Source organism: Ricinus communis, chromosome 4, assembly GCF_019578655.1.
Source record: "Ricinus communis isolate WT05 ecotype wild-type chromosome 4, ASM1957865v1, whole genome shotgun sequence".
Classification (NCBI taxonomy): Eukaryota; Viridiplantae; Streptophyta; class Magnoliopsida; order Malpighiales; family Euphorbiaceae; genus Ricinus; species Ricinus communis.
Genome location: NC_063259.1, coordinates 21,377,277 through 21,442,140, shown reverse-complemented (window position 1 = coordinate 21,442,140; position 64,864 = coordinate 21,377,277). Strand labels below are relative to the sequence as shown.

The following is a 64,864-nucleotide window of genomic DNA, read 5'->3' as shown; positions in this document are numbered from 1 at the left end:
ACTCATTTCAATAACTAACTCAATAATAATTTTAAATTATAAAATATATGTAATAATTATAAAATAATAAATATATATGACATATTATACCACACTTTTTTATATAAAAACTGAAAGTCTTTTAGTCCTATAAGGAGTATGATTTTATAAATGTAAAGTCTTCTAATCCAATTAGGATTAATCGTCAAGGTCATATAATGAAATCCTAAATCGGATCAAATTTCTCAATTAGAACTCGATATGAATTGGTTTTTAAAACATTTTGTTATACTTGGATTTAGATTTAGTCAATCTTGTATTTCTTGGCTATAACAACTTGGCATACAATGCAGAGTTATTATTAGATGTTTGGTCTACTATTATATATTTGACTTACTCTTATATGCTCGGTCTATTTTTTTATTATTGGATTACGCTTATATATTTAGCTTATTCTTGTATGCTCGGTCTATTTTTTCATGATCAGCCTACTGTTTTATTCTTATATTCTATTTTAGTTAGTTAACACACATATTTAATTCTAATAAAACATTTAATTTGGTTCATCGATCATGGGTAAATAAATAGGTTATGGATTTAGATTATCTCGATTTGGGTTAAACAAAAAACTAAATTTTAGGTGTAAATAGATACTTTAGAGGAAATGTGAAAATTTAATATGTATTTAAGGACTTTTTTAGTTAAAAGAATCTCATAGTCTTAGAATTTTGTTTGAAATCTTATTAAATCTGAAAGAATTTAATCAATATTATGAATCTAATAAAATAAAATTTTAGATAAATTCTTATTTATACCAACAATACGATGCATGACAAAAAGTTGAGCAAAACCTAATCAATCGGAAAACCAACAAAAATCTAACTGAAAATTTATTTAACGGAAATAGGTTCAATTATGATTTTTACTTCCAAAAATATTTGGTTAATAATTAATAATTAATCAAATTGATGAATTATATCTTTACTATTAATTTATTATATATATATGTATGTATGTATTACATGAATATCGTTCTTTCATGCTTTTTAAATATCTACATTATATATTTTTTTAAGAAAAATTATTTTTGTAAATAATTTTAAAGATCTTCATCAACTAAATAAAAGCTAAAAGATCAAACTCATATTTTTCTTTTTATTTATATTTCTTATTGTTTTGATTAACTGGAAAGCTATGGTTGAATGATTAATTTTTTGATTAATCAAACTAATATTTAAATAAATATTTGGTTTAATTTTCAGTTTAGGAAAACAAAATTAAACATTTTTAATTTTTTTAATTTTGTGAACACAGTTAATTGAACTGTAGTCGCTACTATTAAAATTTGAAATCAAAAATAAATTTCACAAAAAATGACAACAGTCATCTAAATCAACCACAATATAAGAGTTTAAATCTTATTTATTATAATTATTTACACATTAATTGATACTTCATATAAATTTTTCTTTCTCAATCTTACAATATTTGTTATTTTTTCTTGTGAGGGTGTCAAACTTACAATATTTAATTATAGCAGAAATGAGATTACTATTTTCAATTTTGTCAATGATTTTGTGGAGTACAATTTATTTCATAATATTGTTTTATCCAACTTATTAACAAGATGGGCTTGAATGCATACTTGAAGCCTAATCCTACTGGGCCAAACTTACTTCCGAAAGAGACCGTTCATCCTCTGGGTCTTGTATGGGCTAAATAAACCTATTAAATAGATGAGCTTGAATGCAGACCTCAAGCCTAATACTATTGGGCCAAACTTACTTCCACAAAAGGATCTTTATGGGCTGAAGACATAATGAAACAATAATGCATTTGGTCCATCTTGCCCAAGTCAAAATAGCAAGACTGCCACGTCTACTCCAAATACATGCTTTTTTGTCCCTTTTTTTTCTCTTTCTTTTCAACTAGATGCCAAGGCTAGCTATACGACAAACGGTACTTAGATTTTTAACATTACTTGAGATAAATGGATAAGAAAGCAAAAAAGAAAAACACCATGTAGTTTTATCTTTTAATAATTTCTTTAAATCTCTGTTCTTTTAAGATTAAAAAAAGTCGTTATCGTAATTTTTGATAGAAATAAATATTTTACCGTTAAAAGTAAATTATTATTGATAATTAATAATAAATGATATCGATTTCATTTATATATTTTGGGATTCTTTTGGCCACTTGTCGCTACCTCCGTTGTCCACGTGCTCTATCAAAATTGAAGTCGATAGTTGTTCATTCTAATGATTCTCATACTGTAAACTCAAGGCAAGATAAATCCTCAAGCTAAGACCGTATAGAGGCACCTTTGCCATGAGAGGTCTTTGTGCTCTTTTGGATTCTTATAGCCAAGTTAGTCCTTTTGAATCATAGAAGAACAGATCGTGTAAACTAATAGCTCATAGCCAATGGATCGAGAAGAGATGAAGAGTTTAGAAAGTCATAAAGAGAATTTTATTTCTTGATAGATGAAAGGAAACTTGCTTGCTTACATTACTTCCCTTTCTTTCGGCAGATGTAGCATCTGTCTGATTTGCTGCCTTGATTCCTCTTTTTCCGGAAGTACTTGAATTTCTTTGTATGTGGCCTTTTTCCTCTGAATTCTTTGCTTCTGTTACGAGGGTATTTTTGGAAATGGTGTTTGATTTTCTTCTTGTGATTGGAGCAGGCACAATTGAAGGACTTGCATTTAATCTTGAGGTGGCTTTTGTTACAGGTCTTTTGAACAATCAAATCTCGTTGAGACAGTCTCCTGAATAATTCTTGCTGGTCACATAATCTCTTGATAGAGGAGAGAGTAAACTGCCATATTTCTCAAAGAGTAATGGAGGTAACTGGCTTCTTTGTTGCGGCGATAATGTTGTTGACTTCTGGTTGTATCTCATCTGGTAATGAGGTGATGAAAGTATATTTCAACGTATCATCGCCGTCGTGCCCTCCAATGACATAATATAATTTGGATATTGCATAATAATGTCTTTCCAAATTTTTAATCTTCAATGAACAATATTTTCGATCAAAGTATTCCTGTTTTTGTTGTCGTATAACGAGATCATAACTTTCAAGGAACTGATTATGGAGGACTGTGACCGCAGCTGATAGAGTTGGCAAAGTCACAAATTTGAGTCTGGTATATTCAGGCTGTGACTGGAACCAATCCCTTAAACTGCCTATGAATCTCGTTACAAATTCAGCAAGAACCTTTTTTAGTGTGGCACCATCAAAAGTCATTTGAAGATTAATCCATGCCAAAAATTCAGAAAGTTTATCTCTCCATTTTGATGGAGGTAAATCATCAAAGGTGAACCAAGGTCCCATTCCAGTTGTAGGTTTTGACCTTGGGTGTGAAACTCCAGTAGGAACAAAATATGACTGTGCATCCTATGTGCCATCTTCAGGCTCTACTACTTCTGGGTTGGGTTCAGTAGTGGAGGTGTTCATGAGAATTTCTGTTATATCAGCCATCTCAGAGGTATTTGAAGAAGAATCAGAATCATAAGGGTTGATTAGTGATTGGTCTGACAATTTATTTTCTTTAGAGATTGGAGGATGTGATATTTTCTTTTGTTGGGTTGTGGAGCCTTTTGGGTAGAGGTGTGAGAAAGTACCAAAGGGTTGGTAAAGAGTTCTTTCTTGTTCTGGCTGTGGGAGGAAAGGAAATACAGAATAGTATCAGGGAGCAATTGCAGAAGATGCAGAGGCTGCTGATGTAAAGGAAGGGATTGTAGAAGACTGATCTTTTCTGAGGTCATGTTCAATTTAATCAATCTGTCTTTTGAGCCTTGTAATTTCTTTTTCCTTCTAGATGAAAGCTGGTGTAATTGGTTGGGGAACTCGAAGCTCTCTATCGAAGGCTTGATATTTGGCGGTTAGAGAGGAATATAGTTGGAGTACTTCTTGAGAGAAGGTATCCAACTTCTGGTCCAACTTGATTGCCAAATGGAGAGCCTGATCTAATTTTCCATCAATCTTCTTTAAATAAGAATTCTGAATTATGGAATTAAAAGTCTGCCAATTTAGTACTTCTTCTGGTGGAGTGAGAGGCTCTATAGATCCTGATGGAGTAACCCTTGAGGGGAGGATCTCTGATATTTTATTTTATGACTTCCCTAGGGGAGGAAAATCTTCAGGCTGGAACATGAAACAACTTTGGATTGTCTGGGGTGGTTGGGCTGCTGCAAATCAGAGTAGATCTTCTGTCTGCAAGTAGTAGAAGGCTTTTGCCCAAAAACAATTCCTTTTTGAGCTAAAAGTACCTTCATCCCATCAAAGGTAATGTCAAGGATAGTCTTTCCTTCTTTTGCAAGAAGTTCCAAGGCTTCCTTATATATAGGAAGAGGAGATTTATCCTGCTTTTCTTTCTGTTTTTTGTGGATGCCGATCCAAGGACCGTCTGGATCTCGGTCATCTTGCCTTGGTTCCGTGACTGAACACGGAGTTTCTGGAGACATGATTTTTGGAGTCTTTTTAGAGTGTTGAAAATATGGTTCAGCAAAATCAAGATCATCTCTACAAGTGCATCCTGATTTACACATTTCTGGGTCAATATCCCAGATGAAGTGTCCCTTAATCCTGGCAGTGTAGATATGATGTCTAGAAGATTGAAAAGAATGAATATGGATCTTTTCTCTAGGTCCTGACACAGGTTGAATTATTGAAGCCTGGAAAATAGAGGGAGCAGAAGAAGATTCTTCTGTTTTTGTGAAAATTATTTTCACAGTACCATCCTTTTGTGTGACAAAAAGAGGATCAGTAACTTGAACAGGCTTGGCTTGGGATGCATGGAGTTTCTCATAATTTATCACCCATTCAGTTGGAATTAACTTCTGCAGATCTTCTCTTTCCAGCTGCCTTGGGGCTTGGACTATTGTAGGGACTTGGCCAGAGTCTGCCATGATAAACAAAGCATCAGAGGTGGCTTGGAAGCCTGAGATTTGTAGATTAAAGACATGGTCCTGAAGTCTGTAGACAATCTGGTGGTGCAGGGTCGCAGAAAGAGCATTAGTCACTTGGTTTGCTCCAGTAATCTGGACTTGGACTTTGAGTGCAGTTGACAAATAAGGATCATTAAGAGATAAATTAAAATTTAGGAAGAGAGTGAGAACAACACTTCCAGTGTTAAGTGTCGTGACAATAGTCCCAATTACTGCATGCTCGTATATGAGATACCTGGTGTCCAAAAGTGACATACGTGTCGTAACTGGTAAACCCATCCTGCCATGAGAAGAGAGGACGAGCCTGACAGCTCCAAGATGGAGATGTGTGTATCCATGTTTCTTCCATTCTTCTATAAAGGAAGTGAGAATCTCCAGAGTAACATACTGCTCTTGAGTGGTAGAAGTAAGGGAACATTGTGAAAGAGAGGAAGATTGAACATACTCTTTAAGGATAAGGGTTGTTTATGGATGATTTGGTTGAAGATTTTTCGGACAAAGTTTTGTTTCTTGAAAATGTTATATGGATTGATAATGAGTACAAGAGTATTTTCTATTTGGATATTTTCAGGAATATGAGAAATTTCCACAAGTTGGTCTATCTTATTGGATATAGTTTTTCTGCAAGAAGGAGAGAGTTAGATACATTGGTACTTCCTAAATCATTTTTCAATTGTAGAGTGAGTTTCAATTCCCTTGTTATTGGCGGAGGAGCAAGATGCAAGGATCTTATATGAAAAATTTATCAATAGCATAATAAATTATTTTTTAATAATTACATACTATATAAATATAAAATTTGATAATATTTTATTTTATTTTATCGATTAAATATATATATATATATATATATATATATATTTTAAAAATTAATATTTAATTTTCATTAAAATAAAATAAAAATTTATAATAATAGATAGCTCTACCTGGCGTGGCGCCTTGCATGCAAGCGAAGCGTGCTATTGACAGCAATAAAATAAAAAAATATATTATGTGATATCAAATAATATTTAATAGTAAAAATTTATTATATATAAAAATTATATTTAATACATTTTAAATTACTGTAAATTATTGAATAAAAAAACACCAATTAATACTCTTTTGAATTTGCTGTAACAATTTCTTTACTACTAAATAACCTCCTAGTTTCAAGAAAAGAAATACATTTTCTCCTCACTCCAAGCCAATACTAATGTTAAGGTAAGTCTGACTCTAGTTTCGAAGTGTCCGAAAAAATGATTAAAAAATATCGAATAGAATTGTTCGACTACTCATTTCAATAACTAACTCAATAATAGTTTTAAATTATAAAAATTGTAAAATAATAAATATTCATGACATATTATGTCACATTTTTTTATATATAACCTGAAAGTCTTTTAATCCTATAAGGAGTAAGACTTTATAAATGTAAAGTTTTCCGATCCAATTAGAATTAGTCGTCTTGGTCATATAATGAAATCCTAGGTCGAGTCAAATTTTTCAATTAGAGTTCGATATGAATTGGTCTTTAAGACATCTTATTGTACTTGAGTTTAGACTTAGTCAATCTTGTATTTCTTGGCTATAACAACACGGCGTATACAATGCTCAATTATTATTAGATGTTTTACTCTTGTATATTTGACCTACTCTTGTATGCTCGGCCTATTTTTTTTATGGTCGGTGACCTACTCTTGTATGCTCGGCCTATTTTTTTTATGGTCGGTCTACTCTTCTTCCTCAATCTATTTTTTTTTGTTGGTCTACTCTTATATATTTGGCTTACTCTTGTATGCTTGGTCTATTTTTTCACGGTCAGCCTACTCTTTTATGTTTATATTATATTTTAGTCAGTTATCACACATATTTAATTTTAATAAAACACTTAATTTTGTTTATTGATCATGGGTAAATAAATAGGTTATGGATTTGAGTTATCTCGATTTGGATTGCAATTTATTTGGGTAAACCAAAAAGTAAATTTTAGGTGTAAATAGATACTTTAGACGAGATGTGAAAATTTAAATATTTTGTTTAAGGCCTTTTTTAGTTAAAAGAATCTCATAGTTTTACAATTTTATTTGAATCTTATTAAAATTGAAAGAATTTAATCAATATTATGAATCTAATAAATAGAATTTTAGATAGATTCTTATTTATACCAACAATAGGATGCATGACAAAAAGCTGGGCAAACCCAATCAATCGGAAAACCAACAAAAATCTAACTGAAAAATTATTTAACGGAAATAGGTTTGATTCTAATTTTTACTTCCAAAAATATTTGCTTAATAATTAATAATTAATCAAATTGATGAATTATATCTTTACTATTAATTTATTATATATATATATATATAGTTCTTTCATACTTTTTAAATATTTACATTTTATATATTTTTTAAGAAAAATATTTTTTGTAAATAATTTTAAAGATCTTCATCGACTAAATAAAAGCTAAAAGACCAAACTCATTTTTTTTTTGTATTTCTTATTATTAGTTGAATGATTGATTTTTTTATTAACCAAGTTAATATTTAAATGAATATTTGGTTTAATTTTCAGTTTAGAAAAATAAAATTTTTAATTTTTAATTTTTTTATGAGCTTTATTTTATTTTTTGTAAACATGGTTAATTGAACCGTACTGGCTACTATTAAATAAATAAAATTTGAAGTCAAAAATAAATTTTACAAAAAATGACAGCAGTCATCTAAATTAATCACAATATAAGAGTTCGAGCCTTATTTATTATGATTATTTACACATTAATTGCAAAGAAAATATATATTTTTTATTTCTCAATCTTACAATATTTGTTCTTTTTTCTTGTGAGGGTGTCAAACTTACAATATAGAATTTTGTCAATGATTTTGTGGAGTGACAATTTATTCCATAACATTGTTTTATCCAACCTAGACCTGTTCATGGGCCGGGCCTGGGCGGGCTCGGGCTGGGCCTGATTTTATTTTGAACAAGCCCGAGAATTTTTTTAATATCTCTCAGTCCAAGCCCGAGCCTGAAATTTTTTAAAAAGTCCGGCCCGGCCCGACCAATTGGTAAAGTTGTAAATACGGATCGGGTCTGGGCAGGTTCGGGTCGGGTTTGGGCTGGTTCGGGTCAGGCTTGAGTTTAGTTTTATTTAAATATATTATTAATAACAATAAAATTATAAACGGAAATAATAGGTAGCTAAGTGGTATATAACACTTAATTATAAGTTGAAGGTCACAGGTTTGAATACAAGATATGATATTTTTTTTTTCTAACTAAACTAGACATCGGGCCGGACTTGGGTTTTTATGGAAATCCTAAGCCCTACCGAAAAGTCTGGGATTTTTATGAGTTCGGGTCGGGCCGGGCTTGTACACAAAAATTGTTGTCCAAGCCCGGCCCGAAGAGTGCGGGCCGGGCGGGTATCCAGGCCCATGAACAGGTCTAATCCAACCTAATAACAAGATGGGCTTGAATGCGGACTTCAAGCCCAATCCTACTGGGCCAAACTTACTTCCAAAAGAGACTGTTCATCCTCTGGGTTTTGTATCGGCTAAATAAACCTATTAAATAGATGAGCTTGAACGCATACCTCAAGCCTAATCCTATTGGGCCAAACTTACTTCCACAAAAGGGTATTTATGGGCTAAATACATAAACAATAATGCATTTGGCCCGTCTTGTAACCCAAATTGTTTTTTTATCCTTTTTTTTCTTTCTTTTCAACTAGATGCCAAGGCTAGCTATACAACAAACGGTACTTATATTTTTAATATTACTTGAGACAAATGGATAAGTAAGAAAAAAAGAAAAACACCATAGTTTTGCCTCCAAAAATAACTTCTCCAGTAGGCGAACACATTAAATATTTATCTAACCCGGTAAATCCTTGAGCAGATCCCACGTTAGCCCCAAAACGTTGATCTCGAACTAGAAAAGTAAAAGCTTGAGCTTGAGAAGCTTCTAGTCTAGTAGGCCCGTAAAACTCACTAGGGTAAGCGGTATTATTGAACTAGACAAAGCAACAAGCAATGAAACCAAAAACGGGTAAAGCACCTAAACTATAAGACAAGTAAGCCTCTTCAGACCATACAAGTGCACGACGAGCCCATGCAAAGGGTTTGGTTAAGATATGCCATATTCCACCTAGTATACAAATGGAACCTCGATGCGAATTTGACACAATATAATAAATTCCTTTTCTATTTCTATTTAGACAGACTTATTCTAATTGAAAAATAAACAACCCCTTTGCGGGCTCCATAGCAAGAAATGATATATTCTATTAAAAATACTCCTTCGCGTAAATTGCTTTGAATAGGTAAATCGATAATTTGTTCTTGTGGATCCGACATTAATCCTCTCATACCTACTAATTGGTGTACTTGAGATATATGTAGTTTTATTTTTTAATAATTTCTTTAAATATGTGTTCTTTTAAGATTAAAAAAAATCGTCATTGTAATTTTTGATAAAAATAAATATTTTACTATTAAAAAGTTCTATTCGCAAAGATTTAACCATATTTATTTCAACCAGTTATCATTATCATATTTTTCGTATTTGATAATGTAAATCTAGAGTCTAACAACTCCTAACATCGTTGTTTAATTATTAAATTGATTTTATGTATTAGTAATTTTTTTATTACAATTTGACTGCCAAATAACAAAATTACAAAGCGTTATGCTCTAAATTTATACTATCATGCAGGGATATCATGATAATAATAGTTGATAATAGTGAAAATGATTGAATCTTTACAAACTGAAATTTTCTAATAGTGAGACGATTATTTTTAAAGAAAAGTTGCATAATCCATTTTATATTATTTCATCTTTTACCTATTTGATGTGCCATATAATACTTTTACTGTTTTACATATATTTTTCCTATTATTTTAAAAATTAAAAGTTAGTTTTATAAAAATACTAAATGTCATATTAGGTGGGCAAAAAATAAAATAAAAAAATGAGACATTTAACATTTTCTTATTTTCATCACGATCCATAATCAAATAGTTTTGTTTATATAAAAGAATATATTTATAGTAAAAAAAAAAAAAAACTATAAATTGGTCTTTTGTACATTTTCTTGTTATAAAAGCGATAGATACTTTCAAAAATTAATAAATGTGGTTGAGGAAACTCAAAATTAAAGTATCTTAATTTAAAAAAAATAAAATATAAAAGAAAAAGCTTTCAATGGTGGATAAGATGTTAAAGTATTAAACCGGTTGAGGTTCGAAGAGAGTAACTTCTAAAGAAACTTCCACTTTGAAGGCAAGCTAAGTCCAAGAATAAACCCTGTGCCTAACCAAATCATTTTACAACTGAATCCCCAAAGTCTATTATTATTGTATCATGTCTAAATTATTATTATTATATAATATATATTTATATATATATATATTATATAATGTTATCAACAAATAACCTTACATTAATTTTTTCCAATAAAAAGCATAGGTTATTGAGTTTTCATGAATTGATCAGGTGAGTTGATTCAGTTTAAAACAGATATAAACATTTAGGTTGTACATTTTTGTTTCCTTTAATGATCTGCTGGTGCTGTGCTAATTTTTATTGTATCTTAATTATTTAGAGGGTGTAAATAACATAATAAGGTTAATAAAGCTTCACTTGGTTCAAAATTTTAGAAATTTAAATTCAGCCTAAACTTTGTCGGATTTTAGTCTTTTTTAATTCGAATTTGATATTTTTCTAAATTTTTAAATAATTTTATAAAAATATTATGTACCACGTGAAATGAGTAAAAATTGAGATAAAAAAAGATGAGATGTTTATTATTTTTTGTTATAATATATAAATTATATAATGAGAGTTACTCTCTCTTATAACTTATTCATCGTAGAACTAATAATGTTATTAAGAGATAATATAGAAAACTATTTTATAGTTATATTATTTGATAAGTTAGACTTTATGGTTTTCTTTTAAACAAAGAGAGATAAAAGTATTTTATTATTAAAAAATCTCGATTTATAAGGATTTAATTATTTTCGCTCTAATCAGTGGTCATTATTATATTTAAGAATATAAATTTAAAGTTTAATAACTCAAAAGTCATTATTTGACCGTCAAATTAATTTCATCGAATTAATGATTTCTCAAATTATAATTCAAATAATGAAATTATAAGTTGTTAAGTTTCATATTAATGTTATAAAACATGAGCAACTTAATAGTGATAGCTGATCGGAATGAATATAGTTGAATATTTACAAATCGAGATTTTTTAACAATAAAATATCTTTTTTTATTGCGATCTGTAACCATATATCTGTATTTGTTTGAAAAATAATATATTTTAAATTGTCGAATGATAATTCGAAAGAATTATGAAATGATATAAAATAGGAGGGAACCCATGAACTTTGCAACAATTTGTAAAAGCAAGAAGAATTGTGGATGAAACAATCCTACACAGCTATTTTTGTCTTTGTGCTCTTTAGTGAGTAGGATTCCAGAAAGGATTTCTGATTCTCCAAACCTTTGTTTCAAAATTGTATCCACCAAAAGACAAAGGTTTAGCAAAAAGTAAAAGGCAACAAATAAAAAAGAAGGAAGGAAACAGCACCATGATGATGATATGAATGATTATTAAATTAAAAGCAAAAGCAATTAATTTTATGATTAGTTAGATTTGGCAATCTCTATTAAAATATTATTTAATTATTTTCACTCTAAGTTAATCATATAGTAATTTGATTCCCTTTGACAGAAAATGATAGTGGGTTTTCCTTTGCTTGCCCCACTTCCTCTATACCTTACATTCTCATTGCTTTATTTCCTTTTCATGGCCTGGAAAATCACAGGAATTTTCTTTTTTTAATTACTTGTTTAAAAAGAATAGAGAAAAAAAAAAGAAGCAATTCCCATCTCTAAGGAAAAGGAAAAAATATTTAGAAATTATTTATTAAAATTGCATTGGATTCTTAACTAATATTATGGGTAAAATTTATAGTGTAAATGAAAATTAATTTTTATATTAATAAATAGAATAATTCCAGATTCGAGATTTGTTAAAGTAAAAAAGAAACGAATATTTTTAAAGCAAAATCTAAAGTTAAATTATTTTGGTAGTATGGATTGAAAGTGTCTCATAAAATATTGCTAAATGAATCTAAAGTTCTATAGTACAATTTTTCTTGTAAATATGATTTTATAGTGTAAAAATCATCATTAAATAAGAAGTTTCATAGAAGGAATATATATTAATGTACATACATAATTAAAATCACTTTTTTATGATTAGTTGGAATTGGCTATTGGTCAAATGTTATGAGACATATTACAATCGCTTTTTACATATATAATAGTAAGTAAATTTCTTTATAATATTTAAAAACTTGTCTTTTTATAATATTATACTTTTATGACTTAAAACTGAAATTGATATAATATAAGTTCTATTTTAATTTATTTAAAATTGAATTTTTTAATGATTTAAAATTAATTTTTTTTTCTTAAATTATAAAGATGCATTAAAATTTGTAATTTTATTCAAATTTAGATATATGTATTTATTTTTAGGCTAAGTTTCTAGATACACCTAAAAGAAGACATTAATTCAAGAAAAATAATACCCCTACCAACTTGGCATTTTTGGCATTATAGAAAATAAATAAAACTAGGGTGATAATTTTTTTGTTTTAATAGAATTTTATTTCCATAAAGAGAAGAAAATCTGATATTCAACCGAAAGTCAAGATGGCAAACAACGTAAATAAAACGTTTCTTAAGGGTCAACGCACTTTCCTGTTTCAATCCCGCTCACCAAAATCCGCCATTTTTGCCCGAATTTTCTGTGTCATAAAACACAACGGAAAAACAAAAACCCTAAAAACCCAAAAAAATTAAAATTAAAAATTAAAAATTAAAAACCGCACACAGTACAAAGGCACAATCTTTTTTCCTTTGAAGCGGCTTTTGGGACCTAAATTCAACATTCTCCTACTGCTTTATTTCTAATCAATTCCTTCTTCTTTCAAACATGTAAGTTTTCCTTTTTTTTTTTTTTTTTTGTGTGGGTGGTGGTACTGATTTAGTTTCGTTCCTTTCTGTTTACTTGCTCATTTGAAGTGTTAATTAAGCTTAAAGCTTAAGCAAGTTTACTTATGAGCTTACTCATGTATTTATTTATTTTTATTTTATTTCAGTTAGAGTTTAGGCTTTATGTTTTTGAGCTGATAAAATGAAGTAAAAAGGAAAGAAATTAAATACTTGACAATTTTGATCTTTGTTTTGGTTTCTTTTCAGTGAAATTTGGTGCTTTGAAGTGTTAATTTGTGTCTGAGCAAATAAGTTCGTAGCTTAGAATTTAATGCACTTTATTTTTGGCTTAGTTGTTAATTCACTTAGGATTAAGGCTTTTTCCTTTGTTGCTACGAACGCTTGAAAGGTTTGACCTCTTTGGTATTTTTGTTTTAGTTTCTCTAGAGTTATAAAAACTCAACGCCAATATTAGCTAATTGTTGTATTAAACTCAGTTTAGCCTTATGAAATGTTCAACACTCCAAGTTTCTATCTTTTCCTTTTCCTCATGTATTTCTTCTGCTACAAGTTGAGCAAATAATTTATTAGCATGCTTGTCCTGTGATTATTGATTTTCTGGGTCAGCCATTACAACTTTCTTTTATCATACTTTGATGTTTGGCAGATTCTCCTGTATTCGGCGAATGATGTTATATGAGGGGAAGCTGTTTAATTAAGTGCATGGGTAATATATTTTGTTATTTTGCATTGCCACTTTGAGTTTTGATGGTGGTATTTTGCTGCAAGTAAATGGAGAGTCAAGAGATTTTGGAGAGTTCAACCAGTATGGATGCTAGTGTCAGTTCATGCAATGGCGGTATGCAGCAGTATGGTGACTATGTTGAGGAGAGCGGGAATCTAGATGTGGACTTCCTTAATGATTTGGATTCTTACTGGGAAGATATTAGGGATCGGCTGACTGTATCAAGAATGGTTAGTGACTCAGTCATCAAGGGTATAGTATGTGCCGTTGAACAAGAGGCAGCGGAAAAGATTGCTCAAAAGGAATTAGAGATAGCTAGGTTAAAAGAGACATTACATCTTTACCATGTGGGTATAGATTGTAATGAACCCATGGGGCATTTAAATATGTTCAATGAACTAAAAATCATGAAAAATGTGCTTCATTACACCGATTCAGATTACTTTTTAGAGCATGAAAGATTACAAGATTCTTTACATGACCTCATATTTGCTGCTAAAGAGCAGTTTAAAAAGCTGAAGAAAGAAATTGAAAAGCACAAATGGTCTGAAATTGACAAGATGAAAGGGTCTGAAATTAATAAGTTCAAAGGTTCTGGTTCTATTAGGAGGAATGGTTCTGGTTCTCAGTTGTGGGGATTGAGTGGTATTCTAGAGGAAGACATGCCTGACAAATGGATTGATGTTGATAGGACACTTGATGGTCTTAGAACTTCTCTTGAATCTATTTATGCCCAAACAGAGAAGGGGGTTTGCTTGTCTAAGTCATTGCTCTCTGACTGGCAGAAGGACAGGGAATTTCAAGCAGAAATTGAAGGATCAGTGATGACGAATTGTATTCGGAGTCTACAAGAACAGTTTGAACAGAGACTCTGGGATCAAAATTCTCAATCTTGTGGTAATGAAAGTGCACAATGTCTTGAAAAGATAAAAGAGCTCTCTAGTTTATGTCAGGAATTAGATGCCATCTCTAAATCATTATCTGTTCCTGAAAATGGACAGTTGATTTCACATGGGTCCTTGGAGCACCGGAAGGCTTCAAGTAACCATGTTTCCTCAGCTTCACACTGGGAGGGAAATGGCAAACATGACGAATCAATAATTGTTGTTCCAGAAAATTTGGATCATTCACAACTAAAGCACTTCACAAAAGATGAATTATTTAATTATTTTAAAGCTGAGATGACTAAAATGAAGAGACAATATGAATTAAAGGAGCACGAAATGACAGAAGAGTATTTCACCCTCAAGAGGGAGTACTTGAGGGAAAGGGGGTCTTCTTTGCCAGTGAGGAAGGATAAGGAGCTTGATACACTGAAGAAAAAGATCCCAGAGGTCATTCTGAAGTTGGATGGTATTCTTGCAGAAAATGAGAAACTGCCATCCTTCAGTAACAATGGAGATTGCCTTGATAATTTGAAGGATAGGCTGGAATCTCTTCGTTTGGAAAATCACCAACTAAGAGATTCTCTCGCGGATAAGAAAAAAGAAATTAAATGCCTTTCCTCGCAAGTTTCTAATGCTTCAGATAAAATATTAGAACGCTCTTTGGCTGAGGAAAACTTGTCCAAAATGCTTGAAAATCTTAAAAGCGCTCTGGAAGTTTCAAGGATTCAAACTGCAATCAGTGATGATCTGTTTAAATTCCTTCTCAAGGAGGTCGTTGGACAGATGAAAGGCTTCAGTGAAGAGTTAGAAATGGAGATGGATATCATGCAGGGAATATATAAAAATATATTAAAAGAAGCCGCTGAAAATGCTGAGCCTACTAGCACGCTAAAGTTTGATGATTCAGTAATAGAATCTATAATCATGCCAGGGTTATGTGAAATTGTTCTTAGAGAATCTTTCAAGGAAGCTGAAGAGAAAGCTGTTACCTGGAACCTGAGATATATCAATGAAAATGAAGCTCGGGTGTCCTTTGAGATGGCGGCACTGGAAAAAGAACAAGCACTGAGATTGAATATTGCAGAGAAAGACAAATTGGAGCAAGAAATGCTTTTACTAAGGGCAGTTATTGATGACAAGACCAATTTGGTGCTGGAAGTAACAGGAGCATTGGCACAAGAGAAGGAGAAATATGAGTTGGCTTCTCAAAAGCTTGACAATTTAAGGGTTCAGACAATGCATCAAAAAGAATTAGTTTCAAAGTATGATGGTGAATTACAGATTGTCAAAGATGATTTGGATAAGGCATTAGAGAAAATTAAAATGGATAAAGGGGAGATTTCCAAGTTGAGAGAGCAGCTGAAGATAGTAACACAAAAATTAAGAGAAGCTATTGAGGAGAAAAATGTGCTTCTTTCTGTATCTCAAGAGCATCAGAATACTTTAGTTTTGGTTGAAGCAAGAGAAATAGAATATAGGAAGCAAATTAATTCAACTATTATTCTTGTCCAAGAATTGTCAAAAGCTGTTACAGATTTTGAATGCAGAACAACCGAAGATCTTAGAGTGAATAGTTTGAGGTACTAATTTTTTTCTTTGCCAATATAAACTTATAAGGTTTTTCTTTGTTGTTTTGTTTGGAGATATAGCTGCCTGTTGGTCCAACAAAGACTATACCTGCTTAATTAAGTCTTATAAAATGTCACTGGTTTCTGATATGCTAATTTCTTATGTGTATAACTGTGCAAAGTACAACATGACTAACTGAGGTCTTTTTCTTAGGGAAGGTGGAAATATTAGATGTAAATCAATCTGTATTACCTGATAAGGCTGATATCCTTCATAAAGTTTTATTAAGATGAAGAGTGTGGTCTATCCAAGTGTCTCCTGCATTTAAATCTTGATTTGTGTTCTCAGTGATCTCTTTCTAAATAAGTTTTATGAGAAACAACATTCTGTTGATGTTTGCTCTATTAGCTTTGTTATTCTTGGAGTTCTGTATATACTCTCGAGTTGTTGCTTGAATAGCGAAGTATAAACATGCTGCCTTGAATTGTTGGTTGGCCGTGGCATAGGTAGAATGAAGCTGGATCTTGATTCAAAGCATATCTATATCGAAGTTGGTATTCTGGTGCATTTATTATCATAAATGTTACTACGGCTTTCCCTAAAAAGATCAATTTTTTCTAAAAGCTAGCTTTCCAGTAAAATGCTTAATGTTTATATGAACAGTTCAACTGTTCTCAACATTTTCATAATGTAAATAACACCGATTTTTCCTAGAGTGTTACTGATTAAGACAGCTCTCAATTGATGAACATCCTCTTTAGCAACTCAAGTAGTTTGTTGCTCTTGGCTTCCATTTATGTGCCTTCCACTTTGTGCTTATAATGCCTAAGTTTTCTTTTGGGTGATTTGTGTCTACTTTTGGCTTCTGATGTATTATTATTTATCCATGTTAGGCGATTAATGGTTTATGCCAAACCATGGAAGTTAGTTTTCCTATTTTATTTTCATCGGACCTCCATGCTATTCGTTGCCTTCTGCTCTTTTACGTGTCTCAGAGTAGTTGCCTGAACGGATTTTAGTGTTGCAATTTTGAAATTCATCTTTATTTAATTATTCAGCTTTAACTAGAAATCAGTTAAAAGTTTCTGCATTGGAAATTGGGCTAAGAGTTTATTGATAGAAAAAATAATCACATTTCCATGGCTTCTTTTCCAGGTTGGAACATTTGAGTTCTCAATTGAGTTCTCTTGTTCAGGATGCTAATAAACTTAGAAGAACAGGGTTGATGTACAAGCAGAAGCTTGAAGTTAGGTGTTCTGATCTTCGAAAGGCTGAAGCTGAGGTATGACAGATGGCACATATTAATGTTTTAACAGAATGATGGGTTTCAGTTTGATAATTTTAAATTTTAGCCAAAGTTGCAGACCATGTCTAGAAATGTGGTTGCTAGTTTGTCTGATGTAATTGCAAACTTGTTATGTGACTTTTCTAGTGTGTCTAATGAGCTATCCAATACATACGTAGTGTGATTTTCTTTTATGTATCTTTTTGGTAAGTTTTTTTTTCTTGGTTGGTTGTTCTGTTGCATGACTTGTTAGATTATTTTGGTGAAAGTGGCACAAAAATTATAGTTGAGAGGACCGGAGCTTTTATGTAGTTCACAACATTTTGGACTGCATATGTTGGGGATGAATCCTAGAATTAGCTTTTAGTAAGAGAAAGCAATCCTAGAAATACAAATAAATTTCTGCTAAAATCTGGTGCTAAATCTGATCTAGTAAGAAAAGGTGAATAGACGGATATATGACCAAGGACAATCATCTGTTGTATATTGTTTTTACTGTTTTTGAATGTTCTTGTCACTGTTACATCTCTCAATTTGTTTAACAACTTTCCTTGAATCTTAGGTTGATCTTTTGGGTGACGAGGTGGATACTCTTCTTAGCCTTCTTGAAAAGATATACATAGCGTTAGATCATTACTCTCCGATATTGCAACACTATCCTGGAGTAAGAAGCTTCTCTTTGTTTGTTTCACTACTAATATATGTTGAATTATTTGATGTGCATGCCTTGAATATATGCGCGATTGAATTATGTTATTTCTTGGAGATGTTAATTATAGATAGGAAGAGAATCCTTTTTGCAGTTCCCTATTTTTATGCCAAACCAGGTCAAGGATATAAATTATGTTTATTTTGGCAGGTCCTGCATGGTTAATAATGCAATAGTGCTCTATATTTCCCTTCAGCATGTATATATTAAAATCTTTTTTATAGAAAATAAATTTAAATCCATCTAAGCATCTTAACTTTCATTTTTTGTTGTTACAGATTATGGAAGTTCTGAAGTTGGTCAGGAGAGAATTGAGTGGAGAATCTGTAAAACCAGTTTGATCTGCTTTTTGGTAAGATAGTATTTCCAAATTACTGATTGCATTGTCTAATGTTTAATCATTGGCAGAATAAGGAAAATGGTGCCTTGCTTTATATCCTGAGTTGCTATTGTAACTTGGTATTCCATAGATTTGCTTCAACTAATAATTATTCATGCATATTACTGGAAATTCTCCTAACTATTCCACAGACCCTTTTTGTTGAACAGATTAGAGCTGCAGAGATGCTTTTGGTATTTCTGCAGAATCTCTATTAGTGGAGGGGTTCTCCCAAACAACTTGATGCCCCTGTGAACAGACTTCTCGCAAAGTTTGGCTAGAGAACATATTATTGTGTGTTGGCCCTTTTTGTCCTATTGCAATGAAAACTTTAAAGATAAAGCGGGAGAAAGTACAGGCACAGCAAGTTGGAGAAACTTTTTGTTTTTGTTCATTTTTGTATAGGACAGTCCTGCTTTTCTAGTTTTTAAAGTTTATAGGGTCTCCATGAATCACAAGTTTGTCTTTTTGTTCTTCTTTCACAAAGTTGCTTATTAGGTTAATAGAAGCAAAGGGATGTGGATATCCAGGAAACTACATATTGGCAAAGATTTATTTATTTACTTTTCCCTGTATCAAGCTTTCTCCTATTCTATCCATAGGTTTAGCTTGGAATGTATAGTTACTTTGACTGTCAATGAAAGAATAGTACTCTTACTTAGCATTGGTAGCAGGAAGGGGTTCAATTAGTATTTCCTGTTTGCTGTTTTAATATATTTTTTGAATTGAGGAATGATTATAACAAGTAAAAAGAAACGACTTGGAAGAAATGCTGTAATTTTAACATTTCAGAGGTAAGACAGAAAGAGAGAAGCCTCCTGATGGATTCTGTGAGAGCTTTAAGCCATTAGAATGTTGGCATGAGTAGCATGGATCAGGAGTGTCACTTTAAAAGTACGTTTTCTGTTAAAGTTTCATGACAATGGGGTTGTCTTCTGCAATTATCCAAAAGCTCCAAAGGTGGAAGAAAGAACAAAAAATATATATAGAGCTCGTGCCCATCTGTGAAGAGGTTGCAGCAAAAGTAAACAAAAAAAGGGGTAGGAAATGACAGAGGTGGGTCACATGACACTTGTCAGGAGCGTTTACTTTACTTTAAAAATTCAAGGTCTCAACTTCAAGTATGTATTAAATAATATTTTACTTTTATAACGAGTATAAAGAGATAACTATTTTATTACGTAGTTTACTGGTTCATTGATTCTGGCATGAATAAAATTAAAAACTGATTTAAAATTGTTAAAAGTGATAAAATTTAGAAATTTTGGATAATTAGACTTCTTTTTCTACTATTAAATGGACCTAAGGTCTAACCACTGACCGATTTTGATAGAAGAACATTTCACAATATAACAAACAACATTGCTATCACATTAATAAGGATTCTATGTATTATGTGAAATATAAATCTCTTGATGATATTGATATATAGTGATAAAATAGATCTCCAAATCTTTTAAGACATGGCATGTGACTATGGTAGGGACAATGTTCATGTTAGGTTCAATTTTGATAAGTTTGATAGAATTATTTGAACTAATATTTCAATATATTTTACCTTCTAAATTATAAGGGTGTAAATTAGTCAAATTTTATATATGTTTTATTGTTCTGGTTATAAAATTTTAATTTATTCATTTTTATTTTTATTACAGTTATAATTTTTTCATGGCTCGTAGTTTTTGGAAAAGAATATAAATATTTAAAATGTAGAGACTCTATTTGAATTTTTATTTAATATTATAAGCTATGATATTATATTATTTGAAGAAATTATGCATAAAAATGGATGTTATTTATTAAATCATTCTGAATAACAATAATATCAGAATATGTAAAATTGAACATTTTATGTCCAAGTAAAAATTTAAAATTTTATTTTTTAAGCATATGATTTTTAATTTCAAAGCAGCATATCAATTACATGCCTATTATTTAAGTAGAAAGGACTTTAGATTTATTTAACTTAATAAAAACCAAAAGCAAATTAAGAGCCAAATTAGATTCTCATAGATTTTTGAGGGAGCAATTTGATGACAACAAAATCAAAGTTCAATAACTTTATTTTACAATGAATTATAAGATTATATAATCATATTATTAAATTTAGTATTAAGATCTTATGATTGTGAAATGGTTCAATAATTTTATATTTTTATACATATTTTTAAGTATTTTTATCATAGAAATAATTAGATCTTCAAAATCTGCTGTATGGTGATATTCCCTACAACTTATATCAACTTACTATGCGTATTAATATGGCAATATAACATTAGAATAAGTACCCAAAAAAAAAAAAGAACTATGGTATTGTTTTATTTTGTGACGAACTATAAATATGTGTTTTTCTTAAATAAAATAATAGATATGTGATTACAGATTATCACAAAAATAAGTATTTTACTGTCAAAAAATTTTGATTTCTAAGAATCCAACCATCGTTTGCTTTGATTAGCCATCAATATCATATTCTTCTTATCTAATAGCATAGATTTAGAATCTAACAACTTATAATATTTTTGTTTGATTATTAAATCGATTTTATAGGATTCGTGACTTCTTTCACCAGATCTGACAGTCAAACAATAAAGTTAGAAGTTATTGAGATTTACTATATTATCATATACGAATACGAATAATATGATTATAATTGCTCATCAAAATTACTCAAATTGAATTCTTATGAATCGGAAAATTTTAAAATTAGATATTTTATTATGATTTCTAATCAAATACTATTTACCTTTTCATTTTTCTCCTCCTATATTTATAGTCGTTTTTCTATAATTAAATATTATACTTTTATAAAGTCTACTGTTACATTTAATTACAGTATTGGAAATATAAAATTTTATAAATATCATTTCACCAATAAAATTAAATATCAAATAAAAATATAAAATTCAGTATTTAAATTTCTACTAAATTATAACCTTCTCATAGTTATAAATTTTACTTAATCTTAAATAAATGACTATATATATATAGAAAGAGAACACTTCTTGGCTCAGATTGTTTTTTAGTATATATATGTTCAGAGTTAATCTAAAACGTATCAAATAGGATTTTTAAGGATGACAAAATACTATTCAAAAATTACATACTCAATATTCAAATTCGAATCTTTAATTAAACTAGTTTAGCTTCGATTTGTTGTCTTTTCTTTTTTCCTTTTTATTTATTTATTTATTTATTTTTTTTGCCATAAAGTATTTGTCTGCCCATCTTACAATTTTATGGGTTCTTATAATTGTTTTTTGCCATAGGTTATGTCGGCTCATCTTGTGATTTTATATTTATTATTATTCTTTTTCCTTTTTGGTTTCATTTTGTCAAGACTTCAGGCAGTCATTTGTCCATCATCGTTAATGGGTCATTCTAAAGTACACCTGGTTATAAATGTACCTATCAAATAATATGAGAGGTCCCTAAAGTTCTTCTTCTTTTCTTTTTTTCTTTTTTACTTAAATTTTATGTTAGTGGATCCTATTATTTGTAAACATGTGATAATCTTTAATAAGAAAAGTGAACTAAATCTTTGAATTGGACTTAGTAAGAAAATGATTAAGATATATGTATCAATTGTATGAAATGAATTAGGTTAGTATATTATAAAATTACCCGAGTCATATTTTGGTTGAGTACTTTTCACTTGATGTTGAAATGTTGCGTTGCTCAATTAGTGAACGAGAACCCGTATAGTCACATTTAACAAAAACCATTATCGTTAGTTGTTTTTTTTTTTCAAATAAATATTAAATTATATATATACTAATTTACTCTGAATAAATAGCTAAATTTAAAATTAATTGTCACTGCTTCAATCTTAATTAAAAAAAAAAAAGTTGAATACACTAAAGGATTACCCTATCATGACCAACCAACTAATAGTACTTTTTGTCATTACACTAAATAATATAGGCATTCACTCATTAGTCACTTTTTCTTTCCATATAGGCATTGGGTCCCACATCTCCACATGTATCCCTACCTGTAATAAAACTCCACATTCAACTGTTAAAACCCAAATTAATTTTTAATAGATACTTTCACCTATAATAAAAATCAATATTTAGGTAAAAAAATAAACTTTTAATATTAATTAAAAAATAAAATATAATTTTAATACCAGCGAAGCTATTTATCCAATTAAAGGATTTGAAATTAATCAACCATTAATAGAAAGCTTTAATCTAATTGAATTAAAACTAATTTTAAATCGAATTGAACCTTAAAGTTATTTTAGTACCAATTTGTCCCTTCAACTTAAACAAAAATATAAATCTATCACTTTCATTGTATGAATTAAATCTATACATTAATAATTGAAAAAGGAAAAGGATAAAAATAAAGTTTCTCTTTAGAGCAGAAATGGAACGGTCCAAGATAAATAGCAATTATTTAATCGAATATTCTCTTTTTTAGTATATGATATATATTTTTGCTTCACCATTTCTGTGATAATATTTTCAACTAAATCCCTTCAACATCTACAGCATTCCATCACCTTTCAACATCAACAATTTTTCCTTTTACTTTTAGATTGATTATATATAAATATTAAGAATATTGAAACGAAACATTTAATTATTTTTTTGAAAAACGACACCATATTTTTCTTATTGATCGAAAATTAATTCTTCAAATAAATATGAAAATAGAATTTAAAAAAAATTGGTAAGAAAAGAAAAAACACCTCATTTTTATTATTTAGACAGATATTTATAGATTTCTTGAATTTTCTAAAATATATTTGAGCCTTCACATTTATTATGGACAATGTTTTAGACTTTCTAAACTTTAATAAATTTTAGTATCATTTTAGTTAATCAACTCTAAAATTGTATACAACATTCTACTATCTCACAATTCTAGTTGTAATTTAAATTTTTATTTTTCAAAACGTATTAAAAAAATTAAATGACATACGATTGGATAAATAATATTATTGAAAAATATTAAAATTATGTCAATAATGAAGTTAACCTACAAATATTTACATAGATTGTACTATGGGAAAATAAAAATTATATACTATTTTATCTTTTTTAATTTTTGTTATTCGCTGATACTAATATTTTAGGTTAGAGTTAGTGAATTTGTAAATTAATATATTTGATTATGTTTTTAAACTGACAACTGGTTCAGTTAATTTAGCTGTGTTTGTTTTTATTATTAATGGACAACTGATTAAATTTATATTTAGACGTGTGAATTTAATTATTAAATTATTATAATATTTTATCTTTCAATATAATTTACTAAATATTTTAATTATTTATTTTTTAGTCATATTTAAACATTTTTAATATATGACTTTATTCATATTATAAAATAGTATACTTAAATATTATAGAAAAATATAAATAAGATGAAGAATTAAAAACATTTAACATAGCTAATTAAATTGAAAATTAAACAGTTAAAATGACTAGATTACCAAGATTTAAAGGTGCTAATTAGACATTCCGGCACAGCTCATTTATCAATTACCTTAAGAATAAGTATACAAAATATGTAAGGCCTAAAGAAAAGATGTAAAAAGGACTGAGTAGGGAGGGGTACTCCTCCTGGTACGGATGGAGAAAACGACAAGTCACAGCTTTTTTAATAATTGAAAATGCAGAAGGGGCAGTTTTGTAATGGCAGCAGAACCCAACAAACCCAAAATAATAATAATAATAATAATAATAATAACAATACATTCACTGCCTCTGCCTCAGCTCATCATCTTCCAGACATATGCATGTGACCCACCTCACAAATAATGCAATCCCATCCTTCTCTCCTGCCCAACACCTCCCTCTTTCACACCCATTTCAATTTTCCAACTTACAATGTTTTTTGGACAAATATGAAAAGAAAACATTCTAGTTTTACTAATTCATATTTCTTCAATATGTGCTTTTTTACTGGTAAAAAAAACTATGTAATTAAAAATTATAATAAAACGTTAGAAAATATCGATTAGTAATGATTTAATAATTTTTATTTTAATAAGCTATTATTATCATATTTTTTTTTATTTAAGAATATGTTTAGAATTTATCAATTTAAAATGTTATTGCGCGACTGTTAAGTCGATCTTATCGGATCTATAATTTTTTAAATTGTGATTTAATAATTAAATAATAAATTAAAAATTATTAAACTTTAAAACTCATGTTATCTAACGAGTGTGAAATGTTTATACTTCTTACTAGTATAAATATGAAGCTGAGATTAAATTGCAAATTAAGATGGATTTAAGGATATTGAATGATGAATTATTTAGCAATTGACCTTATCATACAAGATATTATTGATATTTTCTCTTAATTTTTATGTAAGTTACAACATGCCACTTCATTTGCAACAGTTACAAAAGATTACAGTGAAAACTGTAGAATAAGATCATGTCGGATTCTTGTCTCTTTTGCAAACAATACAACTAATTGAGGCAAGGATGGAATGAACATTCCCAATCTGTTTCTAACAAGTAACAGCAAACAACCCATGTTTCTTCTTCTTCTATTTTCTGGCTTTTCTTACATAACCCACATCACATCTCTCAGCCAACACCTTTATCTGAAGATTTCAGCTTCACTACTGACATAACAATAACAGTAACAATAATAAAGCTCGAATCTTTCATTGTAATCTGTTATTTTTTTCTCAATCTTTTTGTTGTTTTCTTTTGCCTCCACCTTTTTCTTGTACACTTCTTCTTCTTCTTCTTGGTTCTTTGGTTCAGATCTGAAGTTAACTGCAAGTGTATGATGAGGATTCAAGGAAGAGTTGCGTCTGGGTTTTCGTAATCTTTCTTGGTTCATTGCTTTCTTGCCTCTTAGAAATGAAAGCCCGATTTCCAAGATTGGTTTTTCATGAAGGTAATTAGCTTGATGTTTGTGCTAGAAATTTGAATGCACTTCTCAAGTTGTTTAAACTTCTTGATTCTGAATTTTTATTTATGAGAGAGGCTTCATAATCAAATTTTTGGATATGAAATTGGTTGGTGAATGTTTTTGTTTGGGATTTTCATGCAATTTATTATAGTTTTTATCTTTAGCAAATCTATACCCTAGAAGAATCTCATCTGGGTTCTGAGTACAATGGAGAAGATCCATAAAGGAGAGGTTTGCTGTCTTGTATTGCTTGTGACAATATTCATATCTTTTAATAGTGGAGAAGCTCAGTCGCAATCTTTTCTCATAAATTGTGGAACAACTATTAGTGTCACTGTTGATGGTAGGAGATGGATTGGTGACTTGGTTCCTAATAACAATGTCACTCTTGATTCTTCCACTGTCTCTGCCACCACCTCTGCTGCAACTGGTGATTCTATCTTTGGGCCACTGTATCAAACTGCTAGGATTTTCTCTGATGCACTCAATTACACATTTAAAGGGATGCAAGGAAATTACTTTGTTAGGCTCCATTTTTGTCCATTCCCTTTCGAGAATAATAATGTCAATGAATCCTCCTTCAGTCTCAGGGCTAATGGTCTGAAATTGGTATCTGAGTTTAATGTTCCAGGCGAGATTTCACACAAGAATTTGTATGTTCAGGGCTCTAGCAGCAATTCAAGTTCTTTGTTCTTGGTTAGAGAGTACATGCTATTTGATTTGGATGCACTTTTACTCGAGTTCATTCCATCAAAAGGGTCATTTGGATTCATAAATGCCATTGAGGTTGTTTCTGTGGCGGATAGGCTTTTTCAGGACTCGGTTAGTAGAGTAGGTGGGAATGAGGTGAATCTGAATTTGAGTGGACGGGGGATCCAAACTATGTATCGGTTGAATGTTGGAGGTCCTGAGATCAAATCCAATCAGGATTCAGATTTTTGGAGAATGTGGGAAGTGGATTCTAGCTACATGATCACTGAAAATGCTGGTTCTGTCATCAATAATAGTTCAAATATCACCTATGCTTCAAAGAATGATTCCTCAGTGGCTCCTCTTCTTGTTTATGAAACAGCCAGAGCCATGTCTAACACTGAGGTCCTAGAAAAAAGGTTCAACATGTCATGGAAATTTGAAGTGGATCCTGATTTTGATTATTTGGTTCGACTACATTTCTGCGAGCTGCAGTATGATAAAGCAAACCAAAGGATTTTCAGGATCTACATAAACAACAGGACTGCGGCTGATAATTTTGATGTTAATGTGCGAGCAGGGGGGGCGAATAGAGGGTACCATCAAGATTATTTTGATGCAGTGTCCTCCAAAATCGATACACTGTGGATTCAACTTGGTCCTGATACTGCAGCTGGTGCTTCAGGAACTGATGCTTTGCTGAATGGGCTTGAGATTTTCAAGCTGAGCCGAAATGGGAATCTTGCTCATGTTGAGAGGTTTGATTCAACTGGCAATCGTGTGAGAAAATCAAAATATCAGATGCTGTGGGTGGGAATTGGAGCAGGTGTGGCTTCAGTTCTTGTTCTTGCAGCTATATGTATTTTCATCTTGTGCTTCTGCAGAACTCATAGGAAAGAATCGAGTGACACTAAAGAAAATGTTACTGGGTGGCGGCCACTTTTCCTGCATGGTGCTATTGTAAGTAGCATTGGCAATGCCAAGGGAGGAAGCCAAAGTTCACATGGATCTACTGTGAGAATTGGCAAGCGGTTTACACTGGCAGAAATTCGTACAGCAACAAAAAGTTTTGATGATAGTTTGGTGATTGGAGTTGGAGGATTTGGCAAAGTATACAAAGGGGAGTTAGAATATGGAACCCTTGCAGCAATTAAGCGAGCAAACCCACAATCTGAGCAAGGCCTGGCTGAATTTGAAACAGAGATTGAGATGCTTTCAAAGCTCAGGCACAGGCATCTGGTCTCCTTGATTGGATTCTGTGAAGAACAAAATGAGATGATCTTGGTTTATGAGTACATGGGGAATGGAACTCTTAGAAGTCATCTTTTTGGGAGTGATCTACCTCCACTGACCTGGAAGCAAAGATTGGAAGCTTGCATCGGTGCTGCTCGGGGACTGCATTACCTTCATACAGGAGCAGACCGGGGGATAATTCACAGGGATGTCAAAACAACTAACATATTGCTTGATGAGAATTTTGTAGCAAAAATGTCTGACTTTGGGTTGTCAAAAACGGGTCCAGCTTGGGATCATACCCATGTCAGTACAGCAGTAAAAGGGAGCTTTGGATATCTTGATCCTGAATATTTCCGTCGACAGCAGTTGACTGAGAAATCTGATGTCTACTCTTTCGGAGTAGTGCTGTTTGAAGTTGTTTGTGCTCGAGCAGTCATAAATCCGACCTTGCCAAAAGATCAGATCAATCTGGCTGAGTGGGCAATGAGGTGGCAACGGCAAAGGTCACTAGAGACCATCATTGATCCACGAATGAAAGGAACTTACTGCCCCGAGTCGTTGACAAAGTTTGGAGAGATAGCTGAAAAATGTCTTGCTGATGACGGGAAGAATCGGCCAACAATGGGAGAAGTTTTGTGGCATTTAGAATATGTTTTGCAACTGCATGAAGCTTGGGTTCGCGCCAATGTTACAGAGAACTCCTTGTCCAGTAGTCAGGCTATGGAGGATGTAGAGGAGAGAGTACAAGAAAAGGTACAGGGGCAGGAATCTATAAATGAAGAGACTGGTAGACCTCAAAGTGATGGTTGATGGAGAATCAACTAAAATGGGTATTGGCAAATCAAATGCTAGAAGCTGATGTGTAGCCATTATATCAGTTACAATGTTTTTCTTATTGTTCTCTATTCTTTTATTTTGTTCTATCAGATTGATCAAGAAGAAGGGCTTGAAATGTACTATAGTTATCATATCCATATTAAAGCTGATAGTGATTACAGGAGTAAAATATGACATGCTGTTGATAGTGAGTGTTTCCTCAAGTCTTCCTTTTATGGTCTAGTTTACAAATCATAGCCTCATTTCAGCATTTTTGTTGGGAATTTGTTATACAGTTGGAAGTAATTTATTCTGAAAAGATGCAGGAAAATCATTTTAATTAACTTAAAAAGAGCCCCTGTCATTGCCTACTCACTTTTCTCCACTGCCATAAGGAAAGGAAGCAACAATGTCTATGCATGTGAGGTGGGTTTTGGAGATCATCCAACCAGTAGATCACACGAGCACATTTATGAGCAACTATTTTGTGAAAAACTCTCACTAATTCTTGAAACAATTCTTGATAGCTCTGATCATGAGATCATCTAATATTAGCAACCAGGGCTGTACTTATTTGCCCAATTAAATAGATCCAACAAAATCTTCATGGATCCCAAAAGAAAATCGAGTCATAGCAACAAATTAGCCAGACGACTCCTCCTACTCATTACTCATTTCACTTGTCTAATTCTTTAAAGATGTTTATTTGTTACTTCAATTATTTCATTAACAATTTCCTTTTCATGCTCAAGTTATTAAAATAAGTACCTGACAGTGTCTAAATATTAAGTATGAATCATAGTTCTAATACTTTTCTTTTTTCTTTTTTTTTTTGGTGTTCCGCATACTAAAATAAATACCTGACAAGTGCAGAATGAAATCCGAAGAAAACAAATACCATTACAAGGATTTAAAAAATAATACCTAAAAAACTGAAAATTGTTAACCTAACATTAATACCATTCCTCAGTTCCCAAAAGATGTTTCTACTTGTTACTTACCCCCGCTCGGAGCCACACAATGCTATTTAGAGTTCTTTCAGAACAAGTTTCAATTAGAACAGATCAAAATGGTGAAAAACTCCAACCCATGAACATCCATTTTTGCAACCTAATTGACCCAAACTTTTGAAGAACAAATTTTAGAATAAACTTTATTTTTTTCTTTTACCAAATTCCAACCACAGAGCATTAACAGAACCCTAACTCTTATTTCATTAAGATAACCAACAGCATACCTGAGAAAAGAAAAACCAACTCCTTATAAGGAAAACTCAAATCAAAACACAAAATGTGTCCGGTGTTCAAGAGCTTCTGTATTCTTTCATAAGCATACATGTACCATATGGAAACACAAGCAGAGCTTCTGTTTAACTGCAAGTAATATTACATGTATAAGAAAGAGAGATAATATGAGCACCCATTTTAAAGAAAAAAATTTGATGTTCAATTCTGTAATTTTGTTTTGCAGTCATTAGTCTTTCGCCTGATGATTTATTTAACAGCTGAAATTTAACTTAATGATTGATCATGATGTGTGCTAATCAGCTTTAAAATGTCATTTCCCTCAAACACTTGATTTTCCTTTGTTAGAATGCAATCTCAGTCAATGTGGATGTACAAAGGCGGGGAGACTCTCCACCCCATAGGTAATGTCCAAAACACATCAATTTAAATGCAAAATTCAAAAATTCAAATCCAAATCCTAGTATAGAATCATCAAACATGCAAGGGCGAAAAGAAAAGGCTTTAAGCTATGGCCACAAAACAATCTTGTTACTTAACATGATAATCCAACTAAATTGATAAAGTACACATAGCATAACAGGCACAAGGAAGAGATGGTACCAATTAACCACCTCAGGTAGAGGTAATAAAATAAAACATCCTTCAACTTACAATAACAAGCCAATAAGAAATTTAAAGAGTGCGAAAAACAATATTATCAGACACAACTTACAATTGCATATAGGAAGGTTTTGTCACCCCATGCAGGCGTAGAGAATAAAGTTCAAGTTGCAAACTCAGTTGCAATACTGCGACAGAGCTGTTTCACTTCCATAAAGCCTTCATCATCAAGTGAGACAGTGCTTAGACGTTTAAGCAGGACTGCCTCTGTAACTACATCAAATTCCTGACTAGACCTGAACAAAAAGTAGCCCGCACACTCCCATGCAGTAAGGCCCAAAGAGGTTGACAATGTTTGGACCTGGAGACATCAAAATTCACAATCCACAATCAACAAAACAAGATTTCATGAGATCAATTTAACCCCAATAATAGTTGGGAATTTTATAAATTTTTTAAATATTAAAATTATGCTTATGAATTCTGTATCATCACATGCTGATTCATACCAGTTCTAGCTAGAGCAGCATTTAACTCATGATTTTGTGTTATAGAACAGCCTATCCTACTGTTTGTTTGCCATTGCTTTGTTTGTCTATTTCAGCCAAAGTTCTTTCAAGTCCAGCTTGAAAATTTAGTCCTTTTTACACGAAATAGATTTTATTTTTTAAGAAAAAACCTCTGTAACACCACAACATATTTTTAAGTTCAAAGAAAAATTGGGAAAAGGTTGAGCAGATCTCTTTATCCTCTTGCAGATTAGAGCATCCAGAAATTTTCACTTCAAGTTGGATGCCATAACCAGGAAGAAGCAAAGTGTATCAAGTTAAAAGTTGTAGAATTTAAATGACAGTGGTATGGCATCACGTCCAGAACATAATGATGACCGTCTATCCACAATTTTACCAGGCCATTTTACCTGAAGAAACAAGAAGATCTTTTTGCCTCGATCAGATATCATTAGGTTATAAAGGATGCCCTTATCCACCAATAGAGCACATATCTCAGCAAGAACCTCCACCAGTATCTTTAAATTGCAGTTGCTCTCAAAAACAATGGTTTTGATGGGGTAATCCAAGACAGTAGAGATACAAATTCCTCCATGTCCATTTTTGAACAAGGTATCAACAGGCATATGCTCCACCGCTAAAAGTTCTGGAAAGTAGCATGCCTGCACCAACAAAGGAAGAAGAAGTAAATTTTAGCTGCAATGTTTTACATGTAGTAATAATCTCAAGGTATTTAATCTTATATATCCCTCAAGCATAAAAAATTAAAATGTAGAGAATTTGTGTTTTCAATTGCTTTGGATGTTGTGTAGAAAAATTTGTTTTTCTTGCAATTATATTGCATGGGTTTGATTCACTCTAATCTAATTCTAACAATCGGTAGTAGATCAAATATTGTGCTAAATATAAAATATTGAGCGGTGTCCAGAAATTAAAATGGCATGGAAAAACTTTAACATGGTAGCCTTTCTTTAGCTGAATTACTTGGAAATATAGATGTGAAGCAGTATGTCCAAGACTATCGTAGAACATATGGAAAGAACAATTATTTATCTCAAGAGCAACCCTTGCAACCATTTCCAAGAATCTTGCGTCCATGACCTGGTAGAGACTGTTGACGCCATGAGGAACCACGAAGACATGGCCATATTCAATGGGGTTTACCTTAAACAATTAACAATTTAGAAATCAGATGTAGAAATATGTAGAGAACTATCTCAACATTGTAACATATGTTACAATTAGCATCCATAATTAAACTTCCTATAGAGCTTTGAGAGGACAAAGAAGCAGTGAATTTATAGCCCACAGCAAAATTTGGCTTGAAAGAAGAATATCTTGAATACGTAATGGTAGCCTACCTAACTTACCTTCTTAGTAAAAACTATTTTGACAATACATACAGCATGAATAAATAGGAAGCCAGGACAAGTTATGTTGTTCAGACATACATTTGCAATAATCAATAAGGCACCATTAGGAACGGAAGCTGAAGGAACAAGCTCAGATTCTGCCTTATCTCTGTTTGTAATGCAAAAGAGTAATTCCTCACAGTGCTTGGTACGGTCAAACACAAGCAGATGCTTTTGAGCGCACAGTTTATGCTTCTCATTGTCTTGCAAACTATCCATACTCCAATGACCACTTAACTGAGCAAGAAACTTCTGTCTCCCCCTAATAACCTGCAGAAAGCAAGTAAAATTATCAATGCTCCATAGTAGTCAACTTATGCCCCAGTATAAGAAGACCAATACATAGAGTCAAAACCTTAATTTCAGAAGCGGTTACATCATAGTTAAAATGACCTTTCCACATTCTCTCTTCCCACTGCAAAGCAACATCAAAAGATTATGGCCGCACCTTAATACAGGATCAGGAATATTTTGTTCTATACTGCCCAAGAAAAGAGTATCTAAAAGAAATTCTTCTTTACCTGTGCAAGAAGAAGGGAATCCAATAGACTTTGTTCTTCAGACATGTCTGGAAGTCCCCCAGACAGGCTATTGGCGGTGAGATATTGGGTACCAGAGCAGTATAAAGGGATTTTGATACCTGATGATAATTAAAATTTCAACATCATGTTTACAGAATGGTAAAGGTTCTGCATCGCAAGTTAAATGGTCCACAACAAGACATAGCTTCACAAGCACGCATAACTAATTTTGCATCAGCTGCAGTTATTACATTGTCAGCTTGCAGTAGCAAATTAAAGCCACCAGGTTTAAACTGATTTACATGCCATTCTTACCTGCCACTAAGCAACACTAGTAACTTGAAACAAATTTTTAGTCAGACATATAGTTCCACCAGGTTGTACTTTGTTAAAACAGAAAAAAAGAAAACATCACGCTTTCAGCTAGAAACTGAATATAGATATGAGCTGATGAACTCTAATGCGCTGGTGTCTTGCCACCAGTCGTGTCCTAATCTAACACATTGTCAATTACAAATTTATCCATCAAATCAAATGGCAGAAGTTTGATGAACATCCGATATTGCTAAAAGGAACACCCTAACCCTTACAGGCATAGAAACATAGCAGTCAGATTAGCATAACATATCACATTCCCAGTAAATGAACTTTCAGTTAAACTAAAACAAAGAAAGATAATCATCACATACCTTGAGGACAGAAACGAGAACAACCCAACTTCTCAGTTGCACAATTGGATAGTAAATTGTTGTCATCAATTGGCTTGACTGTAACCATGCTTATACAGATGCGTTTTCCTGATTACCAATAAATTAAAAATATATATATACTTTGAGCTGCTATTCCAGCACCCTCCAAGTCAAGGAAGGTCCAATTTGGCAAACACACGTATCAGCACCCGCCGCCAGCAAGGAAAGTAAGATCGGCCGGATGCCCACCTGCTGAAGGGAGGGCACCGCGACCGCCGTGAAATGTAGGGGATGCAATCAAAAACTTAGGGAACAGTTGAGCACATGATTTTCCCCGTCTGATCTTAATAGGTATTTCTCTTTTTAGAGCCGTGATTGAACAAGCTAAGCCAGTCCCTTATTGGACTAGCAGTCCCTCTTCTTTCCTACTTCCCTTGCAAATGTTGAAAACAAAAACAACTGCAAAATGCAAGCTCAACCAGATCAATATATGATAAAAATCAGATCTTTGAACTTTTGTTAACCCAAAAAGAAAATTAAAATTAAGCTTGAAAAGATTTGCCTCTAATACCACCCAAAATATAGTCTAGAAAACACTAAATTTTTAGTAATTATCTGAATTGCATTAGAAATTACGTAAATGATAAAACAACACAATCAATTCAAAAACAAAGAACAATACCTGCAATTATGAATTAAACGTCAAAGCTCTACAACAATTAAAGGAAAATTAAGTCTTCTTATAAAGGTATTAGGTCAAGAAACAAATCAGTATCTGCATGTCGCCAACAACAAGAAGAAGAACACAATAAATTATTAATTAATAAATGAAATGAATAAAAAAAAAATCAATTGAAACCTAAACAATTGAGATTACCAAACGGCTGTGTGTATATTATTTTTTTCCTTTTTGATATTTCTTTTTCTTCTTCTCACAAAACGATCGCTGAATTTGATCATCCAAGATTCCCCAATTATCTAATTATAGACGGACACGTGGAGTCAAGTGCGACACAGACACGAAAGTCCATTTGTATTAGTCTGCTCCCCCTTTCTATCATCTGCTTTTCTACTGTATACACTTGTTAAGCTTCGTTGCATGCCTCGATAAATAATTCTAATTGTAATTGAAAGTAAAATTTTCTTATAAAAAATAAATTTTATATTATCATATATGATATCAAATAATAAAAAATATTTTTTTACGATGAAATAAATATATGATATTTAATTATATTCAAATAATATTATTAGTTATATAAAAAATTGAAATGTATTATTTTTATAAACTAGATATTTCGTTTTAGTTAACTTATAATTCTTAATTTTAAATTAAAAAATATATTTATAGTTTATTCTATTTTCTTTTTGTTGTCTAAACTTTCGTATTTAACTATGACCATAAAAAGTTAATCTCAATATTATTGGTGGTATAATCTAATTGGTTTTTAAATGGTTTTTTTTATAGTTCTTTAAATTTTTGTTAAAATGTAATTGTATCATGAACTTGGATTAACTAATGAAATTTCTTCCTATCTCTTAAAGAAAAGCTAGTCATTCACTATTAGATATATTTTAAATATAATTATGATAGATGAGCTTTAAATATATTGCATTATTGATTTTTAAAATTTCGGGCAAGCGATTAATGTCGTTAAAAAAATATTAATTTAAAATTTTTTAAATGATTAAATATCTGATCTTTTAATATAAAATATTGATAAATATATTAGTTAAATTTGTTATAAAAAGATCATAAGTAAATATACCAAGTAGAATAAATATAGAAAATTAAAATTAATTTACATTATTAGTAAAAAGATTATTTTTATTTAATTTGTATCAAAAAGTAATTGGTTATAATATAGTAGTCGTATTTTTATAACTATGTTAATATTTTTTTTCTTTATGACATATTTTTAAAATTATAAATTTATTTAAAATAATTTTAACATGCAGCTTTTATAAAAAAAAAAATCATGTGCTTCTTATAATGAAGAAGAAATTTATAAAAAAATAGAAGTAATTAGTTTTTACAATCATAAATCTTTTTTTTTTTTTTTAGGATGAAGTCATCAACAATTATTATTTAAAAAATTATTTATTTATCTATGTTGAGATTGAGCCTCTCTTATTTTAGTAAAAAATATAAATTAAATACATTTATTAGTATACACTAAACAATTTAAAATCGAACAATTAAAAAAATTAAATTATATGAATTATAAATACATATCTCTCTTTTTATATTTTTTTTTGTAAAAATTGATATTTTTTGTAATACCTTTTAAATTTAATTTAGATTTTAAATGTCATTACATAATATTCTATAAATATTATTTTATTAGATAAACAAAAATTAGAGTAAGTTAAAAAAAAAAAAAAAAATCATATGATCTAATTATAACTGAATAATCAAAATAACAAAAAGTAACACAAAAGTAAAAATCAAGAAAAAGAATAAAAAAGTAGCTTGGGTTGAATGCAACCTATGCCGGGTCGAACCATTGGAAAGAGCAGATATCAGTCCCTCCCTTGCCCTCTTTTCTCTGCGCCTACAAAAACCCTAATAAAAAACCCAAGTCTTACTTAGAGTCATATACAAGTGAAGAAGAAAATGCCACCCAAAGCAGCGAAATCGAAAGAAGCACCAGCAGAACGACCAATCCTTGGTCGATTCTCTTCTCACCTCAAAATTGGCATTGTAATTTCTTCCTTTTTTCTTTATCTTTCTGAATCAGTTTTTTTGGATTTGTTAATCGAAGCTCATCTTGTTTGCCTAGAAACCCTAGAAGACTACTAAGAAATGGTTCAATTTATGCAAGTAGTAGTTCATTTTTAGTGTTTTATTTTGTGTTTGTGGTTGTTTATCAGGTCGGATTACCCAATGTTGGGAAATCTACACTATTCAACACATTAACAAAGCTATCAATCCCAGCTGAGAATTTCCCTTTCTGTACTATTGAACCTAATGAGGCTAGGGTCAATATTCCCGATGAACGCTTCGATTGGCTTTGCCAACTTTATAAACCCAAAAGTGAGGTATTTCTCAATCAACTTCTTCTTCTTGCCTTTTTTAGCATTATGCTTAAAACTTACTGCAAAATGCTGTGATATAGGTTTCATATCTGATGCTACGAATGTAATTGTGATGATTTATTTTTATTTTGATTAGGTTTCAGCTTTCTTGGAAATTCATGATATAGCTGGACTGGTTAGGGGTGCCCATCAGGGTCAAGGGTTGGGCAACAATTTCTTATCTCATATCCGCGCAGTTGATGGCATTTTTCATGTCTTACGTAAGATGAGAAGCCTATAATATCCAATCTATTTATATTGCTGAATTTCATAGCTTGTAGTTTTATTATTATCATGTGACCGTCAGACATAATGGGTGCTGGACCTGTACATAAAAAAGAATAAGGATCTTCTGCTTGGTAATTACAATATTAATTTGAGGATTGAAGTGGATGTATTCTACTTCTTTTATCTTATTGTGTGTAATGAGTCTTGTTTTTCCATTTGAGTACGAAATTGTTTTATTGCTAATATACTTACCACTGTAATATGTTGGTGCTTTCATGTTCTGCTTGTTTGATAATCCAAGTTGTTTTCCCTTCTAGGGATTGGTTTCCTAAATTGTTCAGGAGGTTTGAAATTGCAAAATTGGTTTCGCCTATCAAGTCTTTAGAGCATTTGTGCTTCTTGTCTGTACTTATTAGGTGGAACTGTGCAATTTTGAATCTTTCTATGAAGAAAACTTTCCTTCAAGAATCTTACAAGAATATTTATTACTTTTGCTAGCTGTTCAGGAAGCTATAGTCACATCAGAAGTTTGTTGAAAATCTGTTCCTTGAGTACTTGTTCTTAAATATGCATTTGTTTTTTGTGGTTTTGTGTACCGTATGATTCCTGTCAGTTAACTTATTTCTGTCTGTATATGTAGGTGCATTTGAAGATCCAGATATCATTCATGTTGATGACTCTGTAGACCCTGTGAGGGATCTAGAGGTTATTGGTGCGGAACTACGGCTAAAGGTGTGTATGAAAATGTAATGACGGTATTTGAAATTTTGGATAATGTATTCGACTGTACTTGAGTCCTGTATTTGGATATCATTTTCAGCTTTTGGGTGGGACTCAAACATGATCAATTTCTATATTGTAATATTTAATTTTTCTTTTGTTTTCTTGGTTAAAATGCTCAAAATTTTAGTTTTGAAAGCTATTAATTTGTTGTTTTTGTTTTCTTGGTTAAAATGCTAGAAAGATTAGTTTTGCAAGCTATGTTGCACATAAACACTTTAGTTATCATGATGATACAGTAGATTTATTGGGAACTTCAGTGAGTCAACTCCTTTTCTAGGCGGAAGGCCTCTTTGATTGTGCATAGTAGTTTTCAATCAGCTTTTTTAGATTTTTTTATGAACTTGAGCAGTAATTTCCTTTTCCTTTTCCTTTTCCTTTCCCCTAATCTTACTCCCTTTATCTTAATTTTAATGCACTGATGTTAAATCTTATCTGTTGAAACACCTTTGTTTTCTCTTTGTGAGTTGACTGTAGGATCTTGAATTCATGGCGAGAAGAATAGAGGATCTTGAAAAGAGCATGAAGAGGAGCAATGATAAGCAGTTAAAAATAGAACTGGAGTTGTGCCAAAGGGTCTGTACTGTATTCTCATGGTCCTACTTGAATCTGCATATTCATCAACATCTTAGATCTTACCTTGTTCTAGTAGCTGCATGTATTAATACCGTCATATGGTATAAAAGAAATATTAATCTGCTCTGCGTCTACAATAAAGCCTTCTGTAATCTTCATGGTATTTTGGCGCTGAAATGTCATAATCTCTGAGTATCTGAATTTTATTATTCAGGATTTTCCTCTCCTCATTGTTTTGCTCTCTTTTGTAGTCTAAGTCTCTTTTGAAATTTTGAATATTCTGTTTCCAGTTATAGCCATACTTTGTCTTCATTTCAATCAAAACATGGAGCAATTTGATGCCATAAATGTTCTGTAGATGCCTTACAAAGAGCTATTTTTATATTGTATTCGAGGATCAATGAAATGGTACCTACTGGACCTTGGTTTCCTGAAAAAGTGTCATTTAGGATTCCTAAAAGATTAGCATATTTTATAGGTTTTTCTGTTTTTGTTGTTTCTATAGACGTATTTTAAATAGATAGGATTAGGAATTCATATCATAAATGCAATTTTATGCTGGCTGTTACCTATTGCCCTTCCTATATTACAAGATGTTGATTGAAATGAAGACTAGCTATGTTGATTCGACAGATTTACACATTTCAAATAAGTAGAGCATATCACAGAAAAATGTTTTCTAGAAGAAACTGAAGAGAATATCATTCGACCATATTGCAACCTTCCTTTATTTGTGAAAATGCATCACGTACTTTTAAGGCAATAGTCCTGTGTTCTTTCATGTTCGACAAGATGTTGATTGAAATGAAGACTAGCTATGTTGATTCGACGGATTTACACATTTCAAATGAGTAGAGCATATCACAGAAAAATGTTTTCTAGAAGAAATTGAAGAGAATATCATTAGACCATATTGCAACCTTCCTTTATTTGTGAAAATGCATCACGTACTTTTAAGGCAATGGTCCTGTGTTCTTTCATGTTCGACTTCAGTAAATCTTTACAGAAATTATGATTGTTGATACTCCTGTGTTTTATGGTTTTGATTAGAAGTTTAAGACTGGATGCAACTGCTTCAGTTGACAGAATAGAAGGGGTTTTCCTCTTGCCAATCTTTACAAGTGGTGGACTAGTCATGCTTCTTTTCACTTCTCCTGCATAATTACATGCATGTATTGCCCGCACATGCTGCTTTTTTATGTTTTTTCTTGAATGCTGTAATGTTAGAAGTGACCAAGCATATTTGGTTTGTTGGCTTTAGTTTTCCATAGATATAGCAAGCGCCTACTCGCCATCTTTTTCTCGATTGTTGTTAAGCATGTTCCTGTAGAAAACCACAGTTTTTTCCTTCTTTTTTCTCTAGTGTATTGGCTGTGCTACCAGACTTGAGATTGTTTATTCTGTATATTTTCAACTGAATGGAACTAATTGTCATAGTGATATTATAATTTGTTTGATTTTTGAATTTGTAACTGGTGGTAAGCAGTGGTGGTCTTGTGGTATCTGCAGGTCAAGGCATGGCTTGAGGATGAGAAAGATGTCCGCCTAGGAGACTGGAAAGCTGCGGACATTGAGATAATGAATACCTTTCAATTGCTTACTGCCAAGCCTGTTGTTTACCTGGTACATCTTCTTTCCTAATCGTGTTCTTCAGTAACGGTAGGGAAAATATCCATGCTATCTTCGTATTTTGGCCATGCTGGTCACAGATCCATATAGGGTTTTCACATAATTAATTTAGGCAATTGGTGTTTGTGCCTTAATTTGTTCCAAATATGCCAAAAAATAACTGCAAATAACATGTCATGTGATACTTTCATTTCGACCCTCTAAAGCAAATCAAAGGTAAAATGCGCATGCCATTTAACTCTTGCCTGCCTGGTATTACCAGGTCATAGTCCATGAAGATCTCAATGGTATTGAAAGTTAACCATTAATGATTCATGACACTGTTATATCCAAGTTAATAGTCGACAATTCCATCATTGGTTATCTGTATGGTTTGATAATGCTTATTACTGAATGTGGAATGTGAAGGGACATGCCATAACTATCCCACTTTCTTTTGAGTGTGGACGCTAAAGCTTATTCTTATTTTTCTAAAGCCATATACACAAGGTGTGGGCTTGAGCTAGAGGATATGAGGCGTGCACTCATGACAAACGCCCCTAAGACAATTAGATAATGCTTGTTAGTGTCAGTTTGGCATAGCTTTTGGAGAATGCTATTGATATTTTTTCGAAATTCTTTTTAGCTGTTTCAAAACCATGGTTTGGGAGAAGCTGGAAAGTCTAGCTTTTCTTAAACCATGGTTTTGAAAAGTAGCTTCTCTCAAAATTATAAAAAATAAAACCAAAAAGTTGATTTGGGAAATCTGTTCCAAACTGGCTATATGAGTGCTAATTATTCAGTGCAGAAACAATTCAAGTACATGATAGATCTTAAATGTAGGAAAGAAGATAATTGATATTCTTTTTCAACATAGTTCAATGACGCTAAAATCACATCACCTTTAAAATAAAAAAAAGAATCAGGTGATAACAAATTGTATTATAATCATTAGAAGAGCAGATCATGATTTAAGTAAAAAGAAAAGGATCATTAAGTGTTTGAAGGACAACTAATATGCAGAGCATGTGAAAGAAAGAAGGATGATAGTTTTTTAAGAGAAAAAAGTAGGAGGTGTGAGAATGACCACTAGCAAAGGAGAGGCACATCCTATACTTATAGGACCTAGGCGGAGATGACGGTAACTAGGAAGACTGAGAATAATATGAGGACAAAGTAGAAAAAAGGACTGTCTTGTTTCATCATAACTCAGTGGAGCTTGGGGCATAAGAAGGGAGAAACAAGTGGGACAGTAACATGCCAATTCAAGTTACTGGAACTATTATTAAGTTGAAAAGAATCTTTTAAAAATCTCTTTGTATCTAATAAACACATTCAATGGCCACTGGATCTAACCTTCCTTTCTCTCTATCTCTAAATGCACACTGAAGATATCATCAGGCACCTAAGGTTCCTGTGCCTTGGCTCCTTTCACAAAGGCAAGCACCTGAGAACCAAGTCAAGTAAAAAGAGATGGCTCCTTGACGCATGCTGTGTAGTTGCAGGCCTTTGGAACCCACCCTACACCTGAGACATATAGCTACGAGCTTTATCTCAGCTGTGCAAAATTTCCAGGCTCACACACTGCTTGCCGGTTTGCGCATATAAGAACAATAGCTGCTAAAATTTAGAACTCTCGGGGATATATAAATCAAAATGAAATGAACCATAATATCTATATGATGTTTCCTTCAGTCAGTATTTAGTAAGGGGAAGCAATAATATGCCACATGGCATGGGCATGAACATTTAGTAATTCATTCCATTTCTTTTATGGAAAAATAGAAGTGTAACATGTCCATAGTGTGACCCAGACTTGTAATGTTGCTTAATCAATTGATGCTTTCTCTATTTTTTTAAACAGCTCACTCTAAGTTGGTTACTCCAGTAAAATCAGTACCTTAGCAATGTTGATGTCATGATGTTTTTTCTTAAAACTTTTGCTCCAACATTTTACAAAATATTAATTAAAAGGATCACACTTCTGAATTCTCCACAGGTTAATATGAATGAAAGGGATTACCAGAGGAAAAAGAACAAGTTTTTGCCAAAGATTCATGCTTGGTATGTTCAATATTATCCTCTTAATTACTATTTTGCACCATGTAAGCCTTTTATTTTTACTTGTCTTTCTCTCTGTTTTATCATTCATGCATGCTCATGCATCCTTCTCTTAGTTGACCTTTTCATGCATGTCACATACATGCACACACTCAAACAGACACGCATATTAATGCTGCATTATACCTCATCATATTGCATGAATAATATAAAACCTGCTCTTTTAACTTACCTATTTATACTTTGCATTTTTGTTTCTTGATTGGTTCACATAGTGTCTTCTTGACCGTACTTTCTGACCATTATCATCCTAGTACTGGCACTTTCACATGAAAATATATATTTTTTTTAAGATGAGCCTTTTTTTTGAAAGAATTAATTGTTATTTTCTTTTCTAGGGTGCAGGAACATGGGGGTGAAACAATTATTCCTTTCAGCTGTGTGTTAGAGCAAAACCTTGCTGATATATCACCGGATGAAGCAACTAAGTATTGCGAGGAGAACAAGGTACAAAGGTCAGTTATGAGGAGCGAGTGGCTTGTACTCCATTTTTTTTGAATTTATCTGTATGCTATTTGAAAATAAGTAGTGCTTGAGATGACATTTGACGATGTATATCCAAAGTGGAGTGTGAATTGAAATTTATGACTTCTTTGTGGGTTAAGCATTATATTTAATGATTTATTTCATTATTAATTACAGTGCTTAAAGCTTGCTGTTTTATCTTTGATTTTGAGATCTTAATGATAGTGCTTGAAAATCTTCAATTGAAGCCATAATCTGTAATATCGACATGTGGTGGCTTCTACTCTCCTGCTATTTTGTCTTCCAATTAATTTGAAATAAATAGTCTATTAGATATTTTTGTATCATCGGCATAAATGTGCAGTAACACGCATTATACCTTATCTATGGTATTTTTATTAAAAGTTATTTATAATTTTTTTTCCTCATATTCCTCGACTGTTATTATGTTTGGGAGACCTGCAATTACTTTATCTTTTCCTATGGGTTCTAAAATCTTAATTAAAAAGGTTACTGGAGGTATATGTATTGATTTTGTTGTAATTTGCATTACTAAGTGGTCCTTGTCTTGTCCAACTTTGTTACAGTGCTCTTCCAAAGATCATAAAGACTGGATTTTCTGCAATTAACCTCATATACTTCTTCACTGCTGGCCCTGATGAGGTAATGTCTACATTTACCTTATAATTTTGTGTCGCTTATTTAGTGGTTTTTGTTGTTATTTCCAAGCCCTTCAGAAATGTTTGCCTGGAACTTTATTGCCTTTGGTGTTTTGAAAATGTTGAACGTCCAGCTTAAAAGTAGCACTTCATCTTGGTAGTTGCCTAAATTTATATAACTACTGGTGACATTGGATTTACCATGTTGCACCTTAACAAATATATATATGATGTGTTTTCGTACCATTTGATGGTTTATGTCCTTCATTTTCTATTAATAATGGGCGTCCTCTCCAAATTATTTTCACTTCAGGTGAAATGCTGGCAAATCAGAAGGCAAACAAAGGCCCCTCAGGCTGCAGGGGCGATCCATACTGATTTTGAGAAAGGGTTTATATGTGCTGAGGTTATTCCTGGCTCTTTTTCTCCTCTCATTCCAAAGTTTTTTTAATTGAAGTGTAACATTGAAATGTTAGTTGCTCCATCAGTGTAAATCTTCTATGGTCATTCAATTTTCAACTTTGTATCTTGGAGATCTTTGACCTTGTCATAAAGGCTGCAATTACCTTTTTTTTTTCTTTTTTTTTTTTTTCTTCTGGGTTGAAAAAGGTTGCTACATTTAACAGTTAGAAGTTAACATAACCTATATCTGAACCTATCTTTCAATTGCTTACCAAAAGAGAAATTTTATAGGTTCCTGTAGGGACATAGTCTGGGAGGGATTGTTCATTTTTAAAGTCATAAAAGTTTGATTTTTCTGCTTTTTTCTTCCAAAAGTTATGTCTAATCAGCTGATGAGAGTTTGTTCCTGTCCTGCTTCAAATGATAAGCAGTGAATCAAATCTCTGAACAAGTAGCATCTTCAGGAACATTGCTGCTATTATGGTCATCATATCATCTTTCTCATGTCCAATTTGTACGATGGCCTCAATTATACTTATTTGATATTTGCTGATGGATATTGCAGTGTTTAGCCCTGAAAATATACTAATCTTTGGACTTACAATGTATAATAGGTTATGAAATTCGAGGATCTGAAGGAGCTTGGCAGTGAGGCAGCTGTTAAGGTGAGTGCTTTGAACAATTAATATTAATCCACATTCTCTTTCCTTTTGTGTTTAGAACTGAGGGGCTGGGGCTGAGACTGGGACTGTTGGGTCCTGGGCGTAAATGAGCGTTTCCATCTTTCGATTCTTCCTGGTTGAATTTGCTGGGTTAGCATTAGAGAGTAATGAGTAACATGGAGTGAAATTAAGAGATGAGGAAACTAAACAGAATGTGATTGTCTCACATGGAAGCTATGATGGCTTGAACTTGGGTTATAGCATTTACTTTCATAGTTGTACAACTGATTAAGAAGACGACAACTTGTGCTTGGTGGTGTTAGGGTATGCTGTATTATAACTTCTGTTTTCTTTTTTATCTGGGTGCCTCTTGATTTCTTGATTCTTCTGGAGTTCTTATCAAGGCATGGATATCCTAATAGTGAAGCTGCCATATATTTTTTAGTAAAGGAGTTTTTTATAGTGTTTTGATTTGTTAAGGATAGTCAGTCAACCATGGACAGATATTGGTAATTAGCCAGACTTATCAGAATCAGTATATATCGTAACAAACCAGATGGTTTCTATATCAAGGTACTGAATAATCTACATACCTCATTCCTTCCAATGACTGCATTTCTGTTGCCTTGTGATGCAGGCTGCTGGAAAATATAGACAGGAAGGAAAAACATATGTTGTCCAAGATGGAGACATAATATTCTTTAAGTTTAATGTGTCGGGAGGTGGAAAGAAGTGACGCATATTCTTAGTTGGCTGTGGAGTAATTTACTGAAATCTTAACTATATGATTCATCAATTCGAGCTCATGCCATTACGACAGAGACAGGGAAAGGCTCAAATATACGAGCTTTTCCACTCTTGTATTTCGGATAAACAGTCCGTTGATGGATCCCCCATCAAAGGAAGTGTTTATTTAAAATTTAAGCATGGATATGCTCAAGCGCATGACACTGAGTGCCCAAAGTTCCACAGCCTTAGTTAAGATAAAATTATTTGTATCCTGTTTTTGCAGTTTGTAGAACTGTCTTTAAAGTATGAGAATGTGAGTGCAAACTACTGAGAGGAGCCAATATTTAGGGCACTCGTTAAATTTGCAAATTCATCTGCTTCAAATTTTGGTCTAAAGTACTTGCATTTTTCAGACTGCATTCTCCAGCTGAATCATTTAAATATCTGATGTACTAGACACGATCACTAGAAATGACTAGTTCTTGTGAAAGGCGTGGATCGGGCTAATCATTAGGTTGCCCACTGATGGGCGGTAGATGGTAATATGGCATTGTCAATTTATTGCTGTTGGATAACATTTTCAATCCTGTCTTCTTTATGATTGAAAATTCTTGTTCCTGTGGCATTTGCTGTTGGGTCTTTTTAACTTGCCTGACCCGCAGGAGGATTTTCATTTTTGCTTTTATTTTGTTTGTTAAATATTATTTTTGGTTGAAATTTATTAAATTTTTTTTAGGAAAGTACATAAAGTGAAAGTAAAATAGAAATAATAAAATTGAAAGTGATAGTTTAATATCATAAAATATATTAATAAATTAATGTGAAATTTATTAAGAAATTTAACTTAAAATTTATAAAAATTTAAATATATAAAATTTTAAATTATTTAAAATACATAAATTTTGAATATAGAATTAAATTTTATGAACATAATATAACAATGATACAAATAGGTTGAGTTTGGCTTAATGCTAGTATTTATGTAAATCGATTATGCATAGTTTATGAGTTGGGTCAACTTGATTATAAACAATGAAGGATGCCTAATAAACAAGAATGCATTGAATTAAAACCGTACGGTGTTCTTGTGGGAGCAAGTTCAGTGGTCTGTGTTTAGATCTATTAGGAACCGAAACGCAATTCTTTTGTGCTAAGACAGCTTTATTTTTTATTTTTTTCCTTTTCAGAGTTTAGGCAAAACATTTTGGATTTTAGTGTGCATTAAATTATAATTCTCTTTTATGGCTATAATAAAATTATATCTTAATAGACGTTTGAGAATTAAGTCTTTTTCTCTTGACTTAGTATTTAATTATGTTGGATAAAATGATAGCAATCAGAAATATGAATTATAATCTTGTCATATTATATAAATAAAATTAATAAGACAAAATAATAATATAGTAAGACAATAAATATAATATAATATAACATAGCATATATATTTTTTAAAATATATATATAAATATTACTATATAATTTTTTTAAATGAGAATTAAAAATTTATAACTTATTACAATATAAAATTTATTCCTATTTATAACTGAACTAATTATGGACTAAAATTTTTTATAAGTCTATAGAAGTTATTTTTATATAAAATATCATCATATAGAGATTTTACTGTATTTTCCGATTCAGTAAAAGAAAAATAAAAAAAGAAGACAATCCAAAATTAATTAAAAACAAAATTAACCCAATAAAGAAACAAAATTGTGGCTTTTGTCTATTAGAGAAAGGTGTATATATATATATATTGCCACTCATTTTTTATTATCACATCACAATATTCTTCAAAAATCTTTCTAAATTATTCCTGTGGAATATGGGTAAGTTGGCCTTTTTTTTTTTTCGAAATATTTGTTTTGTTGATAGAACTGAATTCTTTCATCTAGAAATCCGAATTTGAGCAATTAAGATACTTAGAAACAATATTTTTTTTTTGTATTCTTTCAAAATTCAAGGACTAACCGCTGACTCACAAATAAAAAATAGGGAATAGATTCATAAGTTCAAAGCCTCATAATAAAACTTATGCTTGATAAAAATATTAGATCATATGGAGGTGGGTTCATTAAAAATTCACAGACGAAAAAATGAAAAAAAAAATATTTATTCCCTTTCTATATTTTACAGCTATAGTTTTTTTGCCCTGGTGGATCTTTTTTTTATTTAATAAAAGTTTTGAATCTTGGGTTATTAATTGGTATAATACTAGTAAATCCAAAACTTTTGTAGATGATATTCAAGAAAAAAGTATTCTAGAAAAGTTCATATAATTAGAGGAACTCGTTCGCTTGGACGAAATGATAAAGAAACATCCAGAAACACATCTACAAAAATTTCGTATCGGAATTCACAAAGAAACAATCCAATTGATCAAGATGCACAATGAGGATTATATCCATACGATTTTGCACTTCTCGACAAATATAATTTATTTCGTTATTCTAAGTGGTTATTCTATTTTAAGTAATGAAAAACTTATTATTCTTAATTTTTGGGTTCAAAAATTCTTATATAATTTAAGCGACACAATAAAAGCTTTTTTCATTCTTTTATTAACCGATTTATGTAAAGGATTCCATTCACCCCATGGTTGGGAACTAATGATTGGCTCGGTCTACAAAGATTTTGAGTTTGCTCATAATGATCAAATTATATCTGGCCTTATTTCTACTTTTCCAATCATCCTCGATACAATTTTTAAATATTTGATTTTCCGTTATTTAAATCGCGTATCTCCATCACTTGCAGTGATTTATCATTCAATAAATGATTGAAAAATGATCTATGAATCCAATTAGAATGTTTGTTATTTTGTACAAAATACAAAAGCAAAACATTCAAAATCTTACTATCAATATATTATTTAATAATTTAAAGTAAGGACTGCAAATAAAAACTAGCTGAAGGAAGGATGAGTGCTACAAAAATTTTGGTTCACTAAGCTATGCTCTGGAAACTAAATTTTTGTTAATTCAAAAACATAATGTGGATTAGCTCATATATTAATGTTATTATAATTGGAATTTGCTGCATCTTAGTTTTTTTTCTGTTTCTATTAATTCTTCCGTCTTTCTTTCCTTTACAATATTTATAAGAGTATTTTCAATATATTTTGTATATATGTTAAATTCTTTACTTTAAAAAGTAACGTACTTTTTATTTTTTAAATATAAAGTAGAGAGTTAATTTGGCTTTCTATATATGGAGAGTCAGACTTCACTCTCTGCTTTATATTTAATAAATACACTATAAGTTTCTATATATTTAGTTTAATTAATATTTGTAATTCTTATTTTTTTTATTATAAAAATTAAAAAGAAATTAAGACTATTAATGCTTATCGCAATAAAAATAAAATATATAATAAAATATAAAAAAATTATTGAGCTTAAATAAATATATTACTCTTTATACATAAATATTTTTTAAAATATTTTTTATTATAGAAAATATGCTCTTTAAAATAAAAAAGTGATACTTAAATTTTCATAATATGATAATCTTAGTCTTGTCCAATGTACAAAATTAAATTTTTTCTGTTACCACAATTCAATTCTAGTTATATTTACTTTCTTTTTTTTTTAATTAATTTTAAAATTTTATTCAACTTGAAATATATATTTATTAAAATATTGACAATTTATTTATTTTTTATTTATTTCTGTTGACAATAAGTTGCATAATAGAGTGTGTATACAATGTACGTACAAATATTTGGAGATTGCATGATGTCCAGGAAAAAGAATTTCCTTCTTCATTCATCATATTGCCTCCCACTGAATTTTTCCTACGTAAAAGAAAACTAGAGATTCAACAAGAACTCTCCTCAATGATTTTCCCTTTTTTATTTTTTTTTTTAAAAAAAGATAATATATAAAGATGCATGTACTATAAATGATATAAACAAGAAGGAGAATCTTTTTTTCCCCCTTTATATTATTTTTTTCCTTGAAAAACTCTAATGCTTTATTTGAAATGACAACAAGAAAGATCACATTCAATAATTTAAGTAAAAAAAGAAAGAAAAAGTTTTTTAAAAACAATGGGAAAGTGCTAGAATTTAACTTCAACCCATCAAGAAAATAAAGTAATATATATATAATTAAAAAATAAAAAATAAAAAAATACCCTTTTGCATAACATAAAAATAAGAAAAGGAGAGGACCCACAAAAAAGTTAATTTGATAAGAGAAAAAACAACATTATCTTAATTTGTGGGTTCTTAAAACAAGAAAGTCAACTTTAATTTCCTCAATCAAGGATTAAGATCCTATGCTAAGCATGTGAAAAAAGCTGGGATTTATTTTAAGAAAGAAAGTTTTTTGCTTAAAACCAAAAAAGAAAGAAAGCTATCTTTTTTCAGGTCTTAAATTGAACTGATTGAGAGCAAGAAAGCAATATTTTGTTAGCAAAACTGTCAAAATTCAATTATTTCCTCCACTTTTCTTCCCAAAATGTTTTGATGATTAGTCTTTTTCATTTAATTATTAGATCTTGCGATGCAATCTTTTATTGTAACCCTAAAACTATTTCTTTTACCTTGTATTATTTATGAAATAACCCTAAAACTATATGACTGCAATCTGTGCAGTAAAAGAATTGCCTAAAATGCTCAATTGCATTTGTACAGGAATTTTAAATAGGGGCCTCAATGTTTAGTTTTAGTCCTTATTAAAATGCACACTAAATCCAATGAAAAAGTTAAATTTGACAGTTAGCAGTTAGAAATAAAAGAAAAAAAAATTAAATTTCTTCTATTTTTATTTTTATTTTTTATTCAGTTTTTTTATTAAGTTTTACTGTATTTTTATTTTGAATTTTCTTTTATTTTTCCATCAATTAATACTGATAATAGCCATCCTTTCTCTCTTTCTTTCTTTTTTCTTTTACCATTTGTTCTTATATATAAAAATAAACTGTTAATGTTTAGTTTTTTTAATATTAATTTAAATAGATATTTATAAATATATCTTTCTCATATTGGTTTTAATATTCTTTATTAATGAATTCATCTTTTTCTTAAAAAAATGAAAAGAATAATTCAGTGGGGTATATTTTATTTATAATACTGAGTTTTCATCAATGAAATAGAGAAATTTTATTATTTTGTTATTATATTTATTACAGGTGTGCTTGTAATGTTTATATAGATTAAAGATGCACAATATCAATTTTATGAATAAAAGAAAGAAAAGAAAAAGAATGTAAATTATGGTATAGAAATCTTTCAAATTATAATTTTAGGACCTACCATGTGGCATAAGACATTAGATATTCAAAGTTTTAGCAAAAGAAAACAAAAAGAAATTAAATTTTTGTCCCTTTTTTTTTTTTACTTAAGCTTCTTTTATTTAAATTATTTAGAACTGAAACATTTCACTTTTTGAGTATCTTTTGGGTCTAATGATATTATTTGTCTGAACATAATTCCAATTATGTCAAAGTTTAAATCCTTTTTTTTTTCTTTTATCCTCAAGGGTAATTTTGCCAATTACAAAAAGAAAATAGTTGCATAAAAAAAATGCCACAAGACAAGACTCCATTACCATTACCTTTTGATCTGTTGTTATGATCACTTGTGGTCCTCTTGATCTACTTACTTTCCTTTTCTACAGCTTGTTATTAGATGGGTACCAATACACATTTGCTACCTTAGATGGGACAGATGATACACCAATGCCCATGTGTCATAATCCTATTGGTGGTCCTACACTCCTTCAAATGGGTCCCACTAGTGGGTCCCCACTCACACACCCTAGCCTACCAGAATAACACTTTCACCGGCTTCACCTCTCCTCTCCTTCTTCTCTTGACCACTTGGGGTTGGTATTGGAAATTGTAATAAAGTGAAGAATTGAGAGATGATGGTGTATGGAACCCACAAAAAAAAGGAAAACCCTAGTCAAAAGGGCAGTGAGTGGGACCCTTTTCCTACATGGCACTAACCTCAAAAAGTGTGTTTAGTTGGAGACTGGGGTACTTCCAAAAACCAAAAATTTAAAATTTTTAAAAATAGAAATTTTAAACTAGATTTGATAAATCATTTGACGTCCACCATGTCAAGGATCAGATTCTATTGTCTTCTTGGCGGGTAAATCCCTAATTTATGCTCCAAAAAAACTCCTACACTTACCCCTCAAAATTACTCACATTTTCCCGCTATCTTTTTCACTTTCTGACACCAAAAAGGCAAAAAAAAAACATGAAAAACAAAACATTAAAAAGGAAAAAAGATTGCACCTTTATATAATCCTTTTTAATTACCCAATACTTTCAAAGTTAAAAGTGACCCCTCACATGTCCTTGTGACACATACAGAGAGAGGTAAAGACAAACACATTCCTGCAAAGGGTTTTTGTTCTTTTTTTCATTAAACAAAAGGTAGGGTTTTTGTTTTTGGACTGCTTTTAGAAACTGTTTAAGCAAAGCTATATCAGACAGTTATTTAAGGGAGGTTTTGATAATGTATAGCCAAAAAAATTCTGGGTCCCTGTCTAATTTATTACAATGTGGTTGTTCATTTCAATGCTGCTGACCCATTTATAATATTATAATTTTTTTGCTCTTCTTATTAATGGGTTTGTTCTTGTACTACAGTACTTTGCTTCTGTTTACTGTTTTAGCTTGAGGGGAGCTAAAAACTGAAGAACCCATCTCTGTTTCTACATAAAGTTTCAGTCTTTGTAGAGTGGGAGATTCTACTGTGCCTACATTGTAAATGAAAGTCGAGATCTTTGTGATAAAAATGTTGCATTTTTATCTTTTGTTAGATCTCTTTATATGGGGACCAGTTTGTGTTTCAGCTATTTAATGGTTTGGCTCATTTTGCGTGGTTGAAATAAATTTCTTTTCTTGAAGCAGTATCTTTCTCAAATTTTGAAGCAGAAATCAGTCTCTTGAAGCTGTGGTTTCCTAAAGTCTGGTCAAGTATCAGGTAACAAGTGCTGGGTTGGTGAACGCATTTTGAGATTCGTAGTACAAAGTTTAATTGTTTTTTCTAGTTACTGTCTCAAGGAGTATTGTTCTTTGTATAGAGGAAAAAGCTTGTTGGGTCTCTCTCATTTTTACCCGATACATGGTAGCCACTTGGTTGAATTGTTGATTCACATAGCTCGATTGTTGAAAGTTGAAAGCTTTACTTCTGTTAAACATATCAACTAGTCTTTAATTCTTAAGGGCTTGTTTTTCTTAGTGTTGAAGAGGCCATTTTGGTTCTATATCTTGGTATAAGCTGTATATGGTCTGAAATTCATTTGGATTTTAGGTGAAGATAGAAATCCCTCTTATATTTCTCGATATTGGGGCTGCATCTTATTTTGGTGGAGCTATTGATAGGTTGAAATATGAAGCTCTTTAGGCTTCTAGTTTTATCCCTATATTTCCTTTCTGCTATGGGGCAACTGCCTTCACAAGACATTTTAGCATTGCTTGAATTCAAGAAGGGTATCAAGCATGATCCTACTGGTTATGTTCTGCAATCATGGAATAAGGAGTCTATTGATTTTGATGGCTGCCCTTCTTCATGGAATGGTATAGTATGCAATGGTGGTAATGTTGCTGCTGTTGTTCTTGATCACTTGGGTCTGTCGGCTGATGCTGATTTGAGTATATTTGCAAACCTCACTAAGCTTGTCAGACTCTCTATGCACAACAACTTTATAACTGGCAAGCTTCCTGACAATATAGCCAATTTCAGAAGCCTTGAGTTCCTGGATGTGTCTAACAATCTCTTTTCATCGGCTTTACCAATAGGGTTTGGTAAATTAGGGAGCTTAAAGAATCTCTCATTGGCTGGTAATAATTTTTCTGGTTCAATACCGGACTCCATTTCGGGGCTTGTATCAGTCCAGTCTTTGGACTTGAGTCGCAACTCCTTTTCTGGATTGCTGCCAGCTTCATTGACTAGGCTTAATAACCTGGTATATTTAAATCTATCTTCTAATGGGTTCACTAAGAGAATCCCAAAGGGTTTGGAGTCCATTTCAGGTCTACAGGTGCTTGACTTGCATGGAAATATGTTTGATGGCCCTCTAGATGGGGAGTTCTTTCTGCTTGCAAATGTCAGTTATGTTGACTTGAGTTTGAACCTGCTGGCGGGCTCTAGTCCAGAGAAATTACTGCCAGGTATTTCTGAGAGTATTAAGCACTTGAATCTTAGCCACAACCAGCTCACTGGATCATTGGTAAGCGAGCTGCGTTTATTTGCAAGCCTGAAGGTTTTAGACTTGAGCTACAATCAGCTGTCCGGAGACTTGCCTGGATTTGATTTTGCTTATGAGCTTCAGGTCCTTAGGCTCAGCAACAACAGGTTCTCCGGGTTTGTTCCTAATGATCTATTGAAAGGGGATTCATTACTTTTAACTGAGCTGGATTTGAGTGCCAACAATCTCTCAGGTATCCCAAAATTTCTATTTTAGCTTCTTTAACTTAGCTTGCTCTTTTTCTTTTTTTTTTTTTTTTTTTTGAATTAAATGTAATTGTGGTATGGCAAATTCCCCTGCGGTACAGTTTACTTTGTCTCTAAAAATGTAGTTTCAATCTTGCAGGACCAGTAAGTATGATAATGTCTACGACTCTGCGTGTACTTGATCTCTCATCAAATGGGCTCACAGGTGAACTTCCTATAGTGACAGGAAGCTGTGCCGTGCTTGATCTATCAAACAACGAATTTGAAGGAAATTTAACTAGAATAGCAAAGTGGGGAAACCTTGAATATCTTGACCTCAGCCAGAATCGTCTGAAAGGATCATTTCCTGAAGTGCTTCCACAATTTTTACGTTTAAATTATCTCAACCTCTCCCATAACTCTTTCAGTAGCTCTCTCCCAAAAGCTTTTGCTCAGTATCCAAAGCTTCAAGTCCTAGATATGAGTTCCAACCAGTTGGATGGGCCTCTTTTGACTGATTTCCTGACCTTGCCTACTTTGCAAGAACTCCACCTTGAAAATAATTTACTCAATGGTGCTATTGAATTCTCTCCCCCTTCTAATAATGAATCTAATCTTCTAGTAATTGATCTTTCTCATAACCAACTTGATGGGTATTTTCCCGATCGATTTGGTTCACTGACTGGACTTCAAGTACTCAGTCTTGCAGGGAATAATTTATCTGGTTCTCTGCCATCCTCCATGTCAGGCATGACCTCATTAATCGCCTTAGATTTATCTCAAAATCATTTCACAGGTCCTGTACCAAACAACTTGACTAACACCCTTGGAAGCTTTAATGTCACTAATAATGATCTATCGGGGTTTGTCCCAGAAAATCTGATGAAGTTCCCTGATTCCTCTTTCCATCCTGGAAATTCCAGATTACATCTTCCAAGCGGTCCTCCTGGATCAGGCAATTTTCCAGCTGAAAATTCTAGGAGGAAACCAATCAACACTATTGTCAAGGTGGTTGTGATAGTCTCATGCGTAATTGCAGTTATCCTTCTTATCATGTTTGCTATCTTTATTCATTACATCCGTATATCAAGGAGATCTCCACCAGACCATGTCACAAGTAAAGGTATCCGTAGGCACACTGCCACCAACCCCTCGGGAGTTAGTGGAACAGAAAGCGGGGGTGCCTTGGTTGTCTCAGCAGAGGATCTTGTGACATCACGGAAAGGATCATCATCCGAGATTATAAGTCCTGATGAAAAAATGGCTGCTGTAACTGGCTTCTCACCATCAAAACGCAGCCATTTGTCTTGGTCACCAGAATCTGGCGATTCATTTCCTGCTGAAACACTTGCAAGACTAGATGTAAGGTCACCGGAAAGGTTGGTTGGTGAGCTTTATTTTCTTGATGACACAATCACATTGACACCCGAGGAGCTGTCAAGGGCACCAGCTGAAGTCTTGGGGCGGAGTAGTCATGGGACTTCATACAGGGCAACACTAGATAATGGAATGTTCTTGACCGTGAAGTGGCTGAGAGAAGGGGTGGCAAAACAGAAGAAGGAATTTGCTAAGGAGGCTAAAAAGTTTGCAAACATCAGACATCCAAATGTGGTGGGTTTGAGAGGATACTACTGGGGGCCCACACAGCATGAGAAGCTCATTCTGTCAGATTATATCTCACCTGGGAGTCTTGCAAGTTTTCTTTATGGTAAGATCTTGACTTTGTAGCTACTTATCATATTAAAACGATTGAGAACTCGTGCTCATTTTCTAGCTAGTGTCCTCAAAATGAGTTACATGCTGCAGTGGGAGAAAAAAGTGGGCTAGGTTTCCCTGAATTATTCTAGATGTCAAATGAAAGTTGTGCCAAAAATGATCTGGGAGCATTCTCCCTTTTAAGCCCTACGCATCTTTAAGTCTGTCACTACATTTAGGGAAACTTAGCATGCCTGTTTCCCAAATAAGCTTCTTGGAAAACTGTTGTTGGATATAATTGAAAGAATTTGATATTATCATACTCTTCTATTTATCTTTGCTGGACCCATCTAAATGTGGTCTAACCATTCTCATGGAATAAATAAAAGAAATACTGCTATTTATCTTAACCTACATTTACCTGAGTTGCTTGTGCACAAGAGTAATGTCTACACCAATGAGCTTTGGCAAGGTGATACTAGTCCTTTCTAGAGCTGTGAGTTTATGGTTTGGAAGCCAGTGACAGTAAAAATAACCAAAATATATAAATGATAATGTTTGCTAATCATTTGTTGCTACGAACTGGCTCTTTGATACTGGTGTATGTTGATTGACTAGCATTTCTTAAAAACCTAAATTTTCAGATCGACCGGGAAGAAAAGGTCCTCCATTAACCTGGGCACAGAGGCTCAAAATAGCAGTTGATGTTGCACGTGGCCTGAATTATCTCCATTTTGATCGTGCCGTTCCACACGGGAACCTTAAAGCAACAAATATACTGCTAGATGGGCCTGATCTCAATGCGCGGGTTGCTGACTACTGCCTCCATCGACTAATGACTCAAGCAGGCACCATTGAGCAAATACTTGATGCTGGGGTCTTAGGTTATCGTGCACCAGAGTTGGCTGCTACCAAGAAACCACTTCCCTCTTTTAAGTCGGATGTTTATGCCTTTGGGGTAATACTACTGGAGCTTTTAACTGGCAGGTGTGCTGGTGATGTCATTTCTGGGGAAGCAGGAGGAGTTGACTTGACAGATTGGGTTCAGTTAAGGGTGACGGAGGGTCGAGGCTCGGATTGCTTTGATCCTGCACTGCTACCAGATATAGGGATTCCAGCAGTTGAAAAAGGAACCAAAGAGGTCCTTGGATTAGCTCTAAGATGCATAAGATCTGTTTCTGAGAGGCCTGGTATCAAGACCATATATGAAGATCTTTCATCCATTTAGTTTGTTGCAGAATCCAACTTGGTTGAACTTGAAGCTTTTTCTTTTTTTGTTCTTTTGGGGTTTAATATCTCATTGGCCTCCCTTTTTGAATCTTTGATTTTCAGCACTTTAGGGTTGTTAATTAATTGTATCGATCATTGCTGTAAAGAAGAAAACAAAGCATATTTTGAGTGGATAGAAGATTCAGATGATAGCTATTTCCATGATGTTGTGCGAAGGCAAGAGCTTTATTTTTTGGCTTCAATTGTTAGCTGAGCTACTGTACTGATTAATTATTTTGCTTAATTTCATTAAGAAGCAAAGATGCTAATGTGTCCACTGTTGGGTAGTAACTGTAGAAGAGGTTGTGTATGCTCATGCACTTACCGAGTCTGCCATTATCATTCCTTTTACTGGTTTTAGTGCTCTACCAAGTGGGCAAAACAGAAACAGGTAATGAGCTTTTAGAGATAGGGTGATCATTCACATAATATAAATACTATCATCTGATTCCAATTCTCTATGATCATTAGCAACTCACTGAGCCAACTGTAGCTACTACCCCTAAAATTATACCTTAAAAAGGGTTTTCTCCTATTTAAAATATTGAATGAGGTAAAACCATTGGTAAGTACTGTAAAGCTGGGGTTAGTTAAGGTTTGATCTTATTATGACCCTAATTAAAGGTGGCAATTGTATCACCTTCTAATGATATATCTGCAATAACACCCTACTATTTGGATGCCTGTGGCAAAGCCATTTTATGGCCACCATTGAGTTAATATTGAAATTCAGTTATGCCCTTTACTAAATTACAATGGCCTCTCTTAGAATTGCTCTTTCTGATGCATGTTATCTTTTTTACTATTGATTTATATTTATGATTGGTTGAAATCTATAAAAATTATAAAATTTATTTGTAGATTTAAATTTTATACACTTTAATTGAAGTAAAAATTAGTTTAAAATTATACATAACTAAATTTGTATAAAAATGATCAATAACTAAATTAAATTTTAAAAAAATATGTAAAATTTTTAAATGTATTTCATATTAGTAAGTCAATATATTCTATAACAATAATTTTTTTAATTTTATCATATTTTCATTTTAATTTTTTTTTATATATCTTTTTTTTAAATAAAATAAATTTCTTAATAGATTTCAACTAAATATATATATTAATAATATCATTTTTCTTTTTATTTTCTTGTCTGTCTCAAAATTTCAATATGGTTAGTACTTTAGCAAATAAATCATATTATTTTTGAGAGCGGCAAATAAATTTTTAATCCTATTTATATAAACTTCTAAATTCAAGCATATAAATAAATTATAATTTAACTATATTTTGAATACCTAACTGATAATTTACCAAATTAACAATTTATATTCGTATAAAACTAAGATTGACTTGAATGATTATATATTACAAACTTAAATATTTATCATATAAATAGAACATGTAGATTCAATCATAGGATTCAATTGTATATTCCTATTCCTTGTCTATTTGGATTATAGATTCTAATTTCCAATTAGTGTTAGTGATCTTACTCTCTTGCTTTTTTCTAAATAAAAAGCTCCCTCATAAAAAGATCGATAGAAGTGATCAACTGTATGTATATTATATATTATTTATGGGAAGAGATTGGTAGATGCGAAGAAGAAAAGTGCATGCAAGTCCATCACATAATAAATCCCGGAATACAAAATCTTTTACTGACCAAAAAAATAATACAAAATCTTTTAATCTTTTCTTCTCAATTTATTTTCATCTTGTCAGAGTTATCCATGGCGATGTACTGCAGAGTAAGATCACTACTTTCTTCTGTCAGAACCAATTCTTCATTCTCTATATCTGTTCCAATGCACAGCTTCTCTACATCGCCAGCTTCTTCTTCCCAGTTTGAGGTAACCCTTTAGGAATTTAATCTTCTTTTCAATTTTTTGATGTCTTTTCTGTGTACCCGTTTGTTGAAATTAGTGGTCTATCATGATATAGTTCCATTTCCTGAGTAGCAGTTCTTGAACTTGCAAAAAACTCACTGACTGTCACTAAATGGGTTCATGGGAAATGATCAAGTAGTCAACAAAATAACGAAGAAACAAAATTTCTTCTTTGTTATCATATAAAATTTAAACATAATGGATATTACAATTAAGGAACTTACTTATCAGTTATCAATTTTTGTCAACTTCAAGACTCCAGTTGATTTGATTTGATTTGAATATTTATATCCATTGGTTGCTGAACTGATGAGCTAAGAACGAAAGTCAACCGCTTTAATATGAGTTCCGAATTGTCACATGGGTTATACTTGTGCATTGTTCTGTTTTTAAAGACGAGGCCATCATTCATATTGCCCTAGGAAAAATGTTAAAACAACTAGATTATTGTGTTTGCAGAGCTAAACTTTGAGGTTGCCTAATGCCTATGATCAAATTTTAACTTATCATTTCTAACAAAATTGTGTTTTAATCATGTAGGACCATTTATGTTTAAATTGCAATGTGTGAATTTTGTAACCAGTGCTTTTCGAGAATGGTCTTATGTGTATTCTATTGGATGCATCAGATATATCTGCAATTCCAATATTCTTAGCAGTAATTGAGTTTGAGAATGGGTTTAACAGATTCATTCGCAGCGTCCTAATTCTGTATGGCCATTGACAATTTGCTGATATTATTTAGGTTCAGTTGTCGAAATTTATAACGGTGTGTGCTTCTCTTTATAGTTATCTATGTTGTAAATGGAACATAATTAAGCTCTTTAAATCTCATACACTAGGTTTGGGAAGAATGATGGGCTACTTAGTCTATTTGTATGGAAATGATAATATATATATTTTCTTTTCACGCCATGGTGCTTTTTTATACTTTTCTTGCAAATTCCTCATACTGTCACTCTTAAATATGATTGAGGTATTACAGAATGTTGGATTCATAGGACTGGGAAATATGGGATCAAGAATGGCGCAAAATTTAATTAAGGCTGGATACAAAGTGGCTGTTCATGACATGTATGGTATAGGCCTTTTTTCTGCTGATTTGTTACCATGGCTTCCTTAGATTTATTTGAGTTGCAACAAAGTTCTATATATACTTGGTTGAGTTAATAATCTTCTGGAAAGTATATTTGTAATTAGAGGTGTAAACTCTTCTAACAGCATTATGATTTTAGTTGTGTGGCTTAATTTGTAGTTTCAGAAGTTTTCTCATCTGTACTTGAAATCAAATGGGAAAACATGGTCTTAATGCAGAAATTGTAACGTTATCAAGATGTTCACTGACATGGGAGTTTCAACAAAAGAAACACCATTAGAAGTTGCAGAAGCAAGCAATATTGTAATTACAATGCTGCCGTCAACTTCTCATGTGAGTATTATTGTGATCTGATTTGTCCGTTTCTGTTAATATTCAGGATCTATGCTGTTTGTTGTTTGGTTGCCTCCTGTGGTCTTCAGTATTTTATTTATTAAGGTCTTCACCATGTTATTTCTGGGATCAGTACAAAATACCCCGCATATTAACACATAATCTAAATGAATAAGGTTTTGCGATATACAGGTATATGTAACTAATTTTCTTCTTTCATCTTCTTCGTAAAAAATCAAAAATAAAAATTCAAAAGAGGAGGAAAGAAATTCTTCTGTTCCACCATAGGGTATTAAAGTTCTAGGTGGGTTGGGTGTGATGCAAGGAGGTTTTAGGTTCTTAGTGATCATATATTTCCATATTTCTACCATCAGAATGTGTGAAACTGCAGCATACAACAAATGTTGTCTTAACTTTTTCTTTAAATTTTTTTGGGCTTCTGAAGGACGTGATGCTCGTTCTCTGTATGTTCAAGTTTTGTTCCTCTATTATTAGGAGTGAAAAGTCCAAGAATTTTAATTGCATATTTACAGAGTTGCTGTATTACTATTACATTAAATCCTTCAGCATTCCTAAATTGCAAAAAAAAGAAGAAAAAAAAAGAAGAAGAGAGAGAAACTTTAAATACAATTTAAAATATTCTCATCATCAACATGTTATTTCGAAAATTATAGGTTTTCGAGATGGGAAAATTCTTGCCTATTCCAGATGGATGAATGACATATGTAGGTTGGTTATAATATTCGAGACATGTGTCATTCTTCCATTGTTAAACTGTAATACACTTAGGGTAATTATCACCTATCTAACATTTGGGTGCAATACAGTCGGAGTAGGCAAGTCATTCTCTTCTGAGATGATTATATTGAACCACAGACCAAATTTCATTTAAGAACTGCTAATTACATGGGTATCAAATATTACATGGGCATAAATGTCGAAAGTAAATAAATCTCCATGTTCAACTCATAAGTATAGTTGCTATTATCCTTGTATTTAATTATGGATTTACATCTACATTTATGTATACTAGTACTATTGGGCTTCTAAATGGTCAGGTTCTCCAAAAATATGCTGATGGTTTGAACTCGTCATAAGCATTTTGGGAAAATTCTCACTTCAAGATCTCTATTTTTATTGATTCTACCTTGTTGAAAGTGTGAACATACCAATTTAAACTATGCAGGTGTTGGATGTCTACAATGGACCAAATGGTTTGCTTCAAGGTGGAACTTTCCTAAGACCACAGTTATTCATTAATTCATCTACCATTGATCCTGAAACATCAAGAAAGCTTTCTGCAGCTGTATCTAACTTTGTTGTAAAAGAAAAGACAGGTATTCTTTATTAAATGTACTAATCAGTATGTTTCTGAATCAAATTTCCAACTGCAAATTAATTCCCAAATTTTTGTGATTATTGAGGGAAACTTTCATTACAATTGGCATCTGATTTATGTTTGAGTAGCATTGACTACTTCTGTAGGTTTGTTTACAGTCACATGCCCTGTCTCTCTCTCTCACATCCAGAATTTCCAGCATTCAGAGGCATATATAAGTTAAATACCTGTTTTCAGGGTTCCAATGACAAATAGCCAGGATTTAGTTCTTAATGAAATTTAATACGGAGGAGTGCTTATGGAATATTTTTAGGAATAAGGTTCAAATAGGTCCTAAACTTTGCGGGGAGGGCCAAATAGGCCCTTTTGACCTTTTTGGGCCATTTTAACCAAAAATTTTGATTTTTTAGCTCAATTCACCTTTAGATGAGAGAGTGAGAACCACTCTCCTTTAAGAAAAAAAAAAAAGAAGCTAAAGTAAAATAAAAAATAGTAAATGTTTATTAAGGATTCATAACTTTTTTAGTGTTATTATTAATAGCTAATTACCTGTTTGTTAAATTTAATTTTAAAAATTGATTTTCACTATTTTTTAATTGAATTCACTCTCTTAATATAGAGAGTGTAATTCACTCTCCTAAAAAAAGGGTTAAATTGAACTAAAAAGGGTAAGTTTTGGGTTAAATGGCCCAAAAAGGTCAAAAGGGCCTATTTGGCCCCGCCCTCAAAGTCTAGGGGCCTATTTGAACCTTATTCCATATTCTTATGATGTAATTTTGCTAATATTTCAAGTTCATGTCAAATCAAGTTATAATCTCTTGACTAGGTATGTGAAAAGTAGTTTCTAGTTAGATTGCTTACGGAATAATTAACACTATAATGCATGTAAGAATAATTCTTATTTCCATTCCATGATGATAGAAGGCAAAATTTAATAGATGCTACTTAGAATCAACCAAAGAACAGATTATTGCAACCCATGTTTCCTTCTGATGAGGATACTTTTGATAGAAGAAAGAATATGATGCTAATCTTTTGCAAGAGAGACATTACTCGTCAAAAATTTCCTTGGACTTTAGCCACAACATTAGTTTTTAGTCTGTGATGGTGAGAGTTCTGATGAGCCTATTGAATGCTACAATTATGTTTAAATTACTTAATATGTACAAATTAGAGATATAGTGAAGCAAAAGGGGTCCTAGCTGAATTTCCTACTTTAATATATCTGAAATTTGGCCTTGAAATTGAAGATGCCAAGAATTTGATAGAGAATAGTGTCTTTCATGCTTATCTGATGGGAATTGTAGGTTTCATCAATTAACTCCCCAATAGCAAAAATACTATGATAAGTTGAATTAGAAGAAAACTAGAAATTACCAATTTAATCCACAAATTCGGGTTGAAGTTCTTAGGCTTTCCAAATGTCCCTAATTAAACCCAATATGGCTTGTTGAAACTTCTTGGATTTGGACCTTGTGATTGGGCCTTCTTGTACTATTAATGGATCTTGGATCTCTTTAAGCTTTGAACTTGGATTCACATCATTATCCCAACTTAAGAATCACATTACCCTGTTTCTTTTGCCAGTAGAATCAGTGGTAGTTTTTGAACATGTGAGAAATGAGGTTTTTGTGAACAATGGGATAATCAAGATGAGCTCATGGAGGGATGGGGGGAAGGAGAGAGGGAAGGGGAGGGAAGCCCTTATCTCATTGTGATGAATTGTTTGAACTGGAGGATCAGTAATTACTATTTACAATGATCTCTTTTGCTTTTCTCCTTCTTTGAATTGGTGGACAGTGGGACAGGAAAGGGATCTTATGTATAAGTTACCTTCGATATATTTTGGACTTAATGGTGGTCTTTCTTAAACATTTGATAATATGTTCCTTTCACGCCTTCTTATTCTTAAACATTGGACGGTATTTTTATGTAGGTAATTGGGAGAAACCTCTCATGTTAGATGCTCCTGTTTCTGGAGGTGTTCTTGCTGCAGAAGCCGGTACTCTTACTTTTATGGTATGACTTCACCTTTTATGTCCATCCAAAGTCTATATACTTATGAATATATCCTCTGGGATGAGCATCATGCTGATTCAGTATGTGGGTGCACATTAATTATTTGCAAGATGTTGCAAGTAGAGCATTGACATTTGGATGTAGGCTGTAGAGTCAAGTCTAGCGAGGAGTTTTTTCTTCTCGGTAATCTTTGAGTTTATCAGCAGAGATGGCAAACCATCTATGCGCCCAAATGTTTAACTTCCATGTTGTTAGTAGTGGGTCATTCAAATTTTTATAATCCATATTCGTTTAGTGTACTCTCTAAATCTTCCCTTCCAAGTTGGTAACGAGAAAGCAATAAGCTGAAACAGTTTCGCCTGTTCTATTGAGCTAACTATGACCTTCTGTTGAAGGCAAAGATAAAAGAATATTGGACTCATAAGTAGACAAAAGGGCTAAGATGTGATGAGAATGATCAGTATGGAAGTTGCACAAAATTATTCAACTTATATACAACTCAGCAAAAGATAGCCCAAAACAGGGTGGAGAAATGCGAAGGAGGTTTATAGTTGACTCCAACTTTGAGATTAAGGTCTAGTTCAATTCATTATATTTTCCCATTTGTTACTTAATCTTTGAAGACAGTAAATTCCTTTGCACCAGGAGATGTTTCATCTTTTTGACAATGGAGTTTATAACTGAGGAACATTTGTGGGGACCATAATGATAATGAATGGATAGAATGTTGGTTGGGGAACACTAAAGTTCTCTTGTAATATTCTATTGATGAAAATATTTGATATTTAATCCAGGTTGGTGGCTCTAAGGATGCTTATCTGGCTGCGAAACCCTTGTTTCTATCGATGGGCAAAAGCACTATCTATTGTGGTGGAGCAGGAACTGGTTCAGTAAGTTTCTCATCAACGAAAGTTAATCCCCTTAGGTCTTAATTCTACTTTTTGGTTTATCTTTATTTTTAAATTTAGAGCATGAATCACTAATCGGAAAATGAGACTAATGCATTCGCAGTGTGCCTTTGAAACTTTTCCTTTTTGTTGCTGATTTTAACTTTTTATGCTCCAGTGCTTAGATTGATTGATGGAGAAGAATGCTTTCACTTATTGCCAAGGATTGGATTTTGTTCTGATTTATTAACAGTTGAAATTATTAACATATTAATTAGAGTCCATGAAGCTAAATTATATTGACTATGGTAGGCCACACTTAATGGACTTATAGTAGGATTTGACCGTATGTTTTCATCTGTCATTGCAGTTGTGAAAGTTGTGGTGTTTAGGATTAGAATATATATCCTGGTGCAGTAGAAAAGTTCAAAGTTATCCATAGTTCAAGTCAGGTGTTTATTAATAAATAAAAACATGAAGCATATTGGTGGTGAAAACTTACAGAGGGCTAATAGCTAACATACTGGTGTCAGAGATACAAAGGTAAAGATAGAAAGTTCTCTGCACTATGTTTATGAACAGTCTTACAACCTCTTTATACACTGAATTCCTATTCTAAAGAGGAAACCGTAAATATACAAACTATAGTAGCTATAAAATAGGCAGTGACACTGCCGTAAAATCGGTAGTAAAACAGCTGTAAAATAAACAAATAACATGAGTATAGCTGGCAACACATACTAAGTGCAAATATCTGTAATTATTCTGTTGGTGTTTATTGTTAAAGGAAGACAGTAAAAAGTATTGGCGGTGTAATCCTACAGAAAGCTAATAGTTAACATGCTAAGTTCCAACAGGTGTAATAGTTCCGACTACTACATGGAAGTTTATTCCTTAATTTTTTCTCCTATATGTTTGATAGAGTTCAGATTTTTTATTATGGAACAAAATGGATGTTAGCCAGTAAAAAGCAAACCATTGTCGCATACTTTCAGAAGTATTTTGTAGATTCCTTCTTTGTTAAGAAGGCATAGAGTTGCATCTTACTCATCTAATAGTCCATGCGCTAAAAAAGAAATCATTCTAGCATAAAGATGGAGAATTTTCTTTAGGCAGCAAAAATTTTCTTTAGCATAAAAGAGAATTTTCTTTAGCCCCACCAGTCAGGTTTCATTCTTAAGCATCTGATATCTTCATTGTTTTCTTGTTATTTAGGCAGCAAAAATTTGCAATAATTTGGCAATGGCCGTGAGCATGCTTGGGGTATCAGAAGCCCTCGCCCTTGGTCAATCACTTGGAATTGATGCGGACACTCTAACAAAGGTTTTTAACTCCTCAAGTGCTCGATGTTGGAGCAGGTATATTTACTTTCCGACTGTTCCGTCTATTCTAACATGTTATTGCTTTCTTTCTTTCAAGTGATTCCAGAAAGATGCCAACCTCTTGAACCAGCCACAATTCTTAGGTTGACTTAACTTTTTGTTGCAGGACCATCACATGAGATCATGATATTTAAATTTTGGTTTGTATCA

General features: G+C 32.0%; 6 protein-coding genes across 15 annotated transcripts in view; 5 read left to right on the top strand and 1 right to left on the bottom strand.

Moving 5' to 3' along the window:
* Positions 1-12,586: 12,586 nt before the first annotated feature.
* LOC8265520 (WPP domain-associated protein) lies at positions 12,587-19,157 on the top strand. Of its 2 annotated transcripts, none has more exons than XM_015721781.3 (6): positions 12,587-12,925; positions 13,590-16,134; positions 17,279-17,405; positions 17,971-18,072; positions 18,396-18,469; positions 18,667-19,157. In XM_015721781.3, the coding sequence occupies exons 2-5, from the start codon at positions 13,715-13,717 to the stop codon at positions 18,456-18,458; spliced, it is 2,712 nt and encodes a 903-aa protein (XP_015577267.2). In that variant the 5' UTR covers positions 12,587-12,925; positions 13,590-13,714; the 3' UTR covers positions 18,459-18,469; positions 18,667-19,157. The 2 variants fall into 2 exon arrangements, with proteins under 2 accessions (XP_015577267.2, XP_002523187.2); XM_002523141.4 differs by having other exon boundaries at positions 12,588-12,925; positions 18,649-19,157.
* A 5,681-nt stretch (positions 19,158-24,838) lies between these two features.
* Positions 24,839-28,349, top strand: LOC8265519 (probable receptor-like protein kinase At1g30570). Its single transcript, XM_002523140.4, has one exon. The coding sequence runs from the start codon at positions 25,591-25,593 to the stop codon at positions 28,117-28,119; it is 2,529 nt and encodes an 842-aa protein (XP_002523186.2). The 5' UTR covers positions 24,839-25,590; the 3' UTR covers positions 28,120-28,349.
* Positions 28,350-29,005: 656 nt separating this feature from the next.
* LOC8265518 (GDP-L-galactose phosphorylase 1) lies at positions 29,006-34,178 on the bottom strand. 4 transcript variants are annotated; one of them, XR_007215455.1, is made up of 10 exons: positions 33,981-34,177; positions 33,786-33,878; positions 33,104-33,562; positions 32,415-32,533; positions 32,249-32,308; positions 31,933-32,163; positions 31,466-31,645; positions 30,892-31,143; positions 30,085-30,333; positions 29,006-29,362 (listed from the first exon to the last, which is right to left on the bottom strand). XR_007215455.1 is itself a non-coding variant. In XM_048372722.1 (9 exons), the coding sequence occupies exons 3-9, from the start codon at positions 33,189-33,191 to the stop codon at positions 30,136-30,138; spliced, it is 1,128 nt and encodes a 375-aa protein (XP_048228679.1). In that variant the 5' UTR covers positions 33,192-33,562; positions 33,786-33,878; positions 33,981-34,177; the 3' UTR covers positions 29,880-30,135. The 4 variants fall into 4 exon arrangements, 2 of the variants coding, with proteins under 2 accessions (XP_048228679.1, XP_048228680.1); XR_007215454.1 differs by lacking the exon at positions 29,006-29,362 and adding an exon at positions 29,364-29,498; XM_048372722.1 differs by lacking the exon at positions 29,006-29,362 and having other exon boundaries at positions 29,880-30,333.
* Positions 34,179-35,572: 1,394 nt separating this feature from the next.
* LOC8265517 (obg-like ATPase 1) lies at positions 35,573-44,807 on the top strand. The gene is made up of 12 exons (XM_002523138.4): positions 35,573-35,807; positions 35,978-36,145; positions 36,279-36,402; positions 37,050-37,141; positions 37,667-37,765; positions 39,275-39,388; positions 41,373-41,437; positions 41,833-41,949; positions 42,547-42,622; positions 42,932-43,024; positions 43,635-43,685; positions 44,320-44,807. Exons 1-12 carry the CDS (start codon positions 35,721-35,723, stop codon positions 44,416-44,418), a joined length of 1,185 nt encoding a protein of 394 aa, XP_002523184.2. The 5' UTR covers positions 35,573-35,720; the 3' UTR covers positions 44,419-44,807.
* A 5,652-nt stretch (positions 44,808-50,459) lies between these two features.
* On the top strand, positions 50,460-55,935 carry LOC8265516 (LRR receptor-like serine/threonine-protein kinase GHR1). Of its 3 annotated transcripts, none has more exons than XM_025158091.2 (4): positions 50,460-50,744; positions 51,018-52,814; positions 52,967-54,514; positions 55,146-55,935. In XM_025158091.2, the coding sequence occupies exons 2-4, from the start codon at positions 51,764-51,766 to the stop codon at positions 55,727-55,729; spliced, it is 3,183 nt and encodes a 1,060-aa protein (XP_025013859.2). In that variant the 5' UTR covers positions 50,460-50,744; positions 51,018-51,763; the 3' UTR covers positions 55,730-55,935. The 3 variants fall into 3 exon arrangements, with proteins under 3 accessions (XP_025013859.2, XP_048229234.1, XP_002523183.2); XM_048373277.1 differs by having other exon boundaries at positions 50,460-50,801; XM_002523137.4 differs by having other exon boundaries at positions 50,460-52,814.
* Positions 55,936-57,190: 1,255 nt separating this feature from the next.
* Positions 57,191-64,864, top strand: part of LOC8265515 (probable 3-hydroxyisobutyrate dehydrogenase, mitochondrial) — an 11,965-nt gene continuing 4,291 nt past the window's right edge. Inside the window, exons 1-7 of one of the 4 annotated variants that reach the window (XM_048373063.1) lie at positions 57,191-57,623; positions 58,644-58,732; positions 58,973-59,087; positions 60,274-60,424; positions 62,363-62,445; positions 63,240-63,335; positions 64,548-64,690. In XM_048373063.1, coding sequence (XP_048229020.1) covers positions 57,330-57,623; positions 58,644-58,732; positions 58,973-59,087; positions 60,274-60,424; positions 62,363-62,445; positions 63,240-63,335; positions 64,548-64,690 — 971 coding nt within the window. In that variant the 5' untranslated portion in view covers positions 57,191-57,329. The remainder of the gene's footprint in view (positions 57,624-58,643; positions 58,733-58,972; positions 59,088-60,273; positions 60,425-62,362; positions 62,446-63,239; positions 63,336-64,547; positions 64,691-64,864) is intronic. The other 3 variants (XM_015721772.3, XM_002523136.4, XM_048373064.1) reach the window with 3 other exon arrangements.

Coding starts and splice junctions, on each gene's coding strand:
- LOC8265520 (XM_015721781.3), top strand. CDS start 13,715: ATGGAGAGTCAAGAGATTTTGGAGAGTTCAACCAGTATGGATGCTAGT. Junction 17,406..17,970: donor TTCGAAAGGCTGAAGCTGAG/GTATGACAGATG, acceptor CTTGAATCTTAG/GTTGATCTTTTGGGTGACGA. Junction 18,073..18,395: donor TATTGCAACACTATCCTGGA/GTAAGAAGCTTC, acceptor TTGTTGTTACAG/ATTATGGAAGTTCTGAAGTT.
- LOC8265519 (XM_002523140.4), top strand. CDS start 25,591: ATGGAGAAGATCCATAAAGGAGAGGTTTGCTGTCTTGTATTGCTTGTG.
- LOC8265518 (XM_048372722.1), bottom strand. CDS start 33,191: ATGGTTACAGTCAAGCCAATTGATGACAACAATTTACTATCCAATTGT. Junction 32,309..32,414: donor ATTCCCTTCTTCTTGCACAG/GTAAAGAAGAAT, acceptor GTTGCTTTGCAG/TGGGAAGAGAGAATGTGGAA. Junction 31,646..31,932: donor CCTTATTGATTATTGCAAAT/GTATGTCTGAAC, acceptor TAATTGTTTAAG/GTAAACCCCATTGAATATGG.
- LOC8265517 (XM_002523138.4), top strand. CDS start 35,721: ATGCCACCCAAAGCAGCGAAATCGAAAGAAGCACCAGCAGAACGACCA. Junction 35,808..35,977: donor CTCACCTCAAAATTGGCATT/GTAATTTCTTCC, acceptor GTTGTTTATCAG/GTCGGATTACCCAATGTTGG. Junction 43,025..43,634: donor AAGGGTTTATATGTGCTGAG/GTTATTCCTGGC, acceptor AATGTATAATAG/GTTATGAAATTCGAGGATCT.
- LOC8265516 (XM_025158091.2), top strand. CDS start 51,764: ATGAAGCTCTTTAGGCTTCTAGTTTTATCCCTATATTTCCTTTCTGCT. Junction 52,815..52,966: donor GAGTGCCAACAATCTCTCAG/GTATCCCAAAAT, acceptor TCAATCTTGCAG/GACCAGTAAGTATGATAATG. Junction 54,515..55,145: donor TCTTGCAAGTTTTCTTTATG/GTAAGATCTTGA, acceptor CTAAATTTTCAG/ATCGACCGGGAAGAAAAGGT.